The sequence below is a fragment of the Ictalurus furcatus genome, chromosome 4, assembly GCF_023375685.1.
Source record: "Ictalurus furcatus strain D&B chromosome 4, Billie_1.0, whole genome shotgun sequence".
NCBI classification, from domain to species: Eukaryota; Metazoa; Chordata; class Actinopteri; order Siluriformes; family Ictaluridae; genus Ictalurus; species Ictalurus furcatus.
In genome coordinates, this window is record NC_071258.1 from 1935001 (window position 1) to 2000000 (window position 65000).

The window sequence follows — 65000 nt, forward strand, 5'->3', positions numbered from 1 at the left end:
TTTGTTTTTTTTAATTTTTATTAACTTTATTTGTTTGCTTATTGGTTTGTTTGTTTGTAGTTTGTTTGTTTAGTGCATGTTTCCCTAGCTGCCATTTTGCCTTGTTGTGTCTTTGTGTTTTGAAATAACTCCTGTGTATTTGTTTGTTTTTTTGTTTGTTGCTGCAATTTTGTCTGTGTTTTGGAATTCATTTTGTTTGCTTGTTTGTCTCCTTGCTGTAATTTCATCTTTGTATTTTTACATAACTTTTACATTGCGCGTTTGTTTGTTTGTTTGTTTGTTTGTTTGGTGCATTGTTTCCATTCTGTATCTTTGTTGTCATGTTCTTGAAGAAATAAATATTTATTTATTTATTTATTTATCTACTTACTTATTTACTAACTGATTGATTGACAGCTTTTTATTATTATTATTATTATTATTATTATTATTATTATTATTATTATTATTCTTTACCGATGGTTAAAACCTTGTTTGTCTCATTTCCAGCTCAGAATCCAGCTCTATTTTATTTGTTTTTACTCGCAGGCTTTTCCTTTGCTCTCAACATTGGAAAATCCTTTTGATTATTGAGTATCTGTACTTGCAATTTTAACAAACTACTTCCCTACGTACATCTCTTTACTTCTATCCGGTTTTTTTCTCCACCGTCCCTGATCATCATCATCATCATCATCATCAAAAAAAAAACAAAAAAAAAACCTCTAAGCAATCCTAGACAATAAGATAATGAGATTTATCTTTATTTTGGCGTATCAAGCCACAAATTAAGGCCTTCATTAAATTTGGTGTTTAATTAGTTTATAAAGCACGTGGATGTAAACTAAACCGTTATATTACAGTTCACGTCGAGGTCACGGAGAGTTCATTACTCTACCACGGCTGTCACTTCCGTGGCCCCACAATAGCTCTGTGCTTCTACACACACTGTCTTTCTCTGTCCTGGTCTCTCTAGGTCTCACACACATGTAGACACAGGGATCTTTTGGTCACTTCATTGTTCAGCAGGAAGCACCATCGGCGCTCATGGCGCTGTAGTAAAAACGCAGCTCTATGCTGGATTTAACCTAACACAGACCCTCATATTAAGCAGCTTCCGTGCCATTCATGGCGGCCCCACGTTATATAAACAAGACCAGACGACGCAGCGTATCGTATCCGGGTCATAACGTCGTTCTGGTCCCGTTCATGATCCAGCTTCCCAGAGAGTTCCTCGAGAATCCAACTTCAGGTGTAGTTCCAGTTATCCGACACACATCCGGTCGTCCTACGATACAGGTCCACCGTTAACGAGTGTAGCTCATCTGTTGTCTTTAGTCGTGCGATTATCCAATCCGATTTGTAACTGCACTGACGTGAGAGCTGCCGTTGTAGAAAATGAATCATCTTCACACTTCCAGACAGAATGGAGAATTCAACTGCGCTGTGGTGTAAACCATAAAAAAAAACCAGGGCCTGACGAGGCGTTTTCTCTTTCTCTCATTCTCAAGATCGCCTCACGAGCCACTCTTATAAAATCAAAATCTCACATCCTGTTTGATAGCATCAGACGCTGCATGGCACAGTTGCTGATACTGAAACACACGCAGTCATGTTTCAGTTTGTGCTCGACGCTGTGCGTGGGTCAGCGCAGCACCTCGTCTAAGTCGACCGAGCTGAGCTGAAGTGCTGCTTCATATCCCAATGCATTTACTGTACATTTGCACCGTTTCCTTGTGGACCGCACGTACACCCCGTTTTCTCCTTCTGCTTTATCAGCTATTCAGATCTGATTTACTGACATTGCACTGACACACACCGCGTGGGCCGGTCATGAATGAATCAAAGGTGTACTATATTGCGGCATACGTGGAAAAGTGAGCGATGCTGTTCCATATAATTTTTTTTTTTTTTTTTTTTTCTGGGTTAACTAGATTGAACCCTTTCATGTACAGCACCTACACTTCTACACTGTTCATTTAATGCTGTTTGGTTTATTTTATTTTAATTTTTTAATTTTTTTTTTTTTTTTTTAGAAATAGAAAAGATATCGATCATTTCCAATCCACTTATATGTTGTATACACCATTATCAGGATATTTATAACTGTTTCAAGTGTCACTCCTCCCAATCCAACATGGCTGACAGGTTCATATATTTCTGTCTACTCAAAAAGGACGAAACAAATAATACAATATTTAAATTGTTTTAAAAATAAAATAACATAAAAAAAACAACAACAATAACATCAAAACCATGATTTTTTTTTAAAATATATGTTTTTAAATAAGATGTCAACCGAAACTGCTCAATTGCTATATTTGTTATTATTATTATTATTATTATTATTATTATTATTTTTAAAAAAACTTGTTTTAACAAGTATTTGTTTTTTACAGAGAGAGAGAGAGAGAGAAAGTTAAAATTTGCATGTAGTTATTGAGTACTAAACAATCTAATCCAATAAACATTTTTTTTTTTAAAAAAAGGCAGTTTAAAACACATTTATTTAAACTGATCTTGAATGAAGTGTCTAATTTTTCAATTGCATTATCAATTTAAATTTTTTAAAATATTTTTTTCTATTATTTACTTCTATTTTTTATTTATTTATTGATTGATTGATTTATTGATTGATTTTAGATTTGCTTTTTAATGTATGCCTGAAAGGGTTAATTGACACTCAATCATTGAATCTGCAAATAAGCAGCTTGTGATTGCAGGAAATCGATAGTTTGATCTGAGGAGGAAATGATTCAGATTTCAGCACAGCTGCACAGATGTTGAGGCAGAAGCCACTGAAATGTAATGAAACACAATAATCCATTTAATAATCCTTTATTGTGTTTCATTACATTTCAGTGGCTTCTGCCTCAACATCTGTTTTATTTATTTCAAATTGGCTAGTCTAATATTTTTGACTACTCTGGCATGAACAGACTGCCATTTCTTTAATATTTTAGATTAGACAGTGCATTTCTGTACTGTTTCAGACTGGACAGGGCTACATTTGTGTAAGCTTTCAGATCGGCTGACATTTGGGTTATATTTCAGATTGGACAGACTAACCTTTGTGTGACAGATTGGTATTTGTGTACTATTTCAGATCGGACAGATGTTTATGTAATATTTTAGATTGGACAGACTGACATTTGCGCATAAATTCAGGTTTTATACTGTCAAATCTGAAACCATACGCAAATTTCAGTCAGTCCAATCTGAAATGGTACATGAACATAGTCCTATCCAATCTGAAATAGCACAAAAAATGTCAGGCTGTCCAATCTAATATAGCAAACGTCATTCTATCTAAGCTGAAATAGCACATATGTGTATATTCCTATCAAAAAATATAGAACGAATGTTGTACTGTCTAATCGAAAATGGGGTTAGATGATCTCACATTTCTGTACTACTTCAGCTAATACAGAATTTGACATTGGTTTAATATTTCAGATTGGACAGAATGTTACTTGTGTCCTGTTATGAATTGGACTGCTTGATGTTTGTGTACTCTAATTCGGATTGGACAGGCCTATATTTCTGTATTGTTTTAGAGTGGACAGCCTGATTTTTTTGTAATATTTCAGATTGGACACAATGATGTTTGATGATGATGATGATGGTGATGATGATGATGATGAGCAGAATCACAGATATGAACTAGCATGGTTAGCATTAGCATTTACACCCTTTCAGAGTTGCTTTATTGTCGTCCATCTGACCCATCTGTGTCCTTAACAGCTCTCTGCTTCGATGTCGTTCACACAGTTCTGACAAATTTATTGGTTTACTGCTGGTGACAGTGTGTCACTGCACCACAACGATATCCAATCCAAATCCAATCCACCGACTAACCCTACAGGTCACAGCACAGGAGCAAGGCCCGGCTAGCGCCCACTCTGCTCGGAATGGGGTAGAGAAGAAGACGTCCAGCTCTTATTCTCAGGTTGATATTTTAACCAGCCGTGTCCTCTCGGGCTTTGACCTCGTAGCGCGCAGCTCTCGATGATAGATGAGTTAATGTCATTACCCCGGAGCTCTGCCCACATTCTGTAAGCTGGGTGAAAATTGAGATTCCGAGAGCGTCTCTCACTAATCTGTTGATGGAAAGATGGATCAGCTTTAAATGTGACTCAAGATAGTCCTACGTTTGATAGTTCATGATGGACTTTACAGAGGTGGTGGCCTTCAATACTCTCCCAACGACATTGAAGAACCTGCAAGTAGAAGAACCACTGAACTTCTAGACCTCTGCATGTCGAATAAGTAAGAAAAAAACAAAGAAAATATAGTGTTTTACCCATCTTAAGCAATTTCTTCGTATAAATTAAAGGACACTTTAGTTCCTGGGATCGTTTACGTTATCGCAGCGTAACCTCTGACTGTAACAAAGTGCTGACACTGGAGACTCCTTCCATTAATGCTATAGAAACATCTCCGTACAGAAAACCTCACGACATCGATGGTTTTGATTTGGTAAATTACAGATGATCGCAGTGTGTCGTTCGTTAATGAGATAAAATGGTAATCGTTGGCATTTCACTGTGGTATAAGTTTATATCGTATCATGACAAATTGAAAGAGACAGCATGTTTATTTGTTATCAAACGTAACACAAACGGGTAAATAGAGTATTTGAAGGTACTGCAAGAAGATAGAAAAAAAATCTAACTTATATTCTTTCAAATGTTCGCTTCGCTTCTTCCTTTTTCCTCTTTATATATATATATATATATATATATATATATATATATATATATATTTATATATATATATTTATATATAAAGACTTTGTAATAACTTGCATGCCTGTCCTTTGTCTTTCGAATCTCTTTTATATCCTCTGAGCAGCTCTGAGTGTGAATTTAAGATTAAGATGGAATCTTAAACCGTTCGCTTTTGACCTATGCGGTATCACTGATTTGTTTAAATCAGCCTGGAGATCTACCCATGCGCCCACATTTTCATTTTTAGGCTGAATTCATTGTTATGTTTTGGAGATAAATTCTAAAATCGGGTTGCGGTTTTCGTCTTTCCGTCCAGAAACCATGGGGGGGGGGGGGGGCGAAAACTTTTGCACTCTACCGTATAGTGGCGTATCTAATACGATGAAGTTGTGTTGAAACGAGTGCAGGGATTCTGTATGATATACTGTATGATGTTTGGGTTGAATTGTGCATCGTCCTCACTGCATTCATGTCTCTTATATTTTAAAGGGGATTTTTTTTCTTTTCTTTTCTTTTCTTTTCTTGTTTTGAAGACGTTTCCAACACAGGAAATAGAAAGTTGTCTATTTTGCACTGTTTGGGGTTGTTTTGTAGCCAGGGTTGGAAAATTATACCGAAGTGAAAGTCTAGATAAAGTGTCAAAATCTAAAAACTCGACTAAAAGACAAAAAGTTGCTTTTAAATGTACCCTAAGTACTTTTTTTTTAAACAAAAACAACATTTAAGTTCATGTAAAATGCAACTTGTATTACTTTTAGATATGGAACTAGACTTTAAACTCAATGTCATAAACGCCGAGCTAAAACGAGATATCTGTAGTTGAGAGCGGAAAATGAAACACGATGGGAAGACTCCACCCTCACCTCCAGTCGTCCTGGTACAGAATTTAATCAGAATTAAAACATCCTATAAATAATCGATATTTACCATTAGCTAGAATTTGCCTTGCTGTCTAACCAGTTATGTTAGCTACTGGAATCGATGCTAGTCTAACATAGCCTTAGCGAATAAATCAGGTGAACTTAGTTAAATATAGCCTGCTAGCATTAGCAAATCGTTCTGTTGGTGTATAGCGTACAGTCATTGGCTAGATGACAAGAAGGGACCGTTGGGATTTGTAGCCGAACTAGTACATCCAACCATCCATCTTCTACACCGCTTTATTCTTTTCAGGGTCACGGGGAAACCTGGAGTCTATCCCAGGGAGCATGGGGCACAAGGCGGGGTACACCCTGGACAGGGTGCCAATCCATCGCAGGACACAATCACATACACACTCACACACCCATTCATACACTACGGACACTTTGGACACGCCAATCAGCCTACCATGCATGTGTTTGGACTGGGGGAGGAAACCGGAGTACCCGGAGGAAACCCCCGCAGCACGGGGAGAACATGCGAACTCCGCACACACACACAGGGCCACGGTGGGAATCGAACCCCCGACCCTGGAGATGTGTGAAATTAATGCTTATGTAGGATTTTCCACCCCCGTTCTTGGTTAGGAACAGACCTAATTGCAGGTCACAAATCAAACGCAGCAGGTTAACCAGATTCAGTTTTCACATCCTTTTCTTTTTTCCCCCCTCCAAACATTAGTCATATTTCTGTATGAACTGCTGTGATGCCTTCTGTCACGTACCATAGGGTTGAAACTTCCTTCACATGAGACATCTCTCTCTCTCTCTCTCTCTCTCTCTCTCTCTCTCTAATCTCCACTTCACAAATTCTCAACCTGAATGATATTTTTTTTTTCTCTCTTCGCGGTCTGAAGTCTGCGCTACGTCTACGCACCCAGACGTGATCAACGTGCAGAGACAATAGAGCAAGTCTGTCCTCGTTAAGTAGGAACACAGTGATCACTGTAGATTTTGCAATACGGTTAAGAAATAACGCAGATAAGCTAACAAAAATCAATCGAGAGGGTGAGAGTTGACGTTTGAACCCTGTTTATTTGTGATTAAATCCAGGGTCAAAGGTTAAAATAATACTGAAATCTTACTCATGTAAAGGACAAGTGGGAAATATCTCCGGTTGCTCAAGCTAGCAACTCAGCCTTATTTATAAACCTCTTCTAAGTTCTTGTTTGTTATTGTGCTCTGTGGAAGGGATAAAACACTCGATGTTGGGCTGGTTCTGGAAAATATGTCCGAAAAACCAGTGTCCGCCTGGCGTGACGAAGCGGACTTACTGTTACCATCACAAAGTTGATTCTTTTATGGTTTTTTTTTTTTTTTTACAATATAAGTGCATTTTATCCTGTTTATACCGCATACATTTGCCAATGATTACACTTTTTATCCATTTATAGTTGTATTTAATGTTGTGGAATGACACGTGGAATGAAATTTTACTCACTATAGCTCATTATAGCAGCTATGAACCCTCACCAGCCTCTTTTTTTTTCCGGTTTTGAAATCTTTTCTTCTCTCTCTCTCTCTCTCTCTCTCTCTCTCTCTCTTTAATAAGACCCCAAAATAAATAAATAAACACAGCTTGTAAACTCCTCTGTCCTGAAGATGTCAAGTTACAGCTTCACTGTTACAAAATGCTGACACTGGAGACTCCTTCCTCCGTAAGTGTCCAATAAAATCCCCTTTACAGAAGACGGCGTTGACGATCGCGCACGATTCGAATCCGTTCGCGTAGAGCGTTTCTACTTTTCACGTCGCCGTTATGTTACGTGTGTACGTATTAGAACGAGTGCATCAATATAAACCTGCGATATGCAGCGGCGCTACTGAATTCATCAGCACCTTCTGACCGATCCCAGCGCAGAATGCAACAGCGCTGTGGTGGATATACACGTACAAATCAATAACAGTACTCGAGAAACGTGTTTTCATGCCGTACTTTCCGTATCAGTAAGTGCACACTTTGGTTTCTCAGTCTCGGCGATAAACCTTCATGACGACACAGGTGTGGAAGCTAGGGTATGTGAATATTAATGAACAGTGCTACGTATATGGAGTTCGAGATCGTCTCTCTTTCTCGATCGGTCGCATTTCAAGTCTGTCTGAAGCTCAACGGTGATCTATGGGTGATTGATTGATTTATTCATGGATTTAAAACAAAAACACAACCCAAAGACAATCACATACAGCCGTAGAATTTTTTTTTCCCCCCCGTAAAAGCATGTGAGGAAACGTTCATAGCAATAAAAAAGCAGGCCCTTTTTAAATTTCTTAAAGATACGCATAACTTTGTGTCATGTCGCATCTTTCACTGCAAGTCGAAGACTCGACTGGTGCCACCTATCATTACGCTCAGCTTAACGCGACCTCTAAAAATACCGTGCACGCTGAGGATGAGATCATAACGTCTTCCTGGAGATATACCGAGTATATGATTACAGGCTTTTCTCACCATCATGAATTCGCTATTTGTCAGCCGAGTGCCAAGGCCTGGCCGCCGCACACTGACATGTCTTCCAAATGCGCCGGGCGCGTGCTTCGTGCTCGGCGCTGTAAAATGCGAACCACGTCGAGCGGCTGTCTCTCCTTCGCTTGAGAGTAGAGCAAAGTTTTTTTATTTTGCATGCGAAGGGAAGAAATTCGGCTGAATGAACGACAGAAAAACACATGCACATACAGGCAGAGAGAGAGAGAGAGAGAGAGAGAGAGAGAGAGAGAGAGAGAACTTTCTAGGGTTCCTTAAGAGTGCGTTAGCTAATGATGGGATCTTCTGAGCTCTTCCTTAAAAGGTTCTACTTGAAACACTTTGCTGTAAGGTTCTACACAGTACTTTAAAGGTTCCCTCAGAGAGATCGAATAACACTTACATAAATAATATGAATACACATTTACATTCTTAGAGTCATCGACGGTTCTTTAGGTTCCTGAAAAGATTCCACTCAGAACCGTTTCTAATAGGGAAAACTCTACACAGAAACGGTATGTAGTTATGTGATAGTTCTTTCAAGAGTTCCTCCAGAGGGACAACGGAAGAACACTTAAGGGTTAAAAAAAAAAAAAAAATCAGAGTGTACAGTCTTAGAACAAAGAGTGACTAAAGGTTCTTTGGATAATGAAGAGTTCTTGGCTTCCTGAAAATGTCCTACGTGATAAAAATACATGCTGTAGTTAGGGTTTGAACGGAACATTGAGATATTTCAGCTGATGGAGGACCGAAGACGACGTAAAGGTGATTATTTTTCTTTTGAAAGACAGACCAGTTTGAGAAAGACTTCTGACTTTGCATAATAATTAACATTAACTATGAAGTTCAGCGTTAAGCAACGTTAGCCAGGTAACACAGGGAGCGTAAATGGCGTAACATACAGTAGCTGAATGCTTTTTAACTCTATTTCTATTCCTATTTATTTTTTTTTAATTTGATTATTATTATTTTTTTAATTAATTTGAGCAGTACTATAATTTCGTCGTCCGATCCAGCGACAAATAATAATAATAACAATAATAATAATCATTCTTGAATCAATTAATTCATGCTGGTTGAAGTGGAAACCTACATGAACTAGCGTTTATTCCCACTTAGAATGAAAAATAAGTCATAAATTAGCGATAGTTAAATTGCACCATGGGTATTAAATATCAAAAATAATTAACCACTACACAGACTTTAAAAGAAGCATTAGTTTGTATCAGCCATAAATGTACTCGATTATCAGTTAACGTAGGTGCTTAATACTTGCTTTATGTGGTTATTGATAAGCGGTGATTACGATTAGCACTGTTTATAATGTATTAATGAGGAAAGTGATGCCATGCTAACGAGCACATCATGTAAAAAAAATAATAAAATAAATAAAAATTCTTCTATAGAGTTCATGTACAGTATGAGGAGACTGGGGAAGTAATAAATGGATGAATATACCAAGTAGAGGACAATGTACAGCTCGTGGTTTAATATATGACTAAATGAAGGCGGGGCCAGAGGTGGAGAGAAACTGACTTTATAGCAGTAAAACGTCTGTGCTCGTACATGTCTGTCTGGTCCAGTGGTCTGAAACCACACAGGAGTGCTGGACGTTAGGTATAGTATATCATTCCATTTACTATCATTTGTTTTGAATAATAAAATAAAATCTTGTTGTTGTTTTTTTTTTTTTTTTAAATAGTGGTCTGTGTCTTTGTCCGTACTGGTTCAGTAGTCAGAAACTCCAGTGAACAGTTTCTGACATCATACCACACACCGTGTGTTGTAACACGTCTCCCTAGTGGAGTGCTGGACATTGACTAAAGTATAAAATGTATGGTTATTTTTTTTTATATAATAAAAGAAAACTGATTTTATAGTGGTCTGAGTCTTTGCTCATACCTGTCTGTCTGACACAGTAGATTTATCTCAAAGTTATGTACTTTAGATATAGTATACACTTATTCTTTATATATATATATATATATATATATATATATATATATATATATATATATATATATATATATATCTCCTAGTGGAGCACTGGACTTTGAGAATAATGAGAATAATATACAATTCATTTTTTATTACATAAATAAATAAAGTTATTATGTGGTAGGTCTTTGCTGTCTGTCTGGTTCAGTAGTCAGAAACTTCACAACATTTCCTGTCATAATTTAACACACTGTTCATATCAGAGTGATCTGTGAGTATATATATATATATATATATATATATATATATATATATATATATATATATATATATATATATATAATACGCTTTGGTGCGTCTTCAGTACATAATACATTATAGTAATGTTGAACACACCAACATCCCTCCCCCTCCCCCATTATTATATAGTCTGTGTCCAACAGGGGGCGCTGTTGAGTTGCGAAAGAGCAGAGGCCACCTCAGTGCTTAGTCAGAAATGTCACAGAAGTCTATTGTTACCCACTCTCTCTCTCTCTCTCTCTCTTTTTTTCTTTTTTTGTTAAATAATATTTTATTTTTGTCCAGAAACTAGGATTTAACGCTGTATTTCCCCCATAAACCAAACAGAGTGAAGGGCAGCTTAAATAAAGAACGGGATATTTCCCATAATTCAATGTGCAAAGTATTTCAGTTGTGTCGTTGTGCATGTTGGGACAGGATTCACGTCCATCATGAAAGAAACAAAAAGAAGAAGAAGAGGAAGAAGAAGACATGCATCATGTTGCTGTTATAAGCAGCAAATTAATGAATAGTAAAATGCTCACGTGAAAAAAAAAATATGTATATCATAAGAAAAAAAAAATCGTGCATATGCAAAGCATTTAAAAATGTGGCGTGAAAGAGTTAAGAGTGAAGTGTTAAGGAGTCCAGCTGACAGTCAGCTGAGAAAAAAAAAGTTTTGGCTCCTCTTCTGATATGCTAATATGAACTGCTAGGACGCACCCTATTGGCTGTCGCTTCCGTGACGTCAGAACGCCTATAAAACTCAGCAATGCTTTTAAACTCATCTGCCGTTGTGTTGGCTTTTCAAAAATAACTCCCACACGTTCTTCACGTCCGAGTCGCAAGTTGTCCGCAAGTGCATTTCATTATTTTCTTAAAAACCTTCTCTCAGTTGCTCTTGCTGCAGTCTGCACGATGTGATTCAGGACGAGCGCGCACAAAAAAAAAGTCTTCCATGTCCGAAAAGCAAAGCGAGAGAAAGAGAGAGAGAGAGAGAGAAAGAGAAAGATTGAAGAGCTGCAGCTGGGATCTCGGATGCGTGTGAAGTCTGCGGGACAGTGTGCGTAAAGGTTGGAGTTGAAAGGCTGGGGGAAAAGACCCAGGCAAAAAAAGGACTTCTTTTGCTTTTTTTTTTTTTTTTTTTTTTTTTTTTTTTTTCCTTTCTTTTTTTAACTGAAGACGGGAACAAAAAAGAAAGCCATCAAGCTGGCTCACTCTCTCCCGGCCCACACCGCGCTGACAGCCGCTCTTCAGCCCCTGTGGAGGAGCGTCAACGGGAAGCGCATGGCGTCCGAGCTGGCGCTGAGCTCCACCGAGTTGCCCACCAGCCCTCTCGCCATGGAGTACGTCAACGATTTCGACCTGATGAAGTTCGAGGTGAAGAAGGAGCCGGCGGAAACCGAGCGCGTCGGTTTGACCCAGTGTGGGCGCCTGCTCGCCGGAGGCTCCCTGTCTTCTACGCCGATGAGCACACCGTGCAGCTCGGTGCCGCCCTCTCCGAGCTTCTCTGCGCCTAGTCCCGGTTCAGGGGGCGAGCCCAAAGCGCACTTGGAGGACTTTTACTGGATGGGTGGCTACGCGCAACATCAACAACAACAACAGCAGCAGCAGCAGCAGCATCAACATCAGCAGCATCAACAACAGCAACAGCAGCAGCAGCAGCAGCAAGCGCCGTTAAACGCGGAGGCGCTCGGCTTCGGCACGGACGACGCCATGGAGGCGCTGATCAGCAGCGCGCACCAGCTGCACGCCTTCGACGGCTACGCGCGGGCGCAGCAGTTCCCCGCTGCAGAAGAAGTTGGGCCGGCCGCGGCTGTGGTTTCAGCCGTGATCGCCGCCGCGACTGCTCCTCACCACCAGCACCATCATCATCACCATCACGGCAGCAGCGCGCATCCATCCGGCGCCGCGAGCAACCACAGCCATAACCATCATCATCACCACCACCAACAGCAGCAGCAACAGCAGCAGCAGCAACACGGACACGCGCACGGACACGGGCACGTGGACGACCGCTTCTCGGACGAGCAGCTCGTCACCATGTCGGTGCGCGAGCTGAACCGGCAGCTGCGCGGCGTCAGCAAGGAGGAGGTGATCCGCCTGAAGCAGAAGCGGCGGACGCTGAAGAACCGCGGTTACGCGCAGTCGTGCCGCTTCAAGCGCGTGCAGCAGCGGCACGTGCTCGAGGGCGAGAAGACGCAGCTGCTGCAGCAGGTCGAGCACCTCAAGCAGGAGATCGCGCGCCTGATGCGCGAGCGCGACGCGTACAAGCAGAAGTACGAGAAGCTCGTGGGAAGCGGCTTCCGCGAGAACGGCTCGAGCAGCGACAACAACCCGTCGTCGCCGGAGTTTTTCATGTGAGTTGCGCACACCATCATTACAGGCAAAAAAAAAAAAAAAAAAAAAAAAAGCAGGCAGAAAAAAGCGAAGTTTTGTCCCGTGTAGATTTTTTATTATTATTTTTTATTCGGATTTTGCTTTTTTTAACTTTTAAATTCTTTAAAAACAATCAGTCTGTTCTTATTCAGCTTCCCCACTTGTGCAGCGTCCTGCTTTTATAAACCCCCCACCCCCCAACAAATATTTTTTGGACCTTCTTTTTCCTAAAACATGCATATGTGCCTCGTGCACGCGTCTTTCTTTTTCGCCCAACTTGAGGTGTTTTTTTCCCCCACAAACAGGCTGCCATTTCTACTTTTTTTATACTCTGTGCATGCATCCAGATGTCCATCAGTCCTTTTTTTAGACAAGAAAAACATGCTTGCTTGAAACATCTTCAGTACAGACTTTGTGCATTTTTTATTATTATTATTATTATTATTATTATTATCATTTTTATGTGGAGGACCAGAGACCCAAGCCACCTTCCTTCCCTCCACCTTCATCATCATCTCATACGTCCTGTCCTATCTTCCTTGTGTGTGTATATATGTGTGTGTGTGTGTGTGTGTGTGTGTGTGTTTAATGACAAGACTCATAAGAAAGAAGCTATAGACATTGCATAAGAAAAAAAAAAAAAAAAACAAATAAAAAAAAGAGAGACTGTTGTTATTATTATTGCCTGCATGCTGGACATGTATGGTTTGTTATTTTTTCCTTTTTTTTTTTTTTTTGCTTGAGAACTGAACTCTTTTTGTTTTTTTACTTGGAAAACTCCAGCATGGCATTCTTCATACTCTTCCTTCGTTTGTTGCCAAGTCACTTTTTTGGAATATTGTGCAAAAAAGTGAAAGGACATCCTCGCCTTGCACCATCCCTCCTCCCGCATTGACCTGAGCGGCCATCCACACGCAGCCCATGCACTGAACCCATTCCTGTCGAGAACTGGCCGAGCGGAAGCCATGTTTCAGGGGACAAGGACCTCATCCTTGCAAAAAAAAAAAAAGAAAGAAAGAAAGATGGAGTCTAAAACTGTTAGGATTGTTTAACGGACTGCTTTTTTTTTTTCTTTTTTACATCTTACATGTGTAATAAACCGCAGGGTGCGCGATCTAAGAATAGTGCTGTCATGTGTGTGCCTGAAGGTTGATTATAACTTAATGGATGGATGGAGGCCATGAAAAAAAAAAAAGTTGGCTTTAGACGTAAGGTTCATTACCCTATGCACTAAACTCTTTCCTTATCATAGTGTTAAGGTGAACTGGAAGGACTCACACAGTGTGTATTATACAGCAGGATTGTTATGATGCAGAAGCTTATTATTATTATTATTATTATTATTATTATTATTATTATTATTATTTCAGCATGTGCTTGCCATGAAAAAAGCAGTTTGACCAATGTAGCCCCTCTCTAAATCATCCCACTGAACTGCATTTTGAAACCAAAGTATTAAGTTTTAGTTAATGCGAGGAACGGTGAATTTAAGAGAAAAAAAAAAAAAATTTTGGACTGAGTTGCACTAAAATGTAGCCTGTAGCTAATCACGCAGCATATCACACCACGATGGAATCTATCTAGAACGCTAATTTAAAAAAAAAAAAAAAAAAAATTGTTTAAAAAAATGTTCAAAAACCCCCAACTATTTAAATATAAAAAAGAAAAAGAAAAAAAAAAAAAAAAGACATCTTGTGGCATTGCTGGAGAGTTTATGATCTTACAATCTTGTGTTAGTTACATTGTCGAGCAGGGCTTTTTCTTTTTTTTTTTTTTTTTTTCTTTTCATTTGTGTTTTTTTTTGTTGTTGTTGTTGTAAATTCATTATTTCCGAGGCAATAATATAATAATCAATAATGTCTGGACATTGTTTTATAGCCAGGGATTGACACCCTGCTTGTATAAAATGGGACTATACCGTTCATCAATTAAATTTTTTAAGTATGTTAATTAAAAAAAAAATCTCTCTCTCATATATATATATATATATATATATATATATATATATATATATATATATATATATATATATATATATATATTTTGCTGTGCAAAATTATTTCACTCACTAACCATAAGTGATGTTCATATGTGCTTATTTTTCATTTCATACAATTATATGATATGCAATAATAAAAACAAAAGCAATTTGGGCTTCATAACGTCTGTGTTTTGTGGATGTTAATTGATTTGTTTTTTCTTCTTCTTTTTTTTTTTTTTTTTTTTTTTTACTTTTTTTGGTGTAGCTAGTTAATCTTTACAGGAAGTTTTACAGAGGAGAAAAAAAAAAAAAACAACTGAACAAAACTATATTTGATTAATCACTTGATCCAACACAGGTGATACAGAGTCATGTATGATTGTGTCAAGTCTTTAAATCTGATCAAAAAGTGAAAAAAAAAATAAAATAATGATATTCGATTAAAAACAAACAAACAAACAAAAAAAAACAACGTAAAGTAGATCAGCTCTAACGATGTGTTCTCGAGGACGACGATGTGTCATAACCATCATCCGGCGCTTTATTACACGCTCTCGTAAGCCACAAGTTATCATCGAGTTTCACAACCTGACTCGGAAAGAAAAAAAAAAAAAAAACAAACATCCTCAAAAAATTTCTTGAGCGCTAACGACTCGTTAAAGCATCGTTTAGTGAGTTTTCGAGTGAACGTTGAGGATACGACGGGGCCACGTAAAGACTCCAGTGTAGTTTCCGTCGCTTGCCGTCACGTGTGTGTGTGTGTGTGTGTGTGTGTGTTCGTTCTCTTTTAAAGTGCGCTGTGATTAGTTCACTTCGCACGTGAATGATCCGCATGATTCACAACGCAAATCTACACCCGTGTTTTAAGTTACGTTCCGCGCGTTTACGTCGTTTTCCCATGTGACTTCCCCTCCCCCGACGACTCACGTATTTTCACGTGTTAATCTTCTCGCACAGCTTCACGTGTGCAGTTTCAGAGCAGGACGTGATGAAAAGCTCCTCACGTATTACTCGTGATCACGTGTTCCTCGCATCGTTCCTGTGTCAGACGTGTATCGTTATTACGTGAGGGTTACGACGTATATAAAGAGATATAAAACACAGGAAAGGACCTGGATCAGGTCCTGACACCGTGTAAGAATGGAAACGGGTACTAGACTGTACTGTGTGGTTCTGTTGTCTGTTCTAGCTTTAGTTCATGTGCGTCTTTAAACTGAAATGTGTGTATTGCACCTTTAAAAGAGACTGAAGTGAAGCTTTAGAAGAACATTTGATATCTTTTTGGGGGTAAAACCGTACACACTAAAGATGGAAAAAGGGGTACGGTCCATGGTACAGTTTAGTACCCTTTTAAAGACAAAATAAAAACCCAGACACACACACACACACACTTGCACATATACATGCGCCATATCAGGACTTTACCCTAAGCCTGGTCCTTACCTATAACCAGAATTCGATAATGTGTGAAAGCTTTATGTACATATATTTTACTGGCTTATGCATTCATGTGTACGTGTGTGTGTGTGTGTGTGTGTGTGTGTGTGTGTGTGTGTATGTGTGTGTGCTCATATGTTCTTCTAGCATGTGTGATCCTACACATCTAGCAAGTCTGTGTGTGTGTCTGTGTGTGTGTGTGTGTGTGTGTGTGTGTGTGTGTGTGTGTTTGTCGGTAACGATCTCTGAACCCTTTCTGGAAAGATCATGAACGTACAGGCAGAAATGCAAGACATACTGTGACGCTTTACAGAGTGCAATGCAGCTAAATACTTAAGGAAACTGTTTTTATTTGTTTATTTGTAAAATCACATCGTAGTATTAAAAAAAAAAACAGTGTGCGTTGTCCATTTTGGTGGTTTAAGAGGATAAAACGCGTCCACGATGAGGGTTTGAAACGGTTTTCCTCATGATTTATGGGTTCTCTTAAGTAACGCTAGATGCTGCGAGGAGAGAGAGAGAGAGAGAGAGAGAGAGAGAGAGAGAGAGAGAATGTTCAGTATGATGCTCACTCTACCATTTTGCAATGATCTTGTTTTTTGCTGGTCAAAAGTTTCCATACACAATGCTAAAGTTTAAGTAAATTTGCAGTAAATTGGAAGTACAGTAAATGTTCACGTGAGTCAAACCGAGCTTGGTTTTTTTTCTGTCAGATTTGCTAACGTTTCGGAACGTTGCTTGTCACTGTATTCGCATGTGTACCGAATGTTGAACACCTGTAATTTGCAAAGCGCTTTCCTGACGCAGCTCATTTGCATGTAGCGACGCCCACAACACTCCATAAAAGGTAAAGTGTACAGACAGCTGGGAAAATGAACCATCGGGGTAAAGACTGAAAAAGAGAAGTTATTTTGACTTTCTTGCATGACAGCAGTTCAGACTGCGCTGACGTAGGAGTCTTTTAATGCTTGTACTTGTACTTGTATCTACCTGATGCCTCCAACTCCTTCACCGGGTCCTTCGTTGTTCTCCGGGGGTTCAGTTGAACTTTTTGGACCAAAGTAAGTTCATCTCCGGGAAGGTAATTTGTGCCACTTCCCTGAACAGAGTCTGTGCGGACACTCCCAACGAACTCCTAATTATCACAACCGGCCAATCAGAAGCTTCTAAAAATCATCGCGGTCATTTCTGGAATCTTCCGGACTGATTAAAGAGACAGTACGTCAACTTTCAACTCACTGGAATTCGGCTCCAGTGAATTAATGCTGAAATAAATCTGTCTCTAATCGATTGATTTAAAATGACCTCTGATGTGAATAAAGTCGCCGCCTTAATTGACTTGCGAAAAGAAGCTTATGAAAAAATAAAATTTGCGCAGTCTGAATATCATTACCCAAGGTGTATGTCAGCTTTTGGCCTCGACTGTATATATATATATATATTTTTTTTAAATAATAATAATTCAGGAATAAAAGCTCCTATTGCTCCAAAATTAGGCAGAATATTATTGCTCACATTCAGTAAGCGGTAGAAGATGGATGGATGGATGGACATTCAGTAATTATTTATTCAGTCAGTATTGTTATTTATATTTAGGAAAAAAAAAGGAAAGCTTCTAATTTAAGATATGAAATGCTGATTTTAGGTACTTTTTTTTTAATGTAATGGGTTTTGGAAATGGTTTTCGAATCATGCAGTATGCGTCTCAGACCCAGGGAGTGTTTGGATTGTGTTTTTAACGCAGGATATTTAAGAATATTTAAGAAACGGAGACTGATGAATATCTACATTAGCGTTTGAAGAAAATAAAACAGGAGTTATCCCAGGGGTTCTCTGCATTTCTCGGTCCTTGTACAGATTTCTTGGCGCGTCTGTAATGCGTGTGAGGGTGCACTGTGCATCATGCAACCGTCTCAAGCTGGGATAGTTGTGGTTTGAGTGTGTGTGTGTGTGTGTGTGTGTGTGTGTGTGTGTGTGTGTAATTTGCAGAGGATGCACGGAGGTCAGTGAAGGAGCAGGAGAAGCTCTCGCCGAGTCATTACACTGATCCGTTTCCTCCAGGGAGCCCACGTTCATTTCCTGCAGCAATCTTCACACACACACACACACACACACACACACACACACACACACACACACACACACACTGCTCTTTTAAGACATCCCTCTTCTTCTAGCCTCCTTTATACTGAACTACGTTCTATCCGTTATTGTGTTTGCATCATTTTCACTTAACACCGTGTCATTTCCTTACTTACATAAAGTTCTGGTCACTTACTTTACATTGCTGTGTTTACATACAGTGGCTATCAAAAGTTTATACACCCCGGTTAAAATGGCAGGTTTTTTTGCGATATAAAAAAATTAAACCATGGTAACAAAATTCAAGGGAAAACCATTAGAAATGTTTTAGGGGGGGATAGAAGTAGGGGGGCGGGGCATGGTGGTTAAGTGGTGAGCACACTTGCCTCGCACCTCCAGAGCTGGGGGTTCGATTCCCGCCTCCACACTGTGTATGTGGATTTTCAGGCCCAGTGTTTCGTCTGGATACGCCGGTTGACATGGATTTGTGCTTTTGGTCGTTATTGTGCTTGACGATCTTCTGCTGTCTAACAGAGGCCTGCAACAGATTTTTGTTTCCCCATGATTCCTTCTATCTTGACTAGAGCCCCAGTCCCAACTGGATAGAAGCAGCCGCATAGTATGATGCTGCCACCACCATGCTTCACCTGGGTATGGTGTTCTATGAGTGATAAACTGTGTTGATTTTGTTCCAAACATATCTTTTAGAATTATTATATGCCCAAAAAGTTCTAGCTTGGCCTCATCAGACCAGAACACACTTTGCCACATGTTTTTGGGTGATTTAATTGGGCTTGGATGCTTTGTTTTGTGACACAGGGCTTCCATCTAGTCACCCTACCCCATCGCCCGGACGTAAAGAATAAAAGAGATTGTTACCAGAGCCATATCAAGCTGCAGATCTCGCCTGGTATCCAGGGTTGAGCCTGGCCACTACCTGGATGGGAGATCTCCTGGGGAAAACTAAGGTTGCTGCTGGAAGTGGTATTAGCGAGGCCAGCAGGGGGCGCTCACCCTGTGGTGTGTGTGGGGTCTAATGCCCTGGTATAGCGACGGGGACACTATATTGTGAAAACAGCACCGTCTTTCAGATGAGACGTTAAACTGAGGTCCTGACTCTCTGTGGTCATTAAAAATCCCAGGACACTTATGGTAAAGAGTAGGGGAATAACCCCGGGGTCCTGGCTAAATTCCCCCATTGGCCCTTGTCTATCATGACCCCCTAATAATCTCCATCTCTGAATTGGCTACATCACTCTCCTCTCCACCAATATCTGGTGTGTGGTGGGCGTTCAGGCGCAATATGGCTGCCGTCGCATCATCCAGGTGGACGTTACACACTAGTGGTTGTTGAAGAGATCCCCCCTCCCCTATACTATGTAAAGCACTTTGAGTGTCTAGAAAAACAATAGTTGTCACATACAGAGAGTAATCAGTACTTGTCAGATGTTCCTGCAGCTCCTTTATTGTTGCTGTAGGCCTCTTGGCAGCCTCCCTGGTAAGTTTTCTCCTTGTCCTTTTGTCCGTTTTCGAGGGACGTCCTGTTCTCGGTGATGTCACTGTGGTGCTCCATTTTCTGCACGCATTGATGATGTGTTGATTTCACAGTGTTCTGTGATATATTTAACGCTTTAGAAATTCTTTCTCTACCCCTCTCCGGATCGATACCTTTCAACAGTGAGATCCTCTGCATGCTTTGTAAGCTCTTTGTCGCTTCAGCAGTCAGACGAACCCACGAAGATGTCGAGACAATCGTACAGAAACAGCTGATCAGTGTTTGTGGTAAATCAGAATCGCTGCATTAATGGCAGGTGCATGAGGATTACTTTTCAATGCGATTGGTTCATTCATTCACACTACTTTGATGTTGCTGGTTGCTGTTTCACATGAAATGTGGAAAAAAAAAAAAAAAAAAAAAAGATCGGAAATGATTCATCACGGTTTCAGTTTTTTTTTTTTTTTTTTTTTTTTTTTTTCTTCGACGTCAGAAAAAGCTCCAATTTTAACCGGGGTGTGTAGACTTTTTTATATCCACTGTATATACAGTGATGGTGGGTTGTTTGTTATTGGTTTTGTTTTGTTTGTGTTGTGTGGCTGCTTCGGATTAAAATCTCACCCAGATCCCACAGTAGTTTGTGTAAATCTTGGGGTAATGGCTGCTTGTTTGTGTAGCCGTGTAGCACTGTGGCGCTAACATCATGTGCCTAATCTGTCCTCTGGCTAAAGAACCCGTGTTTGCACAAGGCTTTGCAAGCCATTTATAACCTGTGCACAAACACACGGCCGTGCACACTACAGTACAGTACACTACGCTACACACGCACACACATAGACAATAAAAAAGTAAGACTGAAGAAGAAGAAGAAGAAGAAGAAGAAGAAGAAGAAGTGGCCTAGTGTGAGTTTGGAGCAACCTGAGTAATTACGTTTGAACAGTGAAGGAGCGAACTTCTGGAAAAAGACGTTCACACACCGAAACTGCGTGTGTCACGACTCTGGGGTTTTTCCCGAGAAGCCTGGACATGGTTTAGATGAGAAGTGTGTGTGTGTGTGTGTGTGTGTGTGTGTAGGAGTGTGTGTGACAGAAAGAGAGAAAACGATAAAACGAGTAGAGTTCCTTTCTTTATTCCCCTCCTATTTTTACTCTTCTCTGAAAGCCCCGATCTCAAGGTTTCACGTAACGACATTAACATCATAAGTTCTATCATGTTTATTATCTGACAGAACCCCGGGTTCCACGTGTCTTCCGATGCTCTCTCGTCCAAGACACGCGCGCTTTGTTTCTCTCCTCTTGAGGAAGGTGTTTGGAAGGAATCCACACGTCTCTTACGAAAGCTCCTCGTCCTTGAGAGTCGCCGTGAGGTCGGCTCGGGGCTGATAATGAGGTGTACGATACACTGCGCAGTAATATTAACCGGCCCTGATTGGGCCCAGAGTGAAGGTGCACCTGTGTGGTTAAATCTAACACCTGAACACTCAGGAGCTCACGAGCCGATCTGACCCGAGCAGAAAACGCTGAAACCTTCACACAGACACTAGATCAAACGTCACGTAATGCAGGCTAGCGTTAACACCACACTCATTTCCATTCAATTAAACAAGCGGATTACTTTAATGACTAAATAATGTAGCTTGCTTATTTATTTATTTATTTATTTATTTATTTATTTAAGGCCTTTAAAGCCTTCCTGTAGTATTTTCTTTCAATTCAATTTTATATGTATAGCGCACGTTTACAGAAATATATAAATGCTTTCTTTCTTTCTGTTTCTTTACTTGCTCTCCTGTTTCTATATTTCTTTCTTTCTTTCTTTCTTTCTTTCTTTGCTTGCTTATCTATTTTTCTGCATTTGTTTCATTGTTAATTAATTTATTTGCTGCTTTCTTTAAAATAATATATTTTGCTTATTTGTTTATCTAATTTGTTTCTTTTTTCTTTCTTTCTTTCTTTCTTTCTTTCTTTCTTTCTTTCTTTCTGCCGGCTTGCCTATTCATTAATTTCTTTATTGAAACACACTTTACTACATGCAAATTAAACAATATGTATTATCTAACTATAATATAATATAATATAATATAATATAATATAATATAATATAATATAATATATATATATATATATATATATATATATGTGTGTGTGTGTGTGTGTGTGTGTGTGTGTGTGTGTGTTTGTTTACTTATTTATTCTTATTATTTTTTAAGGTTATAATTTAGATAAAATTATTATTATTATTATTATTATTATTATTATTATTAAGGTAATGATTCTAATAATTATTCCACTCCTTAAGCTTAGTATATAATAGAATAGTTTTAGTGAACAGACGGAGTGGTCCAGCACTGGCTAGCGTCCTCATCTCACAGCTCCAGAGTCTCCCGTTCCATCCTGAGCTCAGGTTATTGTTCTCCCCAGGTCCTCATGGGTTTCCTCTGGGTTCTTGGGTTTTCTCCGACTGTCCAAAAACATGCTGTTGTGTAGAAGGGCTACTCTAAATTGCCCCTGGGTGTGCGTGAGTGTGTGTTTGTGTGTGGTGCCGTGTGATGGGGTGAAAGCTTCCTCTTCTGGCCCAGTGTTTTCTAGGGGTAATAACTGCGAGGGGTAGTGACCGCGAGGGGTAATAACGGCGAGGGGTAATAACGGCGAGGGGTAATAACGGCGAGGGGTAATACCTACATAACTTCACATTAAGGTCTTCATTTAGATTTGTATTGATTCATTTAGGGAAAGCAAAATGACTAAATATACAATACAGCTTTTTTCTCTTGTCATGATTGAATAAGCGTGTTTCCATCCCTCGCTCAAGCACTGAGTCATTTCATAATGCATATCTTCAGTCAAACACACACACACACACACACACACACACTCTTAAAGGAAGTGTCAAATACACACACTTAACAACCATGCTGATGTGTTTGGCCTGTTTATTTCAGCACTTGTACTTATTATATGCATCTGTCTATGACAATGTGTTTGTGTGTGTGTTTGTGTGTGTGTGTGTGTGTGTGTGTGTGTGTGCTGCTTGTTACACACAGTCTATTTTGCATTCAGTCCAGAGCTGTAAGGTGACTAAGTGAGATCTGAATATTAAAGCAATATGAAAAGATAAAGATAAAGATAAAGATAAAGCTTCTTGTGGTGGTCGTGGCAGTTGTGGTGATGTGTGTGTGTGTGTGTGTGTGTGTGTGTGTGTTTGGAGGACAGAAGGTTGGTTATATTTAGTTATATCATCGTAATGACTTGATGTCTGCATGCAGGAAGTGTGTGAGATAATATGAGATGAAGTTTTGTTTTTTTTTCTGCCTGGAAATGGCGAGTTGGAATTCTGATGAAGCCACGCCCACCCTTAGCCAGGAGGGGCGTGGTTTCTCTGCCCTGTTAATCACAGCAACCCTAACCAATAGAGGTGGGTAGAATAGCCAAAACTTTTACACAAGTAAAAGTACTAAGTAAAACTACTTAGAAAAATAATTATTGAAGTAAGAATAAAAGTAATAATGTCAATAATGACTTGAGGAAGAGAAATAAAGTATCCGGTGAGTTACTAGTTTTTTGGGATCTGATTAAAATGAAGGGAAAATCCTGAATCTCAGACTACATGTCTTTATTTATTTATTTATTTATTTATTCATTAATCTGTGTGTTTGTTTGTTAATCCGGTTTATTATTTATTTACTGCTTGAATGCATTTTTTCTTTGTTTGCTTACTTGGCAGCTCATTTCTTTCTTTCTTTCTTTATTTATTTATTTGTCTTTTTTTTTTTTTTTTTGTATATTTCATTGTCTGTGTTCTATTTATTACTTTTGAAAAGACAAGGTTATCTGACTTCATGAGTCTCTGAGGAAGCACATGTTAGACCCCCCACCCCACACACACACACACTCCTTGATTATCTCTGGTCTGATAGGAGGAGATTTGGCTTGTGGGCGGAGAATATAAGGTGACCAAATTTAGGAGAAAAAAAAAACAAAAAAACAAAGTCACCCTGATCTAAAGTGCACATTAATGAGAATAATAAAGCATGACTGCCTTCCAGCCTGTTATGACCTTTGACCTTCAGTCAGAACTTTTCTAACACAGACGTTTTCCTCTTCTCTGATCTCCGTCTCCTGCACCAGGTCCTCCAGAAAGTTCCTTCACCTGTGACTGTGACTCCGCCCCTAAAGCCCCGCCCTGAAGAATGAGGTAACTCTCGCGAATGGTATAACGGTATTATGTCGTGGTGGATTTTTTTATTGAATTTATTTATTTATTCTTTACTCTAGCGATTTAGGTCATTTTCTAAATATTCGTAAATACTAACAAAAGATGTCATTGAAATAAAAACTGTAAACATCGTGAAGAGAAAAAAGTAAGAAAGAAAAAAAGATGGAGAAAACTATCATCATAATAATAATAATAATAATAATAATTTGTGAACTATATGAACAGCACTCCAGTGCTGGTGGATTTCCGCTCAGTCCGGAGCGTTTAAGGTTTTATTTTCATGTTTCCCCCTGAACCTGCCGAGCAGCAGGCCGTGTGAAATCCCTCAGGCCGAGCTCTCGAGAAGAGGTGACGGATTTCCCAAAGTCACGTATCCGTCGTGGCGACTGTCCGTCTTTCCTCGAGCCCCGGTGCGTTTTTGTGAGGCGATGCGGATAACATCTCTCTCTGAGCGCTCGTCAGATTTCTATCCTGGGATGTGAGTTCTTCTGCTCAGTGAGGGATTGAGGCTGTTAGCGCTAATACTGTTGAAGCATGAAAAGGGCTTTTAGCCAGCACTCCAAGCGAGCATGATTGATTCCGTACGCTGTGAGCGCTGGAACAAAGTCGAGGTAGAAGAGGATCTTACTACAGCCTGTGTGCTGAGACATGACATAATAATATCATTTAGATATCAAATCAACCACATATACATACGATAAAAACACGTCAGATAAATGGCTGCTCATTCCTGAGCAACGCTGATGATATTTGAATATTTGCACTAGTGTCAATGTCACTAAATCGGGTCATGGTCATGTTCATGTTAGTTTCTGAATCCTAAAAAAATATGAGATGCTAACATTATCCCGTCCTTCCTATAGCTCGGTATTGTCTTTAAATAGAGTACAGGATCGGCAACTGGCTTCCTTCCAGCTTCAGTCATTCCCGCTGGAGGAAAGCAGGACAGAGTCAGCCGAGGTGATGGGGACAAATCAGCTTCCAATGAAGTGCTTTCTCTTTTTTTTTCCTTTTTAAAGCTGCATCATTTCTTCAGTCAGCAGGCACCAGCATGAACTAGCGGGCATTAGGGTGCCTCTGTGTATGCGTAAAAGAGCATAGACAGGACGGATGTGTGGGAAAAATCCGATGTTACTATCCGACTTACTCAGCTGTTTTTTGTCTCACAGAACTTTTCAATACTAACCGTGCACTAGCATAGCCTCCGCCATGTTTAGTCACGCAAGAGCAAGCACTATTAGAAGGCAGCACATGGGAGGATACACAAAGGATGTGATTTTGAGTCAATTTTGGTTCAAAACTGGGAGATATCTATGAGGGACTCGTACATGACTATTAAGAAAAGGTGCAAACGCTCACTGATGCTCAAAAAGGCAACACGATACATTAAGAGCCAGGGGAGTGTAAACTTTTGAAAAGGATGATCAGTGTAAATTGTTAGTATTTTGTCTTCTGGGAGACATGTAAATACCTTATTTAGATTCTGAAAGGCAGGATTAAATGGAAAAAAAAATAAGATTTTAAACAAAATATTAACAGTTCACTCTGATCATCCTAATTACTACTACTACTACTACTACTACTATATGACTACCCTTACTACTACTACTACTACTACTACTACTACTACTATATGACTACCCTTACTACTACTACTACTACTACTACTACATGACTACCCTTACTACTACTACTACTACTACTACTACTATATGACTACCCTTACTACTACTACTACTACTACTACTACTATATGACTACCCTTACTACTACTACTACTACTACTACTACTACTATATGACTACCCTTACTACTACTACTACTACTACTACATGACTACCCTTACTACTACTACTACTACTACTACTACTATATGACTACCCTTACTACTACTACTACTACTACTACTACTATATGACTACCCTTACTACTACTACTACTACTACTACTACTACTATATGACTACCCTTACTACTACTACTACTACTACTACTACTACTATATGACTACCCTTGCTACTACTACTACTACTACTACTACTACTACTACTATATGACTACCCTTACTACTACTACTACTACTACTACTACTACTATATGACTACCCTTACTACTACTACTACTACTACTACTACTACTACTATATGACTACCCTTACTACTACTACTACTACTACTACTATATGACTACCCTTACTACTACTACTACTACTACTACTACTACTATATGACTACCCTTACTACTACTACTACTACTACTACTACTACTACTATATGACTACCATTACTACTACTACTACTACTACTACTACTACTACTATATGACTACCCTTACTACTACTACTACTACTACTACTACTACTACTATATGACTACCCTTACTACTACTACTACTACTATATGACTACCCTTACTACTACTACTACTACTACTACTACTACTATATGACTACCCTTACTACTACTACTACTACTACTACTACTACTAATACTATTACTATTACTATATGACTACCCTTACTACTACTACTACTACTACTACTACTACTACTAATAATAATAATAATAATAATACTATTACTAATACTTCTACCACTACTACTATATTACTACTACTACTACTACTATTACTATATGACTATCCTTACTACTAATACTAATGCTACTACTACTACTACTACTACTACTACTAATAATAATAATAATACTATTACTATTACTAATACTTCTACCACTACTACTATATTACTACTACTACTACTAATAATAATAATAATACTATTACTATTACTAATACTTCTACCACTACTACTATATTACTACTACTACTACTACTACTACTACTACTAATAATAATAATAATAATACTATTACTATTACTAATACTTCTACCACTAGTACTATATTACTACTACTACTACTACTACTACTACTACTACTACTACTAATAATAATAATAATAATACTATTACTATTACTAATACTTCTACCACTAATACTATATTACTACTACTACTACTACTACTACTAATAATAATAATACTATTACTATTACTAATACTTCTACCACTACTACTATATTACTACTACTACTACTACTACTACTACTACTACTACTACTACTAATAATAATACTATTACTATTACTAATACTTCTACCACTACTACTATATTACTACTACTACTACTACTACTACTAATAATAATAATAATAATACTATTACTATTACTAATACTTCTACCACTACTATTATATTACTACTACTACTACTATTACTATATGACTACCCTTACTACTAATACTTCTTCTACTACTACTACTACTACTAATACTACTACTACTACTATTACTAATACTTCTACCACTACTACTATATTACTACTACTACTACTACTACTACTAATAATAATAATAATACTATTACTATTACTAATACTTCTACCACTACTACTATATTACTACTACTACTACTACTAATAATAATAATAATACTATTACTATTACTAATACTTCTACCACTACTACTATATTACTACTACTACTACTACTATTACTACTACTACTACTACTAATAATAATACTATTACTATTACTAATACTTCTACCACTACTACTATATTACTACTACTACTACTACTACTACTACTACTAATAATAATAATAATAATAATAATAATACTATTACTATTACTAATACTTCTACCACTACTACTATATTACTACTACTACTACTACTACTACTAATAATAATAATACTATTACTATTACTAATACTTCTACCACTACTACTATATTACTACTACTACTACTACTACTACTAATAATAATAATAATAATAATACTATTACTATTACTAATACTTCTACCACTACTACTATATTACTACTACTACTACTACTACTACTACTACTAATAATAATAATAATAATAATAATACTATTACTATTACTAATACTTCTACCACTACTATTATATTACTACTACTACTACTATTACTATATGACTACCCTTACTACTAATACTTCTTCTACTACTACTACTAATACTACTACTACTACTATTACTAATACTTCTACCACTACTACTATATTACTACTACTACTACTACTAATAATAATAATAATTGGGTACAATGGGCCTCATTTATCAAGCTGGATACAGATTTGTAAATCGCTCATATGAGTGCTTACACAATAAATTTGGTATTCACGAAAATCCTGCAAATTCATTAAAATAACCTTCATGTCCTGTCCGCACTCCAGAGTGTCTGTACACTTCAATTAAACTAAAACTAAAACTAATCATTCAGCGATGACCACAGAAACGGTTCTATATAAACATAGGACGGCCCGGACTGTTCCGTTAAAAATATAATGGCGCTGCTATTTTTTCTCCGTCTCCTCTGTGGTTTCGGGTTCTAGATGTAGCTGAAGTGGTGTGAAATGTCTTCTACAGACCTTTGCATGGGTGGAAATGCTGAAATGGTCATGATGTAGGATTGCTAACTAATGTCTCCTGAGATCACTCTGAGCTGGAAGCTGTCAAAGCTTAAAGCTGGTACACTCGGAAGACACTGTGCAGACAGAGACACAGCAGTGCTCGTTATATATTTCTATTTATATATCTGTAGAATTGATATATTTGTCTTATTTTGTGTAAATATTCCATCTTAAATATGTTACAGTGGAGATTTTCTCATTTCAGTCGCGTTATGAAGGACAAACCGTTCCGACAAATGTAAACTGTGCTAGCGGGAACTCCAGAACCGTTAGAATCATTCGAAAGTAATGATCATTTTTAATAAATAAATATTATATATGACGTATATGTATTGTAATAGTGGGCATTATAGTAATATTGTTATTAAAAATATTACAAATATTTTCCAATTCTCTTAGAGTACATGCTTAAAGAAAGTGAAATATATATATATATATATATATATATATATATATATATATATATTAAAGTATAATTAATATCATATGAATATATTATTATAATATCATAATTATTAAGTCTTAATTATTGACAGCTAATTTTACTTTTTTTATACAAAATAAATACTTATAGGAAGTAAACTTTAATTAAGATTTATAAACTCCAAAAACAACAGCAACAAATATTAATATTTATTTTAACGTAATATTACAGTAATATAAATATCGGCAGATGCTTTTTTACTCCTTTATTAAAATAAATACTTAAAGGAAGTGAAATTGTTTGCTAGTGCAATGATATCGTTTCACTTGATATGATGATTGAATTAATAATAATAAAAAAAATATATTTAGTATTAGGTTGCTGCTTCTTATTATATTTTTATAATAATTAAATACAATAATAATTAGCTTAATTTAAATAATTTTCATTTAAATAGTTTGAAATACCTCCGAATAAGACGTTTCTGTCTACTAACATCTTATTAACAGTCTATAGCTGATTATAGCTTTACGTGTGTGTGTGTGTGTGTGTGTGTGAGGCACGAGTGGCCCCAGGGCTCCCTCGTCCTCCGTGAGGCCATAGCTCACACACCAGAGGCTGGAGGTGGACAGAAGGACACAGAAAGTGCTGAGACGGAGAGAAAACTGCAGCATCCCGGCATAACACGCTCACACGCTCACACACACACACACACACACACACACACACACACACACACTGGGGACTTGTGGCCATGACACTGGCTCAGAGGAGAGAGGACAGTGCTGAAGTGTGACTGGCAGTTGACTCTTTTTGTTGTTGTTGTTGGTTGGTGAAAATCGCTGATACAGTCACGACTTGAAACCATCCCGGCGTTATAACCGTCCTCACACGTCAGCCACTTCTGCATTCTCCAACGGCGTTGTCTCATAAATGCACAGTTAGAACCGTCAGTGCTGTGCCACTATCTGTATCTGTATCACTATCCGTTTACTGCTCCGAATATCCTGCACCGTTCACCTAAAAGTCGTCGTTCATTCACGGGATAGAACGGGAAAATCGCTTTCTAGGCTTTCTAATAAATTAACCGCTACTGAAGATCGCTGTGCCTTTTTTCTTTCATTTGCAAGAATGAATGCTTTGAAGAATTAAAGACTCCAGCTAGAGACATTAATCAGGACGTCCATTTGACTGCTTGACCAATCACTGCACGTTTGTTTTTAGCTCCGCCCCCACACATCCAGGCTTGGCCTTCACAGTGCCTAGGTTGAAGTTGAACGGAAGGTTAAAAACGACATGTCTGGTTCAGTAGTGGAACTCGAGCGTGAAGGATTATGGATCATTTCCCAAACTGAGCCGTGCAGGTAAAAAGAGCTGTGCGTGTTTTCATTTAGCACCAAAAAAAAAAACAAAAAAAAAACCAAATGAAACTATATCCTGTACATAATAATATGCGTTCCTTCCATCTCTGTCTCACTCTCGCTGCAACTCGCTCGTTGACTATTCACTCGTCGTTTAAATGACACCTTTATTTTCCCCTTCCTCAGCAAAGCACTGCATTTCCACCCCTGACGTATTTCACCGCCTCTCCTAACAATGTTTATGAAATTGCCTATTTTTCGAGGCAAAAATAAATAAATAAATCCATCAGTCTGTCAGTTATACACTTTAACATCCTTTTAAACGCGGTGCTATAAAAGTCTAAAGACATCAAAAAACCTGACGAGATACAGTACAGTACATGAGCGTGCTTTTGGAGTTGTCGGATAGTTACACGTCATAACAGGTCGATTCAGCTTGGAATCAGAGAGCGGCTGTCAAAGACGGCCGCCGTCAAAATGGCCGCCGTGCTCGAGACGAGCGCTCGCACGCTCGGTACGGACGACAGAGCTTCTCGGCGTTCATAAAGACTTAAATAACAAGCCGAGAGAACCAGAAGAGAGCGCACGGATGACGCGGTGATTATTTCTCCGCTGATGTCAGCGTGAACGGACGGCGATGAGGTCTCGTGTTTGTACGCCGGGAGAGACGTTTACCTCTGAGATACCAGGATTTTACTTCTTAGGTGCACAGAAATGAGCATGTTTCACTTCAGGAAAGTCTGTAGTTTTCACGACGATCCTGCCGGAGATCCATGGAGCCGTGTGGGTTCGTGCATGAACGGACTTTTTTGGAACGAGAACCATTCCAGACCTCGTTAAGTCCCTTGTGTGTAAGAAGCAGAATGCACAAGCTAGTGTAGTTTAGGGTGAAACGGGTGCCAAATTTCCGAACAAAACACCTCGGATTGGCTGTGTTGGGATCGAGCAGAGCCAAAAGATGTAAAAACGACAATAATAATAATAAATAAAGAAAGAAAAGAATGCAGAATGGCAGAATGTGCGATGCAGCAGTCAGCGGGATAAGTGATCTGATTTCTAGCAGAGTTACGACATCACTGGATGATGGAAGGAAAATAACGCATTCCGACAAATTCGGGGTTCACTAGTTAGTATCTCTGGGTGTCGTCCGAAGAAGCACAACATTTCATCAGAATGGAAGGATGGATGATAAACCCCCAGCTCTTTATTCCAGTCCTCGTGTTACTGTGAGCTGAGGAACCAATCAGATCGTATCACAGCCATCAACGCATGGCTGTGAGGTTTATGGATGGCTTTCTCTCCTCTCCTCTCCTCTCCCCTCCTCTCTCCTCTCCTCTCCTCTCCTCTCTTCTCTTCTCTTCTCTTCTCCTCTCTTCTCCTCTCCTCTCCTCTCCTCTCCTCTCCCCTCCTCTCTTCTCTTCTCTTCTCTTCTCCTCTCTTCTCCTCTCCTCTCCTCTCATCTCCTCTCCTCTCCCCTCCTCTCTTCTCTTCTCCCCTCCTCTCTTCTCTTCTCTTCTCCTCTCCTCTCCTCTCCTCTCCTCTCCTCTCCCCTCCTCTCTTCTCTTCTCTTCTCTTCTCCTCTCTTCTCCTCTCCTCTCCTCTCCTCTCCCCTCCTCTCTTCTCTTCTCTTCTCTTCTCCTCTCTTCTCCTCTCCTCTCCTCTCCCCTCCTCTCTTCTCTTCTCTTCTCCTCTCTTCTCCTCTCCTCTCCTCTCCCCTCCTCTCTTCTCCTCTCCTCTCCTCTCCCCTCCTCTCTTCTCCTCTCCTCTCCTCTCCCCTCCTCTCTTCTCCTCTCCTCTCCTCTCCCCTCCTCTCTTCTCCTCTCCTCTCCTCTCCTCTCCCCTCCTCTCTTCTGTTCTCTTCTCCTCTCCTCTCCCCTCCTCTCTTCTCTTCTCTTCTCCTCTCTTCTCCTCTCCTCTCCTCTCCTCTCCCCTCCTCTCTTCTCTTCTCTTCTCCTCTCCTCTCCCCTCCTCTCTTCTCTTCTCTTCTCCTCTCTTCTCCTCTCCTCTCTTCTCCCCTCCTCTCTTCTCTTCTCTTCTCCTCTCTTCTCCTCTCCTCTCCTCTCCTCTCCCCTCCTCTCTTCTCTTCTCTTCTCCTCTCTTCTCCTCTCCCCTCCTCTCTTCTCTTCTCTTCTCCTCTCTTCTCCTCTCCTCTCCTCTCCTCTCCTATGGCCTTCTCTCCTCTACTCTCTTCTCCTCTCTTCTCCTCTCCTCTCTTCTCCTCTCCTCTCTTCTCCTCTCCTCTCCTCTCCTCTCTTCTCCTCTCCTCTCTTCTCTTCTCCTCTCCTCTCCTCTCTGCGTCCCGGGACAGTGTGACCCAACAGGAAGTGAGCTCTGCTCTCACCTCACCCCTTCCTCCATCTTCCACCTGCTCTTAGGCGAAGGAAACCGGAGATGGAGGCGTGAGGGATAAATATAACCGTGCGAGGTGAAGACAGCGTGGCCCGGCTTTAAGGTTAAAAATATAGATATCCATGTACAGAGAGAGAGAGAGAGAGAGAGAGAGAGAGAGAGAGAGAGAGAGCGAGAGAGGCTGTGATGCAGAGCTCTCTCTGCTCAGGAAGCTGAGTTAGCGTTTGTTAGCTTGGTGTGTTTGTGCGGTGTTAGCCGTTTGCTTCCGTCACTGCAACACTCTAAAAAAATCGCTTCAATACTGTATAAAGCAAAAATATTTGGAATATAGTCCCATGTATTTTGATCACATTGATACGTTTTGGTTTCTATAGTAACAGCTCGTCCATCGGTACTTGTACGACGTAGAGTACGCGCCACGTGTGTACATGTCGGTACGCTGAGGAGAAATGTGTTCCTGGAACAGATATGGAAGGAGTCTCCAGTGTCAGCGCTTTGTAACAATTATCATTAACCTAAACAGCAAGCGAGGGAACGACTGTTTACAACCGCTACGATAACAGGACCCCATAATGTTAACTGTAACTAGACGAGGATTTAAAAAAAAAAAAAAACGTATATATGATGTGTAAGTCTTTAATAAATGAAGCTAATTAAAAATATTCACTGTCGTATAAGAAGAAAAAAAAAAACTGTTGATTATTTTCCCGTAACAGGATGCGAGCACAAAGTGTTTTATTCCTTGCTGATTAGATTATTAAGCAAACGTCATCTTCATTTTGTACTTTCTTCTTTCTGTAATTAATCAATTAATTATCTAATTATCCCGGAATGAAAGAAGACAAAATGAACCCACATCCAAGATTCCTTTCCTTCTTCTTTCTTTTTTGAGGTTTTAGAATCAGTTGAGCAGAAACGCGCTGAACAGAATAGCAAGACTTTTACCCGGACTTTTATTTGTTTATTTAATTTGTTTGTTTGTTTTCTTAACAATAATGTACGAGTCTTGGTTTCAGTGCGAAGCCTGTACCACATTTAGTCTTTTCTTTGAAACAGGGGTCATATAACATCGTAATGGATTTATCCGTTCTCTCTCCGTGAGCTTCCGAACGCAGCAGAGGGATTCGTTTTAAACAGCCGAGTTATCAAACTGTGCTAAATTTAGCCGACAGCGTGTGGGCTTAATTCCACTTTGCTAATTATGTCCACATTGCAGGCATCTCAGCACTGGCCTTCTCTCCGGCCTGAAAAGATCAGACTCAGCAGAAACGACAGCGGGGTGTGTGTGTGTGTGTGTGTGTGTGTGTGTGTGTGTGTGTGTGTGTGTGTGTTTTGTGTTTGCATGCTGCATTCATGCGTAACTTTTTATGCAAGCACGCAGTGATTTTTAAAGGTTTTAAAACTAATTACATTTTTACTGGCGTCTAGTTAAATCAAATATATATTTTTTTAATCTCTTCCATTAGTGTGTTTTTAGTGTGTCTTTAGTGTGTAGTTAGTGTGTCTTTAGTGTGTAGTTAGTGTGTCTTTAGTGTGTAATTAGTGTGTCGTTAGTGTGTCGTTAGTGTGTAGTTAGTGTGTCGTTAGTGTGTAGTTAGTGTCATTAGTGTGTAATTAGTGTGTCGTTAGTGTGTCGTTAGTGTGTAGTTAGTGTGTCATTAGTGTGTAATTAGTGTGTCGTTAGTGTGTCGTTAGTGTGTAGTGTCATTACTGTGTAATTAGTATGTAGTTAGCATGTAGTTAGTGTGTAGTTAGTATGTAGTTAGTGTGTAATTAGCGTGTAGTTAGTGTGTCGTTAGTGTGTAATTTGTGTGTAGTTAGTGTGTAGTTAGTGTGTACTTAGTATGTAGTTAGTGTGTAGTTAGTATGTAATTAGTGTGTAGTTAGCGTGTAATTAGTGTGTAGTTAGTGTGTAGTTAGTGTGTAATTAGTGTGTACTTAGCGTGTAGTTAGCGTGTAGTTAGTGTGTAGTTAGTGTGTAATTAGTGTGTACTTAGTGTGTAGTTAGCGTGTAGTTAGTGTGTAGTTAGTGTGAAATTAGTGTGTAGTTAGCGTGTAGTTAGCGTGTAGTTAGTGTGTAATTAGTGTGTACTTAGTGTGTAGTTAGCGTGTAGTTAGTGTCTAGTTAGTGTGTAATTAGTGTGTAATTAGTGTGTAGTTAGCGTGTAGTTAGTGTGTAGTTAGTGTGTAGTTAGTGTGTAATTAGTGTGTAGTTAGCATGTAGTTAGCGTGTAGTTAGCGTGTAGTTAGTGTGTAATTAGTGTGTACTTAGTGTGTAGTTAGCGTGTAGTTAGTGTGTAGTTAGTGTGAAATTAATGTGTAATTAGTGTGTACTTAGTGTGTAGTTAGCGTGTAGTTAGTGTGTAGTTAGTGTGAAATTAGTGTGTAGTTAGCGTGTAGTGTGTAGTTAGCGTGTAGTTAGTGTGTAATTAGTGTGTAATTAGTGTGTAGTTAGCATGTAGTTAGCGAGTAGTTAGTGTGTAGTTAGTGTGTAGTTAGCGTGTAGTTAGTGTGTAGTTAGTGTGAAATTAGTGTGTAGTTAGTGTGTAGTGTGTAGTTAGCGTGTAGTTAGTGTGTAATTAGTGTGTAATTAGTGTGTAGTTAGCATGTAGTTAGCGAGTAGTTAGTGTGTAGTTAGTGTGTAATTAGTGTGTACTTAGTGTGTAGTTAGCATGTAGTTAGTGTGTAGTTAGTGTGAAATTAGTGTGTAGTTAGTGTGTAGTTAGCGTGTAGTTAGCGTGTAGTTAGTGTGAAATTAGTGTGTACTTAGTGTGTAGTTAGCGTGTAGTTAGCGTGTAGTTAGTGTGAAATTAGTGTGTAGTTAGTGTGTAGTTAGCGTGTAGTTAGCGTGTAGTTAGTGTGAAATTAGTGTGTAGTTAGTGTGTAATTAGTGTGTAATTAGTGTGTAGTTAGCGTGTAGTTAGCGTGTAGTTAGCGTGACTTTAATTTGAATATTTTGTGTAATAATATGGAGTTAATTGATTTTAACGGAATTCACTTACATAAAATAGCCCATAATATTAAAGTGGAAAGTAAAATATCGGTATTTCGTAAAAATGATTTGCATAAAAAAAAGTAAACGTTTTCGTGATTGCGTAAGTATTCGCCCCTATTTCTGAAATCCCTAAAATTAGTTCTGGAAGAAACCGGTTGATGTTGTGTCACGTCCCTGAAACAAGTTCTCCCTTACGTTATAGCTATGAACAGTCTTTGAAGTTACTAAGACAAAAAAAACAAAAAAAACAATAAAAAACAACAAACAACAACACAGACTGTCATGTTACTGAGTGTGTAAGTGCTGACGCTGGAGACTCCTTCCGTAAATGTTAAATAAACACAAACCTTCACCACATCAACAGTGTTTCAGTCTATTGATGTGGACCGTCCCTGGATGAGCTGTTACTATAGAAACGATCATGTATTGGGACAAGCGCGTCGATCAACAATCAGAATCAAGGATTAAATAGCACTGTGGTAGGCTACAAAACACAATCTGATCACAATCAGATAAATCCGATCTACACTGCGTCTTCTTTCAGCGTCAGACTGAATTTCCATGCACCCCAAAAAAAATAAATAAATAAAAAAAACTTGGTGCCTTCATACAGATATAGATCTGATGGTATTTTTATCCACGGAATCCGAAATCGAATCGTCTATAGGTGTATGACAGCGACTGGATTTATCTGAAATGTACCGAAAGGCTGCGGATGATTAATAAAGTGAACCGAACCGGCGTATAGAATGATGCCATGCTGCGTATCACTACACTCTGTTTTATCCGAGAGTTATTTTTATGCGAGTTCAAGCGCCACGCCTTTCTCCTTCCCCTCATTTCACCTTCAGACTCGTGGCTCGTCCTCCTCGTTAGCTTGACGAACGAGCCGACTACCAGCAAAGTGCTCTGCTTAGGTTTCCTCCCGTCTCTCCGTCCGGTTTCAGCGCACTACAGCACAGAAATAAGCAGCATTTAGTATTAAATATGGCTGTGTCTTTATCTAAATCTATATCTACTGAGTTGGGTCTTAAATTCCAGAGGGTTTTTTTTTAATCCAGGCTTAAAATGTACTGTACCTGTTTAACCTGGCCTAGCTGTCATTAAATTCCCGTCATTCTTCTTACAGATTTATACGTAACTCATTAGTTAAGTATAAATCGAAGACTATATATATATATATATATATATATATATATATATATATATATATATATATATATTTCCATTAAAGTAAGGGTAAAAATGCTCTAATGGATTAAAATAGTATAGATGGTTTATATCTAGATATATTGTATGTGCCTGTTTTAGGAGACATTATTGAATTAATTGTTATTATTTAATCGATAGTTGTTGATGTATGTATTATAAATTAATTAATTTAATATACCTATTTATGTATAAAAACTTTGTTTATGTATTTAGTTATTTATTTGTTTATTTACTTATTTAATCATTATATTATTCCTGATATTCTGATACTTTATTATTATTATTATTCATTGTTTTAAATTATTCTCCCTCCTGTTGTGCCCACACTACACCCCTGACCTTCCCTCGGTGTGTGTAATAAAGCCTCTCAGATGGACATGAGCAGTACGGAGGCCAGAGCAAAGGCGTATCGGGTACGGAAAAGGACCAGAGGCCTAAGTGCACCTTACTTACAGCCCACACTTAATGCTTCCTGTACAAACATATCTATTTTTAATAACGCCTAACTTAATGGCCCAAACATCTCAGTCAGCGTCCGTCCAATCTCACGGCAGCACACGGCCAGAGGATTTCTGCTCGGCTCTCTGACTTTTATTTCGAAACCACTTTGAAATTTTCAGCCACAAAACATTAAAGACGGACCATAATCGTAAACTGACTGCTCATGATCACGTTATCATGACTAAACCACACTTTAAAGCCTTGTAGGGGTTTTGCTCTGGCAGTGCAGCATCATAAAGATGGCTTGAAATGATATCGATCGGTTGATTGGTTGATTGATTGATTGGTTGATTGATTGATTGATTGATTGATTGATTAATTGACTCCAAACACACTACAACACTGCACTGCAGCACCAAACCTAAAGAGTCATGAGGTTATAAAATAATAAAATCATAAATTGTATGAATGTTTTATTCTGTTTTAGATTTCATTATAAATATTATACGATCTACATTTAATGCATTTTAAATTACATTTAATTCCGTTTATATTAATACATGAAACAAAAATGGTGTATTGAATATCAGAGAAAATGTGTACATAGAAAGAGTCTTGACTGTTAGGATTGATTTTATTATTATATTTTTTTATATATACTTTATACTTTCTTATATCGATTGTATTTACACTGTTAGTGAGGTTTTTTTTGTGTGAAAGAGTTTAATTGTGGGGAAAAAATCAGCTTTAAAGTTTTGAAAGAAATCAATGTGGAATTTCGGTAGGATCATGTGTGTAATTTTTGCTATTTATATCCAGAACAATATAATGAATAAATAAATAAAATAAATATCCTGGAATAAATGTAAAAAATAATAATATTGGCACCCTCGGTATATATGAGCGAAGAAGGCTGTGAAAAAAAAAAAAAAATTGTCTTTATTGTTTAACCTTTTGATCTTTTGTTTAAAAAAAAAAAAACAAAAATCACAAAAATACTCTGCTCTCATCGATATCAAATAATTGCAAACAAAACACGGGTTTATTTAAAAAAAAAAAAAAAAAAATCTTTGTTATATGTAGGTGTGCCACAATTATTGGCACCCATGTGAATTGAGAATGAAGTAAATTCCTCGCCGACTAGGAACAGGAAATTGTTCAACCATGACTTCCTTGCTCATATTTACCAAGGGTGCCAAAATTAATGGAGGGCATTGTCATTTTTTTTTTTTTTTTTTAGTAAATGTACAGTTTGTTGAACATTAGCTACTGTCACAGATACACTATATGGCCAAAAGTATTTGCTCCCCTGACGATCACACCCATATGTTGTTCTTCACTAGACTGTCGCCACAAAGTTAGAAGCACACGATCGTATAGAACGTCTTTGTACGCTGTAGCATTACAATTTCCCTTCACTGGAACTAACAGCCCCGAACCTGTTCTGGCATGACGATGCTCGTGTCCACAAAGCGAACTCCATGAAGACGCGGCGTGTGAAGGTTGGAAGAAGGTCGAAGAACTCGAGTGTCCTGCACAGAACCCTGACCTCAACCCCACTGAACACCTTTGGGATGAACTGGAACTGGAGTCTCCTCACATCAACATCAGCGCCTGATCTCATCCTCTCTAATGCTCTCGTAGCTGAATGAACAGAAATCCACACAGCCACGCCCTAAAATATAGGGGAAAGTCTTCCCAGAAGAGTGGAGCGCATCATAACAGCAAAAAGGGAAAAAAATGTAGAATGGGATGTTCAACAAGTACATATGAGCGTGATGGTCGGGTGTCCACGTACTTTTCATTTGAACCATATAGTGTAGCTACACTTGTGATACTGGACTGAAAGGAAATAGAGCGTTAGCTAGCATGCGATAATGTTAACAAGTTAGCTAGCATGCGATAATGGAGAAGTCATTATGAATGAATAATCTGAGGGGAAAAAATGTGATAAAAAAAATACATTTTTAACAGAAAACTTTGAAGGTTTGTTTAGATTTCAAGCGAACGTGAATGAAGACCTTTTCAGAAGAGAATACGTTCCTGAGAAATGTGGACATTGTATCACCCCCCAACACCCCCAACACACACACACACACAGATAGCAGTTGAACACCTCGACCTCAGGAGAATGAGGACAGGCGGAGGCTCAAAAGGTGCCACGAGAGAGTGACAGACAGTTTTTTTTTTTAAAGTTCTCATCAGTTTTAATCGTTATGAATCACACACACACACACACATACACACACACACATACACACACAGTATTTAAGGGAATCTGATAGAGATAATGGAGTCATGTGTGTGTGTGTATGTGTGCGTGTGTGTGTGTGTAAGCAGCCAAGCGTGTTGAGCAGTAGCAGTATAATCACCCTAATCAAAGGTCTTAATCAGCCATTAGTGTCCTCTCGGCTGCACACACTAAAGCAGCAGCTGTTAGCGCTGGCTGACGGGGAGGACGGCGACCTCTCGCCAAAACCGCTCCAAGCTTTTCTTACAGCTTCGCTTGGTTAGGATTGCATGTAATCATGTGGGAGACGGCGTCGGTCATGTAGGCCAACTCACAGCTTACAAACGTGTTCAGCAAAGTTTACACCACTGAGTAACATTATATGATAAATGACTTTTTTTTTTTAAAGGTTAACGAGCTACTTGCCTAGTAAGGAGTCATCATGAAATAATTAACTAATAATAATAATAATAATAATAATAATAATTACTCACTTTTGGTATAGCAGCTACAAACAGTCGTTCCATCAAAAGCCTCCTCTCTCTCTCTCTCTCTCTCTCTCTCTCTCTCAGTGCACTTATGTCCTGAGCGCTAACACTGGAGACTCCTTCCATAAATGTTAAATAAACATCTCCTTACAGCATGCTCTTTGAATCCAGTTATTTTTCGCCGTAGGTTACAAATTCCTGTTGATGAGCTGTTGCTATAGAAACGATAACGTATTAGAACGAGCGCATTCATATAAACCTGCGCTACTGTAGAGAATTAATCAGCGCCTTCGGACCAATCAAACAGCACGGTGGTGAAAGGAATAAACCTACAAAGACCTTAAGAGGCCGTGAAAAGGTTTTCAAGGGACAAAAACGCTGGTCATTTTTACTACTAATGGATGTTTATTTTGTATAGTAATATACTTGTAATATAGTATTTCTATAGTAGTAGCATCAGCAGCGCCATCGTTTTATCTCTGTGCATTGTTCCATTTAAAGACATGTGATTGAAACGTGAACGTGTAGCCACGCGAGACACACGAGACACAAACTCCTGCTCCTCAGTGCTACTGAGAAAAAAAAGAAATAAATAAGTTTAAAAAAAACAAAAAAACGGCAAACTATACACAGGTGATTTCAGTAATCTGAACGAGCCACATGGAGGACGCTTCCATGCGTAAATAGTGACGCATCTATTCAGGGTCTCGTATCTTCCGAGCGCTGTATCTGCAGCTTAAGGCCGACGTTTGTGTTTGTTCTCGCAACGGAGGGAGGAAGATTGTTCGAGAGGCAGCAGCAGGGGGTTTGGAGTCTGTGTGTCTAGCTCATGTGTTTCCCACTCTAGACATAACTGCTGTGTTTACAAGGCTCACTGGCTCACTGTTAAATGATTGGAGTAAAGAGAGAGAGAGAGAGCGAGAGAGAGAGAGAGAGAGGGGGGGGGGGGGGCTAAGTTGTTCTCCCTCACCCCGGTTTTGTTTCATAGTTCTGGTTAACCAGCTAAAAGAATGTTTAATTACAGGCCAGGCTTGCTGTCACACTGGAAAGGCCATTACTCGAGGGAATCGGGTATAAAGAATAGAGTTTAAAAGAAAAAGTTCGAGGTTAAGATGGGCCTCGTGACGGGCTTTTTTTTTTTTTCTAATATAACACCGGACTTAAATTTGACCAGAGAGACGTGGGGACGAAATGAGACGTCTGCTTTTAAAGGATCCCTCCACTGGAGCCGCTTAATGGGACTCGCTGTATGTTGGCTAGCCGCAGTTTGGACCGAGGGCCTCTTAGTCATGCGGAGTGTAAATTCTGAGGCTGTGTGTTTTCTGGCATGTGCTCAGTCAGGGTCAGGACCTCCAGGCTGCTGGGAAAACAAGCAAAGCAGCTAAAACACACAAGCAAGAGTGCACTGACGCTCACATGCATGCAGGGACACGAACAAATAACGTACAGTAGGGTGCAAAAGTATAAGCGCCCTAACTATATGATAGGTTTAATGATATTTATGATATCGAAAACACTTCTTGTCTAAGACTGTGTCTTAGGTGCACATAGGACTTGATTTGCTCTGCCGTGCCGGGTTATAGTATTAGCTGGCTAGCCTGGGAAGACAACTCTCGGTAGCACCACTTTGCTAACAGGATTTCGCAAACAGGTGATTGTCAGACGTGGTGAATGATGGATAATGTCTTGCTAAGCTTACACTTAATGTAGCTAGGGTTATTTGTGTTTTCAGTCTTGTGTTTTGACGTGTGCTCCTGTTTGGCATTCAAAATAAGAAAAATCGCAAGGAACTAATTTTTGATTCGCATCTGTGTGTCGGCTTACTGTGCAGATTTACTTTTTCTGCATGGGAGCATCATCAGCAGTTCACATCCATGCGTACGTACAGCTGAGAAGGAACAGTGATAGGAACTAAGTTGCTTCATCAATGTTCCACAATGTTAAATGTAACTATAAACGGATAAAAAAAAAGGATTGGTTATTAATAAATGAAACAAATGATTCATAATTATTAGAAAATTGCTGTGCTGTAAGAGGAGCATGACACACATTTCTTGCCACATTCTGTTGAATTGTTTTTGGAGTATTTGGCACTTCCTTTAACAGTGTGTATTTTTTATATAACTTTTAATATAAATATATTTTTTTATATAAATAACTTTTTTTTATTATGGATAACTACTGTGACATTAAAAAATATTATTATTATTATTATTATTATTATTATTATTAATATTATATAATGTGTGTATATATATAAACACACATACATGTGGATGTATTTAATAATAATAATAATAATAATAATAATAATAATAATAATAATAATAATGACAATGAAATCAGAAAGGCTTGGTTTAAATTATCTATTTATTTTGATTAGATTAAACAAAAATATTTTCATCCCACATTCACTCCATGAGGCTCCCACAAGAATATGACAGGCTTTTTTTTTTTTTTTTACTTAAGTAAATTTACAAAATAAACAAATAGAACTGCTTCCACTACCAGTGCCATTCCTTCTTGTTACTAATTCGTTTGTCTCGGACACACTTAAAGTACACCTCATACAGGTTATTAAGGAAAAAGTGTTTCAGACATATGACCTTGCTGTGACCTTGACCACATTTGGATCAATGCCAAAATATAATCAGCTCATCTGCTGATAGAAAGTCCACAATAACCCTACATTTAACCAGATAGACTGATGGACGGACCAACAGCATAAATCTTACATGGCCAAAAAACGGGGCCTTACGTTCCTGAACATGAAGGTGTAAATAACAATAGAAAAACTAGTTTAGATATTTGACCTTGGTGTAACCTTGACCCTGTTTGGATCAATTCCAAAATCAAAACAGTTCTGATCTGCTGGTTATAATGGTAACTCCATATAAAGCCTGTAAACATTCAACCCCTTGTTCTTGAGATATGGATGGACAGATGGACAACCTGAAAACATTTTTATTTTATACTCCTTCCATTTTTCATGCTGACTTTCAAAATATTCGTTAAAATTCTCCAACGTGGTCCATTCTTCTGATGTCTGAACAGATAGCGAATGACTAACAGAAACCTTTAATAAAATACGTGTTTTTACACAAATACACCGTGAATAAATTAGCAGCTACACAAGAACGCTTTAGTTCTTACACAGGTTGCATGGTTAATTAAGAAAAGAAGGTAAACCGAGACACAACGCAAACTCACATCCGTGCTTCCTCTAATGGAATAAGGTGCCATTGACCCTGGAGGTGAACTGATCCGATCCGAAGCGTCCACTCTGTCACCGTCTTAACCCACAGACAGGAAGTGTTCAATATTCAGCTGCTAAATATGCACATGATGTCCAGCTCTTCACCTTGAGTAAAACCCTTTTCTCTGTCCCTCTCGCATAAGCACCCACTTAATGACTCGAACGAGCTCACTTCCATATGCATGCTGTGAGAATAATCTGTGTGTGTGTGTGTGTGTGTGTGTGTGTTGTAGTTGTAGGATATGTATTAAAACCTTTTCCTTATGATGCTTCCACTTTTTACTCCTCCATAAACGCTTTTTAGATGCTTTTCAATGCCATAGATGTTTGCTAGTGGGTGTGGCCTATCTATGGTTCACTGCTAGTTGCCATTGTTTCATCGGACGTGCCAGGTTAGTGCAATGTCGGTTCAAGTTAGCTAGAGAACCTATTTAAAACCACAATTAAACCACAAATCTGCTTTTTGCTCTTCGTGATGTTTGTTGAGTTTTTTCATGAGCTTAAATGTTTTGATATATAGGTAAATTGCCTACGAAAAAAAAAAAAGCTCCAAATAAGCCGAACAAACAAACAAACAAACAAACAAACAAAAAAACATGGAGATGTGTTATCAGAGCAACAAACATATCACTGCCATGTCACATCTCCTTCTCTCCATTCACCAAATCACTTCACTTCTCATTGGCATCAAGTCAAACCTGGCCACGCCCACTTCATGTCACTAACAGTTGCTTCGTCAACTGTCAGCGTAAATCTTCAGGGACCCATCTTTCAGTTCCTTGTCAGACATCCTTAGCTTACATGAAACCCTGAACCTCTCTGATTGTGTTGAAGCAGGTCCTCGTTACTGAGATGCTCTGGCCAGTGAAAAAACAAACAAACAAACAAAAACCTAGAAACTCTGAGAAACCAGCATTCCAACAATCCCCTTCCATTTACACGTGTGCATGTGTGTTAGTGAGTATGTATCTCATTATTAGCACTGTTCTTCTGACTAATCCCTAGCCGTGTTCTGGAACAGCTGCGGGTACAGATGACAGGACCTTGCTTTTTAAGCGCCAGCCCTAAACTTGACATCTGCACTACGTTCATGCCCTCTGGAGTGCACTGGCGTGTGGAAAAGGCGCCACTCGCTCAGCTGTGTAGTGCACTTAGAGCACTCGCATGCCATGAGTGTTTACAAATCCTCCTTAAACCCAGGCGAATAGCTGCACCAAGAGCCAGAGCGAGATGTGTTTCAGGCTCGCTGTGAAAGGCATGTCACGGTTTAGCAGGGGAGAGGAGAGGAAAAACAAATGAGAGAGAGAGAGAGAGAGAGAGAGAGAGAGAATAACCCTGTAGATGAAGAGACAGCTGTTGAGTAAAAAAACATTTTAGTGAAGAGAGCGCTCATGTTCTGTCTGTGAACTGTTTATTAATGGAAAGTGCTGTGCTATTCCTAAACTGTTCACCTACAGAAGCTGGTGTGTGTACAGGGTTCTGTTCACAAGATTGTGTTGTTCGTGAATTGTTCAAAGGATTGTGTTGTTCGTGAGCTGTTCACAGGATTGTGTTGTTCGTGAACTGTTCACAGGATTGTGCTGTTCGTGAATTGTTCAAAGGATTGTGTTGTTCGTGAGCTGTTCACAGGATTGTGTTGTTCGTGAACTGTTCACAGGATTGTGTTGTTCGTGAACTGTTCACAGGATTGTGCTGTTCATGAATCGTTCAAAGGATTGTGTTGTTTATGAACTGTTCCCAAGATTGTGTTGTTTATGAACTGTTCCCAAGATTGTGTTGTTTATGAGCTGTTCACAGGATTGTGTTGTTCGTGAACTGTTCACAGGATTGTGTTGTTTATGAACTGTTCCCAAGATTGTGTTGTCCGTGAACTGTTCACAGGATTGTGTTGTTCGTGAATTGTTCAAAGGATTGTGTTGTTCGTGAGCTGTTCACAGGATTGTGTTGTTCGTGAACTGTTCACAGGATTGTGCTGTTCGTGAACTGTTCACAGGATTGTGTTGTTCGTGAACTGTTCACAAGATTGTGTTGTTCGTGAACTGTTCACAGGATTGTGTTGTTCGTGAACTGTTCCCAGGATTGTGTTGTTCGTGAACTGTTCCCAGGATTGTGTTGTTCGTGAACTGTTCACAGGATTGTGTTGTTCGTGAACTGTTCACATGATTGTGCTGTCCGTGAACTGTTCACAGGATTGTGCTGTTCGTGAACTGTTCACAAGATTGTGTTGTTCGTGAACTGTTCACAGGATTGTGCTGTTCGTGAATTGTTCACAGGATTGTGCTGTTCGTGAACTGTTCCCAAGATTGTGTTGTTCGTGAACTGTTCCCAAGATTGTGTTGTTCGTGAACTGTTCCCAGGATTGTGTTGTTCGTGAACTGTTCCCAGGATTGTGTTGTTCGTGAACTGTTCACAGGATTGTGTTGTTCGTGAACTGTTCACAGGATTGTGTTGTTCGTGAACTGTTCACAGGATTGTGTTGTTCGTGAACTGTTCACAGGATTGTGCTGTTCGTGAACTGTTCACAGGATTGTGTTGTTCGTGAACTGTTCACAGGATTGTGCTGTTCGTGAATTGTTCACAGGATTGTGCTGTTCGTGAACTGTTCCCAAGATTGTGTTGTTCGTGAACTGTTCCCAAGATTGTGTTGTTCGTGAACTGTTCCCAGGATTGTGTTGTTCGTGAACTGTTCCCAGGATTGTGTTGTTCGTGAACTGTTCACAGGATTGTGCTGTTCATGAACTGTTCACAGGATTGTGCTGTTCGTGAACTGTTCACAAGATTGTGTTGTTCGTGAACTGTTCACAGGATTGTGTTGTTCGTGAACTGTTCACAGGATTGTGTTGTTCGTGAACTGTTCACAAGATTGTGTTGTTCGTGAACTGTTCCCAAGATTGTGTTGTTCGTGAACTGTTCACAGGATTGTGTCGTTCATGAACTGTTCACAGGATTGTGTCGTTCATGAACTGTTCACAAGAACAGTGTTGTGTATAAACGTGTAAGAAACAGAAGGTGCTGTGCTGTTCATGAACTGTTCATAAAAACGGATTTGTTCACGAGCTGTTCATAAGCAGAAGGTCTTCAATACGACTTCGCTTCCAGCCAAAGAGCGGCTATGAGCTGCGTACCGGCTCTAAACTGTGCGTTTTCTTAATGTTAGCATTTGTTTTGTATCTGTATAAAAACACAAAAACACAACAGCATTTTAATACAAATCACAGATCTTTTTTTTTTGTTGTTCTTCTACAACATCAAACGCAAATTGTAAAATCACAAAAACGTGGTTTGTATCTGAAACACATTTTTTAAATTCCTCTACTAGACACTCGGTCCATCTCTGTGAATCTGTCTCTGTGTGTGTGTGTGTGTGTGTGCGTGTGTGCGTGTGTGTCTGTGTGTGTGTAGTTGTGTGTGTGCGTGCGTGTGTGTGTCTGAAGCTCGCAGAGTTTTTAGATGTCCGACTGTAACAGAATACTCCGGGGGTCAAAAACTGGTCTGATCTGCATTCCAGTCTGATAAAGAACTGAGACAAAGAGGAAGGAAAGATGGAAGGATGGAGTTCTGCACTCGTTTTCAGAAAGAGGTTCTCCAGGGAGAGAGCAGTTCTGCTTTTATGTGCCGCTTAAATCATTTCATTTAATGCTGAAGCGACTCCTTCCTATGAAGCCTTTTTTTTTTTTTTTTGTCAAAATGTGTAAGGCAAAAAATAAACCATTAAATAATAATAATAATAATAATAATAATAATAATAATAAGTAGCAGATGATTTCTTTAATTTATTCTTCTGCATTGTAGACGAAATTTTACATTTTATTAGATAAAAAAAAAATTCAAGAAGGAAAGAACACCAGGCAGAAAGACACATCGAAGAACATGCAGATGCAGGCATGCGTACGGCACCGGTTCATTTCCTGTAGCTGTGCAGATGCTTTACTGAAATTTGGCAAGGTCTGTGTGTGTGTGTGTGTGTGCATGTGTGTGTGTGTGTGTGGGTTGGGGGTGGGGGGGGGGTGCATGTGTGCATGTGTGTGTGTGTGTGTGTGTGTGAGTGTGTTTGTGTGAGTGTCTGTGTGTATGTGAATGTGTGTGCATGTGTCTGTCTGTCTGTGTGTGTGTGTGTGAGTGTGAGTGTGTATGTGCATGTGTGCATGTGTGCATGTGTGTGTGTGTGTGTGTGTGTGTGTGTGGCATCTCATTCTGTGGCTTGTTTGCAGAAAGTGCCGGAGTCAATAGTGTGAGATTGATGTGTCCGTGGTCAACACCTTCACTTCTCTTACTTCATACTGACCAACACTGCTGAGTGTTGAACACTGCAATTACTATACATTCTTTCCCACACACACACACACACACACACACACACACACACACACGGCCTGAAGGCATTTCAGGCCCTGTAAATACACATCTCTATCAATTTTATAAGCAAACAAAAGAACACAACAATTTGCCAATGCTTACATCTGCTTTTAGCTACATTTAATATCCAGCTTAGTCCCTGTTATCATTTACGTTATAGCAGTCATTCCCTCAAGATTTCCCCGCTCTCTTGAAGAAACACGTGACCACGTGAACAAAAATCCACAAAAAACACGTAAACTCCTCTGTCCTGAACACGCAAGACGTTAGAGCTTTACCTCTGACTGTTACAAAGCGCTGACACTGGAGACTCCTTCCGTAAAGGTTATATAAACGTCTCCTTACAGAAAACTTCACCATGTCAGTGATTTGTATGAGTCCCTGTGAACGAGCTGTTACTATAGAAACGATAACGTATCAGAACCAGCGCATTGATATAAACCGGCGCTGCTGTCGGAGCAGAGAAAATGATTCAACACTTTCTGACCAATCACAATCCAGAACTCAGCATCACGCTCGTGTAATGCAATGCAACTTATTCCTAGAAGATGTTAAGTGTGTGAGGTTTCGCGGTTAATGAACTGGTCATCTTAACCGTATCTTAAGATAATAACTGTTAACTACTTCTTCTTCTTCTTCTTCTTCTTCTTCTTCTACTTCTTCTTCTTCTCATTATTATTATAATAGTAACAAAGTAATGAGGCCATGTAAAGATGGAGAACAGAGACTCTTACAAACGTCAGACCTGAAACCCAAAATGAAGAAAACAAACGCTAAGATGTGAAATAAAAAATGTATATTAAGTAAAATAAATAAATAAATAAATAACTAAAATACAGAAATAAACAGACAGAAATATAGATAATAATAATTCTAGGAAAGTAATAGTAATATTAATCGTAATAATAGTAACAATGTATAATCTATAACACCAGCATTTGATTTTGCGTGTATCTGAGCATCTCGGAGGGTAAAAGCGAGGAACTTTTTTTCCCCTTTTTCCGTCAAAAACAAAAACGTGGGGGATACAAACTTTTGCACTGAACTGTAACTAACCTGAGAAAAGCTAACTGAGAAGAGCTCGAGTTCGCGTAGGAATGTGGGTCGAAGACGAACAGACAAAATGTTCAAGGTTTGTCAGCATTATAATGAATTAATCGACGATCTACGACACAATCGTATACTTTTGAGCTTGGAGAACCGTGGAACGACAGGACGTGATATTCATACGTTAATCATTTTACTCACATCTCACACTCGACCCATATATTCCTAGTTTATGTGTAAAAACGTAAAGCGCACGCACACACGCACACACACACACAGCCCACCTACATCTCGCCCTCCACCGTGTGTAAGGGAGTATAATCGCGCATCTCCTTGGCCTGCCGCGTACACAGTGTGTGTGATCTGTAAATAGCCGAACCTGAAAGGCTCTCCGCTGTGCGCGTGTCTATTTTAGCCCTCACACAGGAAATCAGGCCACAATCCCATTTCCCCCAGCCCAAAGCTGAAAACATGAGCCCAGATCACATGGATGCAAACATCCAAATATACCATAGAACCGAGCGTCCCACATCCACTTCCAGCCACGTGGGCGGATGAGCAGCGGTGACACCGAGACCACGTCCGGCGGGCGCATCAAGGTCGTTAGTGACTAAAGAGCGGGAAACGATTCAGCTAAAAATGATTCAGATAAATACGATTCAGCTAAAAATGATTGAGATGAAAACAATTCAGTTAAAAAAAAAAAAAAGATTTAGATTAAAAACAATTCGGCTAAAAGTGATTCAGCTATAAACGATTCAGATAAATACAATTCGGTCGAAACAATCCAGATCAAATCGATTCAGATAAATATATATATATATAAAAACGATTTAGGTAAAATGATTCAGATCAAATCGATTCAGATAAAAAAATATATATATATATAAACGATTTAGGTAAAATGATTCAGATCAAATCGATTCAGATAAAACTGATTCAGATAAAAAAAAAAGATTTAGATAAAACTGATTCAGATAAAACTGATTCAGATTAAAACGATTCAGATAAAAAAATGATTCAGATCGAATCGATTCAGATAAAAATTATTCACATAAAAAAAAAAGATTTAGATAAAAATGATTCAGATAAAAACGATTCAGATAAAATGATTCATATAAAAAATAACTCAAATGCTAGAGTTGTTCTTAATGACACTGAATCCTAAAGAAAAAGGTTCATTTGCATCATGAGTGCACTCTTAATGCTTCTTCAGTTCTCCTTCTGGAACAAATTACAAAAATTGTTTTCCTATTAGAAACTTTTCCATGTAAAACCCTTTTAGGAGTTTAAGAACCCTCAGTTATCTAAAGAACCTTTCAAGAACCATTTCGGTACAAGAGTGCACCAAATACAGTTTAGCTAATCTTTAAACGCCTGACAGGTTGGGGGTATTAAAAAAGAAATTATAACCATGATTGATATTTTTTTTAAGTAGAAATACCCTTTGTTGTATGATTCTGCATAGAACCTTTACTAGTTCCCTCAAAGGAACAACTGAAGAACCCTTAATTTACTCCTGAAGCAAATTAGTACTTTGCTTTGGAATTAGATTTTTCTACATGGAACCCATTTCTGATAGCAAAAACATTATCACTTTGCTCTACATAGAACCTTTAAGGGGCAACTAAAGAACTCTCAAGGGTTCTAGGTACTAAAAAGAAAATAACGAGCAATAATTTGCAGTTTGTGCCACAAACTTACCCAGTTAATACATAAACTCTTCAAAAAAGGGTTCTTTAGGTTCTTTGATTGGATAATCATTTAAACTTTAAAAAAAAAGGTTCTACTTGTAAAAGTTTTTGATAGAAATACACTTGGAAATACACTCAGTGGAACAACTAAAGAACCTTTCATGCATTCATGAAGCAAAGCAGTACTTTTTATATGGAACCATTTTTGATGGGGAAAAAAAAAAAGAAAATCACATAGACCCTCTAACCTCTGGCTTCTCTTGAGGAACAACTGAAGAGTTCTAAAGAGTTCTAGGGGTCTCAATTTTAAGATTTTAAAGAAGAATTGTTAAGAAGGATTGTTAGCCTCTTATACACTTGGAACCCTTTGGAACACACTTTGTTGTAAAGTTCTACACAGAAGTGTATAAACTTATGGAAGGGTATAACGGCCTTAAGGGTTCCTGCAGAGGACCAACCGAAGAGGATGAGGATTCAGTAGATAATTAAGGGTTCTTAGCTTCCTAAAAATGAACAATTTCTACTTAGAGCCTTTTTTTATTATTATTATTTTAAATAAACATATACTTTGTTTTAGAACCTTTAAGGGTTCCTTTAGAGGGACGACCAAACAACCTCTGAGAGTTCTAAATTGGAAAAAAAGATACGTATTTAAGGGTTCTACATCTATAGGATCTGCGTCTGTTAAAGGGTTGAACCTGGAACAATCGCTGATAAGGAAACACTTTGTCCAGGGTTCTACATGGAACCTTTAAAAAACCCTCAGAGAACCTTGTGTGTTATTTAGTTCCCATCTGTAATATTTCCACGCGATTCATTTATTTGACACGTTTTCACGCATATTATGACGCCACACGTGTTTACTCGAACATGCTGATTCTAGTTGTTTTTTTTTTATATTATTTTGAATGAATTTAATGTTAACTCGATGGGTTCTATCCGGAGCGAATGATGTCACCGCGATCTAGCGGTTCAGCGGTACGGGTGTCACGTCGAGCCGACGGACACGGCGGCGTACACGCGGCTCTTCGGCGTTAGCCGGATTCTGCTCAGCTCTCAGCGGCCTCGTGATATCATTTGAGCGAGAGATAAATTTGCCTCTGCGCCGCTGCCTGCGACTGTAATTACACTCGCAGCGATGTGTTTTTACAGGCTGCTTAACTGAGGGAAATTATCTGCCCAAAACCAAACACAATTAATGATGCCACTTTCCCAGCATACTCGAGCAAAAAAAAACATCATAATGACATTTAGCAGGAAATTGCCTCTTGTTGTAATGTAAGAGACTGAGGTTAGGGAACGTGTGTGCCTCGCTGCCCCTCTCTCTCTCTCTCTCTCTCTCTCTCTCTCGGTTTGTGTGTGTGTGTGTGTGTGTGTTTGGAGAAAACAGTTGAGAAAACACACTGCTGGTGTTTAAGAGTGCTAGAGCGTTAAAAGTTAAAAGGCGGAATATCTGTTAAAGGAACGGATGTTAAAACCTTGAAAGAACACCAGAACAAGCACAACTTCAAGTGGAGAAAAATTCTTTATAGCCGAGTTTCAGGGTTTCAGTGCACTGGCTTTAAATCAACTCAAAAAAAAAAAAAAAAAATATATCGTAAGCCATTCAAAGCTAATATTAACCAGGGAAACGCTTTGTCACAGGGTTCTGCGTAACCCGACTCCGAATACGCGTAACTTTCCTCGTGTCAATATTTACTCAACTTTTTCTCACTTGAAGCGCACATATCATAGATTAAAATACGTGCCTTAAACATTTTGTTTGAAAGGTCTCGTACGATAGATCTACACGCATCCGAGGTCAAAAAACAACACTTGAACGTGCTCAGCATTTAAACTGCCGCGTCACCGTCGGTCGAATTTCCGGAAACAACTTGTTTGATTTGCAAACATCTGGAAGTCTGTAAATTCTGACAATAAACCTGATTTGCGATGGGGGTTGAATCATTTTGATTGCAAGTGTAGGTTACTCACAGCGTGTATTGTACTCTTTTACTATAGTGGCAGTAAGCTGTGTGTGTGTGTGTGTGTGTGTGTGTGTGTGTGCGCGTTCTCTCATGATTAGTGAGCGGTGAAATGGTTCGGAATCACTTCAGTGTAATCGTGACAGACTGAGATGGTGTATCACACAACAACTGTGCTGTATCTAAACATATTCTCTTGATTCTTCTTTTCTAAATCGTCCGGTACCAACACCATACCATCGACCCTTCAGTCACGACTCACGGATGTCTCGTTTTTTTTTTTTTTTTTCCGTGTATAGTTGAGGTTGGTAATGAATTTAAACTTAACGCGGTGACCTTTTCACATGTAAATAACGAAGGCCTTTTTATTTTCGCACTCAGATTCCATTTCACACTGGTGATGTCACGAGTAAGAGGAAGGGGACGGACATGAGGCGTTCGTTTACTGGCAAGAAAAGACAGAAAAAAAAAAAAAAAAGTTAAGGAGTAGTTCAGGTACGGTGCTGTTTAACACGTCTACATATAACACGTCTCTTCTCTTCTTCATCTTTTGCTCTCGATCCCAGACGTCTTCAGTCTACAGCAAAAACAACTGGAGTTGGCCTTGCCGTTCCGATACTTTCGGACGGGACCGTATTAGACCTGTCACTTATGAATTAAGTACGTGGGAATGTGCTCGTGATTAAAACGTAGCGGGTTAACAGGAGAAATGATGGACGACGGTATTAACAGGCTCTAAAAGATTAGCTCACAGGTTGAGGTTGAGAGGCGACTTTCACAGATGCTGCAGAAAAAATAAATAAATAAATAAATAAAAAAGTCAACCACGTTGCTGTCCATCTGAGCTTCTCGGGTCACTCAACCTCAAATCTCTACACATTAGCATAGCATTAGCTGGCCGACATTATCCCAACGAGCCACTGTAGAGCCGTTTCCATGCTCCTGGAAAGAAGGGAAATGGCAGAGGAACGGCGACGGCTTTCAGGCAGAACGACGGCTTGGCAGCAAGCGGCTGTGCTATTAGCCAGTGCTAACAGTTTTATCACTAGGAAATAAATGACGCACTGCATAAGTCTGAGTAGCATTAGCACCGCACCGCCCTCACGTCCCGTCGCTGCGAGCCAAAACTCTGAAAGTGCCGCACTTTATTTCATTAAGGCGTTATAACGATGATTGCTAGCGATGACGAGACGTAACGAGCAAAAGAGATATAACCCGGACGCGGTATGAATAATTTGTTACCATGGTACCAAATCATTTGATCGATTATTATTATTATTCTTTTTTTTTTTGGAAACATTTTTCTTCAAATCCAATTCTAGTCATCGGAGCCACTCTAGGATAATTCATTGTCTTAGCTTAAAGGGATTTTTTTTTAAAAATTTGTTTTCTTTTTTTTTTTTTAAACCCGAGCCATCAGTCTTTCGCTCTGATGTTTCGTTCGCCTCCGTTCTGGTCTGCGTGCCCACGCTGAGCTCTGTGTTTCAGCAATTAGAAGAGAAACTCCAGCAGCAAAACCACAACAAATGATCACTTAGTTCCCACTGAAATTTACATCTGTTCCCGGTTACTAGCCTCAAACCCTGAAAGGATCGAGAGCGCTTAATAAAACAGACTTACAAAAGAAAAGAAGAAAAAAAAAAAAACGAAAAGAAACATGGGAAAATATGGAGTCTTACAGGCCATAAAAGCGTTTTGTGGTCCCGGACGTTAAGCCGAGCCTTTTATAAGAGAAGGTCTAGTTTGACCTTTTATAGTTTTCTGTGGTATGAATCATTACGTCGCGTTATGAATGTTCGTGACCCAGAATAGACAAAACGGAGGCTTGTAAGATCTCAACCGGTTAGTTCGGTGGCATTCGGTTTGAGTCGAAACGTGAACTGTGGGGCGTTTGAGGGAAATCCCCCCGATGACACGCGTCATACTGATAACCTTATCATACACCACGGCGCTGTCGGATTCTCAAATCTGATTGGTCAGAAAGTGTTGATTAATATTATCTGACTTGCGCAGCAGAAAAATCACAGGTTTATATCAATGCGCTCGTTTCTATAGCGACAGACGGATTCAAAAGTTTTCTGTAAGGACATGTTTGTTTAACGTTTACGGAAGGAGTCTCCAGTTTCAGAGGTAAAAGGTTTGCGTGTTTGTTTTTTTTTTTCCATCTTCTGGACAGAGGAGTTTTACGTTTTGTGTTTATGATTTTTTTTTTGCCTTATTAACTGAGAGAGAGAGAGAGAGAGAGAGAGAGAGGGGAAAAAAAAACGTGGAAGACGGTGACGGAACAACCGTTTATAGCTGCTGTAACGTAAGTGAGGACTTGTTTTGCGAGCATTAAGTGTAAATATAACGGGATAAAAAGTGACGTGTTGCTGTAATTAGTAAAGAAATGACGAATTGCTGTCGTGTGAGAGGAATGAAACACTTCAGGATGTCGTGTTGGAGGAAAATAATCCACTTCCGGGTGTTTAGACCACACTAGAGTTGATTATTTTCCTATAAGCGCATGACGGAGTGTTTTCCTTGCGTGTTTTTCCCTTCCTCGTCACATCTCACTTAGCGAAGCCGGGCTTCAACCGGCTACCTCGTTTGTCGTGTCCGAGAAATTAACCGGATTATCGTAGACGACGCGTGATCCTCCATCGTCTCCTCGCTTTCCCAAAAGAGAACAGAAAACGCTTTAAACTCTTTCAGCGCCCCTAAACACTCCGCACACACCTTTCTGTTGTTTGATTTTGCTAGCCGTCGTGCGTGTCTTGTTATTTGCCGACACGAAAGCGAGCAGCGTGAAGGACTCGGACGATCCATCAGCGTCTCTTTAACACCTGGAATTCTCACGCTGAAGATCTCTGGAGCGAGAATAAGCATGTTTTTCTTTTCTTTTTCTTCTCCGTGCCTTAATTTTTGTCTGTCAAGTTTGATCAAGAAACTATCACAGCAGTTTAGAAGGTCCAGTTTAGCCGGCGAACACTTCGGGCCAGCGAGCAGCAAATACACTTGCCACGCCCTGCGTATGTGCATGCTGACGTTCACAGCTGTGTGTGCGTATTAGCATTAACGACAGTGTTTTGCTCACGTCTTATTAGCGGATTAAGAACCCGTGCGCTCAATCAGGTCGTCTCACGTGGACGAAGCTTCCGGGTTTAAAGCAAAACTCCCCTCTGAAGCATGTTAAATATGCTTCTGTTGAAGGATTTGTGATGTGTCTGCGATGTCATGCTAATTACGGTTTGCCTCGGCTAGTTAGCGATCTACGAGAGGTTTTCGAGGTAGACGTGAAGCTAGGGCTAAATCCGCGGGTAGCAGTAATTTCTCAACAATTTATTTAACCTTCGCAAATATAACATCACCGTAGATAACAACTACGGTGCTGCTTAGCTAGAAAACATGCTAGCTTACAGCTCACTTAGCGTGCTAGCTGGTTCTCGGGCTAAAAGTTTCCATGTTTCACATCATTCCCAAATCTGAACCGTCACTGGATCGGTTTTATAGAGACGTATTCAGAAAGTCTGTTAAAAATCGGGGACGTTTTATTTATTTAATTGTTTTAATGTGTTCAAGTTAAATGTAGCGTTTAAACTAACAAGGCTAGCTTAGGTCAAGCTAAATAAGTAAAATCGTCACATTTATTGTAGAAAAGAAAGAAATCTCATCGGTTTGTTTTTGACACCAAAAACCAATGTTTAGTCTCAGGTTAATTCATGATGCTCTTTCTTTAAAATAAATAAATAATTAAAAAAAAAAATTAATTGATTAATTCATGGAGCTTGGTAAAGGAAAAAAAAAAAATCCCGCTAATCACTATGCAAACAAAAGGGATCAAAGACGTATTGCAGACGTAATCGCACTATAATGCTGGATTGTAGTGTGTGTGTGTGTGCGTGTGTGTGTGTGTGTGTGTGTGTGTGTGTGTGTGAGTGAGAGAGGGAATTTTCTATTGTGTGCGCAGTGTAAAGGCTTGTTCTGGCAGCAGCGACTCGACTTCACACAGAGCGTCGGGGCTATTATCCTGGAAACAGGCAGTGCTCTTGTGTGTGTGTGTGTGTGTGTGTGTGTGTGTGTGTGTGTTACCTTTCCAGTACTGTGCTATCACAGATAATCTTAAAGAGACAAACACACGGTCTAGTGAGACTCAATGCTAATGATAGCGTCTTTTCCTGGTCCTGGGCCAAGATCATGAAACCTAAAAGTTGTAATCTGTAACCTGTAATCTTTCATACACACACACACACACACACACACACACACACACTCACACATAAACACACTGTTTCATCTCTGCATTGCGTCTACTCCTTTAGTTCTCGGCCATTTCCCGGTAAGTGGTTCCACAGCAGTAAATTAGCCTCGTATTAATTTACAGTTAGCTTCTGAATCACGCGATGCTCTACAATAGGCCTTATTGTTATTGGTGCTCTCGATGTCCCATAATCCATCAGTGCACTGAAACTCTTTTATTTAACAAAGCAAGGTATTATGACTTAGCTAAGAGTTCTCAGGCTTTGCGAGAAGAAGACGATGAAATCTGTGTCTTTAAAGGTTCGTCTCTAAACGTTCTTACAACGTTGTTGCAACACTTTAGGAACATTACTGGGAGCATTACTGGGAGCATTACTGGGAACATTACTGAGAACATTACTGGGAACATTACTGGGAACATTACTGGGAACAACACTGGGTAACATCAGTGGGAACATTACTGAGAGCATTACTGGGAACATTACTGAGAGCATTACTGGGAACATTACTGGGAACATTACTGAGAACATTACTGGGAACATTACTGAGAGCATTACTGGGAACATTACTGGGATCAACACTGGGTAACATCAGTGGGAACATTTACTGGGAACATTACTGGGAACATTACTGAGAGCATTACTGGGAACATTACTGGGAACAACACTGGGTAACATCAGTGGGAACATCACTGAGAGCATTACTGGGAACATTACTGAGAGCATTACTGGGAACATTACTGGGAACATTACTGAGAGCATTACTGGGAACATTACTGAGAGCATTACTGGGAACATTACTGGGAACATTACTGAGAGCATTACTGGGAACATTACTGGGAACATTACTGAGAGCATTACTGGGAACATTACTGGGAACATTACTGAGCACACTAGCATAGCAGATTTTTTTTTTTTTTTTAATAACATTTCATAAATATTATTTGTATTTTTTTATGCTCTAACCTTCTTAGAACATATTTAATATTTAATTAACTTCCAAATAACGTTCTCTTTTATCCAGTAGAACATTTATCCAGTAGAACAAACTTGACGTGACCCTGAATACGATAATTTTTGGGAGATTTTAATTTCAAAGTTTGTCACTCTTAGTAAAATGCACTTTGTTTTTGATGACTCATATTGTACTAGTCTTTTGGTCGTCCAATTAAATGCTCTCTGGAGTGTATATGTCCCGCCCCCGGGGCGTGTCTTGCTCTACAGTAGCGGCACGTTAGCAGTAAACATGGCTATGTTTCTTCCTGCACACTATTCATGTTTCTAACCATCGTATGGTGGAGAATAAATGGGCGGAGTTTATTCATTTGGAAGAGGGTGGAGCTTGTGCGACTTGACGGTCATGGAGGAGTGTTTCACTAATTTAGGGCTGTTCAATTTCCGAATGTCGCTAGCTCGGATTCACGGAGAATTCCGTCTTTATACACCGTCACGGTGTAACTCTGAAAACACACAACATCTCGTCGTCGAGGACATCGTCTTGGTCACAGTGTTCGTTAACCTGTCGTCAGGTTTGTTTGGGGGTGTGGCATGGTGCAATTCCAAATGCTATTCGCTGTTGTGCGGACAAAGACTTTAACACGACGTCACTCGGATTTCCTGTTTGAAAAGGAAACACGTCAGAGTACAAATTCGAACCGCGGCCCTCAAGCCGTTTCATGGTGACGTGTTTTGGGGGCGTGGCTTTAGACGAAACTGAATCCGAGACGTTGTATTCGTATTTTTCAGAGCGTTACTGACTGCGCTACGTGACGTGTACTCATCAGCGCTACGTGATGTGTACACTAAGATAAGGGATAAGGATGAACAGAGGCGAGATTGTAGGCAGAAGAAAGAATAAAAAAAAGCTCAAAGAGAAAAAGGGCAACAGTCAAAGGAGACTTCAAAGCTCTATCAGTTCCTCTTTCCATGGCTCGTTCCTCTCGGTCTTGCTCACAAGGTCAGAGTGAACCCTGTACAGAGATCTCGATCTGTGTCTGTGTGTGTGTGTGTGTGTGTGTATCAGTCTGTGTAAGTGTGTTATAATACAGCTGACTGCTCCATCCCTCCGGCATTCGAACTGTAATTCCTCCTCCTCTCAGCCGAGACCCAGGTTGTTCTGGAGGAAAATAAAGACAGATCCTGTTAGATAGAACTGCACTGGGTCTTTTCTTTCATCACGATCTGTTCATTGTTATTTTCCTGTCTTTTTTGTTGTCGAACATGACACAAGTGTACTACTCAGAATCCTATTCAGAGTACTATTCCCCCCCACAACACGCACACACACACACACATCTCATTTTAATCCAAACTGGTAGTTTGGACCTTGATTAGAAGCTCTGGTTGTAGGGCTTGTGGTGTGCTTGAGCATTTCATCACATGATTCTAACATACGCATGTAGGATATAGTGTAAAGCGTCACTTCGTGGTCTTCAAATAATGACGCTTCCTTTTCCGCACGTTTACGTTCGCCATTCTGGCATGAAACCTCTCGTGTGGGCGGGGCATAACAGCGATATACTCTCATTGGCTAGTGAGATTTGGATTGAGAGATTGAGTGTCCATCTGTGAAGGATGATGATGAGGATGATGACGACAACGACTCTCCGTGCCGCTCCCGAGAGCTCGTCTGGATTATAATTATTGGTACGAGACTACCCAAACCTCCAATATTATTTACGAACCTATACACCGACTCAGTAAGGAACTCATTTCTGCCACAAAGTACGAGAACCGCGTTTCCAGAACTCTCTCCAAAATTCACACTCAGAGAGGTGTCGATTCAAATCTCACTGGCCAATGAGAGTAAATCGCTGATAAGCCCCGCCCACACCTGAGGTTCGTGGCGGAATGGCGAGCGTAAAATCGCGGAGCAGAAAACGTAAAGTTTGAAAAGCGTAAACGAAAACTCTGTCGGCGCGGCCGTGAACCACGGTTAGCCAAAAGGAAGCTTGGAAAACTGTAAACAACGAACGCTGTTTATTTGAAGACAATTTGAAGACCGCCAGAGAACATATATATACATAGACGATATTTAATAGGTCATGTCAGAGAAGCGATGCTTACAGAAGTCTTTAAGGAATTGAGTTCCTAGCACAGGTACAGCTTATATACAGTCCATGCCGTGGTCATGTGACCTACTAATACTAATAAAGTGCACCTTGCATGACCACGCCCCCTACCAAAAGCACTCATAATATTAAATGTAAAAACATTACAATACGTTTATATTAAAATGCACTCACAGTCTCTAAAAAAAAAAAAAAAAAAAAAAAAAGAACAACATGACGGATTCGGATGCGACTAAAATCCGAAAGATGCAATTTCCTGTAATAATTCCATTACCTCCACCTCCACATGGAGAACTAATCCCGTCCAAACAGGGCTTAGTGTTTCTGACAGCTATTTAACAGACGTCCGATTTAATTGAATGGATCCGTGTGCAAATAAAATATTCCCAACATTGCACTGGGAAGAAAGAAAGGAAGAAGACTAAGAAAAAAAAAAAAAAAAAAAAAAATGTTATTACTTAAATGCACTTGCCAAGACAAAGACTTTGGTATTATGATAATTAAAAGAGAAACACACCATATGGCGAGGGAGAGGACTCACATGTAAACAATCAGCGTAAAAGCTTTTAAGCACACACAAAAATACGCTGGGTTCTCCCTGAGATGCAATTAGTTAACCCAGTCTGTTTGTACAGTGTGTGTGTGTGTGTGTGTGTGTGGAAGAGATAGAGAGAAAGACAGAGACGTAGATGATTCTCATAGTGTTAGGATCAGTTTTAGCATCCTCGCTTCAAACACCGACTTATTTTATAGGGTGTTTATTCCCATCCTGAAAAGGAAGCTACGCTAATATAAACACAACACCGTGCTAATGCTAACGGTGATTAGTCAGTTCGGCTAATGCGGCTCTCGGGGTAACAGTAGCTCCATGTCCGTCATCACACCACCCTGGTGTTAATTGTTTTCCTATAACAGCACAACACCAAGAGCTTTTTCTCTTCCCGTTGAGGTTTGAGGTCGTGTGACACATCATTTGTAACGTCATGTTATTATCATTATTTAATCTTGTGTTCAAAATGGCCGCGTCGTCCGTAGCTGTTCCCTACATACTGAAGAGTGCGGCATGGCTAGGAGACATCCCCTAGACTATATATATGTATATATATATATATATATATATATATATATATTTTTTTTTTTTTTTTGGATTAAACTATGACAATTCGTTCTAGATTATTTGTTTTTAGATACATGAAATTGTATGTAAAGAATAAAACTCTCTGTATCATGCAGTTAAAGGAAAATAATAACGGCGGGGCGGTATGATGAAGCTGAGTTACCGTCACCACCTGACACTGATTATTTTCCAATAACGGCACGCCCCGAACGCAACGATTACAATTATTTATTTATTAATATCCGTCATACGTTTCACCCATCTATTGCAGAACAAGTCAATTCATGTTCTCACTTACGTTATAGCAGCTATAAACAGTCCTTCCTTCTCTATTTCCTCACCGCATCAGAGATTACGGATTAAAAACCCGTTTTTTGTGGCTCGTCCGCCGCGAACGAGCTGTTGCTATAGAAACGCTAACGTATTAGATCGAACGCATGAATCATAAATAAACCTGTGATTTACAGCTGCGCTCCTGTCAGAGCTGCTGTTATAGACAATGAATCAACACCTCCTGACCAATCAGAATCAAGAATTCAACGTCATTGTGGTGTTGAATAACTAGTGCACTAGAGGGCGAATAGGGTGTACGCTTTAAATCCACAATGGGGGGAAAATGCATTATATTTATTATGGTCGTACTTCTTCGCACGAGTCTAAATCCGGCCGTTTTGACCGCGGGACGTATCACGAGGCGTGATTCTTCTTCCGACTCGAGAGACGTTAAGAGCCCTGGGGCTTGAACGTGCTCAGGCCCTCCAGAAATAACCCCCACGTGGGTTAAATCCATGCTGGAGATCTATTCCCCACCGGCAGGAAACAGTTATGGTTACAGTTATTTTTGCTGTCTGTCTGGGCCGAGTTTTTGCGGCGCGCTCCAGCGATAAGATCAATATTTTGTCATAAAAATCCCGGCCTGCATCACCCAACTGTGCCCTCTGTGCCCTGGGGGATGGTGTGTGTGTGTGTGTGTGTGTGTGGGGGGGGGGGGTGTTGTGGCTCTGTCTGCGGTGCCATATTTGTGCCCAATGACAGCATTCCTTAAGCCTCGGACAGTTACATTCCATGGCTAAGATAGATATACAGTCCCTTCTGTAAAAGTATTCACTCCCTTTGAACTTTTCTACATTTTACAGCACTGGAATTAAATCAGACGGGACTCCTTCTCGTCGTTGACGCAAGTCTAAGCTTAACCTATCATGTTGCGCATGTATTAATTGTTGCACATTTTCATAAGGAAACCCTACGCTGCTCATTAGCCTGAGAAGACCAGACCCTGCTCGGAAGCATGGTGGTGGTAGCATTACTTGTGACCTCTTGGTTGCTTCTCTGACTAATCTCCTCTTATATATATATATATATAATAGTATTTTCCCTAACAAACTCCAGGGAAAGAGGTGTACGAACACCTCACTTAGTTTGTTTACACACATTTTAGTAGCTGTGCTTTTTTTTTTTTTTTTTTTATACAGCACCCATGGTGAGAAACCAGTCAGAAGTGTGCGAAATAGAACTCCTCAGCATAAAGGTGTAAGCGTTTATTCGTCAGCTCTGATTGAGTGTCTCCATTGCTTCATTACGTTCCACCAGTGATTCATAAAGTAGTCAATGAAGCCCCTTTTTTTTTGTTCCACAGCTCACCCGGATGACGTCATGTTCTTGTCACCTTTCACTTTTCCCCAGAAATGCAGAGGAGTGTGTGTGTGTGTGTGTGTGTGTGTGTGTGTGTGTGAGAGAGAGACAGACAGCCTGTAAGTCTTTGAAGAAAGGTTTTCCTCAGAACACAGCTAGTTTTTAACAGTTGACCAGTCACACAAGATACAAAACCCCAGCATCACGTCAAAGGAAGAGTTCAAAGAAAGTCACCAAGCAGTCCTATCTGATTCAAATCGGACCATGGTGATGGAAATATCGTAACCATGCCGGGTTTTCGCCAACAGCGTGCCTGATTTCTCATCTGCATATTTCTTTTTTTTCATGATCTTTGTACGCTAACACCATGGAAAGACGTAGCCATGACACCGAGATCGGACGGCCTTACTCAGTCCTTACTCAGACGCAAAATCGGGGTTAAAAAAGCAGAATTTTCCACTTGTGAACTCACAGAGCGATGCTTTACAGTCTGGATCGTGAGAATCTGGCGGTCTGAGAATTTCATCACAACATTCAGTAACATACACTCGATGGCCAAAAGTTTGCGGACACATTCTATACAATTGTGTGCTTTTAACTTTGTAGCGACACTCTGGGGAAGAACCGCATACGGGTGGGAGGGTCAGGTGTGCAGATACCTTTGGACAGTAATGCAACACTGCAAATAATGACTAAATAACAGCTTGCTTCACGAAGATTTATATAAAATAGCCTCGAGGAAACTAAAGTTGCATAAATGTATATAATTGAAACTTTAGGAATACCCTCAAAACATGAAATGAAACATTCCTTGAACTAACATTGCACAAACGTTCAACATAAAACGTTTAGAATATCATAAAAAGCCAACATTTCTTCAACTTCTATATAAAAAAAAGGGGATTAATTCATCAATCACTGCAAATCATTCCTAACGATTACATATAGAAGGTTTTTTTTAGAATCTACTAAACATGAAACTAAACGTTCGTTTAACTAATTGATGACGTTTAACTGAAGTCATGACGTTCATAAAAGTTACATATGAAACTCCCAGCATGCTTTAAAAAAAATAAAAATAATAATAATAATAATAATAATAAGCAAAACAAGAAATGTTCATAAACATTACATATGAAACGCTTTGAGGAGAAAAAAAAAAAATGTCACAAATGTTCACAACATGTAGATAAAACACTCCAAAAGAAAGAAACTAAATGAAAATTGAACTTAAGTTGCACTAATGATCAAAAACGTTACACCTAAAACTCCCAGCATACCATAAATAAGGAAATGAATGAAACATTGCACGATAACAGTCATTCGCATGATATAGTACACTGTATAACGGTCTCAGAATATACGCTACAAATGAAATGAATGGCATTAAATATCAGTTAAACTAATGTCGCAAAAACGTTCATGCACGTTACGTATGAAAGCCCCCGAACGCCCTGAACAATTAGGCGAAATATCTGCTGAAGTAATGTCGAAAAAACGCTGCACAAATTTCCAGTAGAAATTTTCCATTTAAAACCATTACTGTACACTTAAAAAAAAAAAAAAAAAGCAAAAACAACATTACATGCATCGCTATCTTCGTTCGCTTTGGCTACTTGTTTGTAACGCGCACTGGATCGTAAGTTGGTTACTCATTTTTTTTGTTTTGTTTTGTTTTTTTTTATGTTTTAAACGTCTCTTTTGCTCAAAATCTGACGTTTTCCTCTTAAATACATTGCGTTATTCGAGTCATTTACTTTACACCACTTTAGCCGCTCTAGCGATACATTTCTGAACACTCTGCGTGTAAATAGAGGAGCTACCATGTCGACGTATTTGTTTATTATGGGGTAGATTATATAATCGGGGTTAAAATAACCCTGGAAATATTAACGCATTTATATGAAATAAAATGAACCCAGCGTTTTTTGTAAAAATTAAAACCGTCCTTTGGGTTGAAAAACAACAGTTCGCTGGGTTAAAACTAACAACCCAACTCGATGGGTTAGCTTAACCCAAAATGTGTCCTGTCTTATATTTACCCAGCCGTTGGACTTAAAATAACTCAATTTGGGTTGATTTTAACCCGGTGATTTTTTTTAAGAGTGTATATATATACGTCTCGTAAATGTAAAGTCTCAGGAATGAAGAAATAAATGAAATTAAATATACAGTAGGGGAAATAAGTATTGGACGCACCAACATTTCTTTCAGTAAAAATATTTCCAATGAGGTTACTCACATGGAATTTTCACCGGACTTCAGTTTTAACTCCAGAAATCCGCCAAGATAAAGAATTCACGACATTAAAGTCCGTAAATGAAGTTATGGGTAATGAAGCGGAATGGTGACGCGTCCAGTACTCATTTCCTCCACTGTAAGTTAAAGTAGCATTGCATAAACGTTCAGAAACGTTACACACTTGACACACGACATCCCTTCTATAACACTTCCAGAACATCCTCTAAACATTATTGGTCTGGGATCCACTAAACATAACCTGCCACCAATAGCAGGCAACAAATGAGCGGTAAAGACCTACAGCGACCATTACGGTTTCCATTAAAACCAGAACAATTCCCATTATAACCATTAAAACATTTACAAATTCTATGAAGGTTTTTTTTTTTTTTTTTTTATCAGAATTTTTCAGGTTTTTTTTTATTAGAATGCCTACCCCGACTCGACAGACTGAACATCCTTCGAGGGATAATGCTCAGAAAACGTTCTTC

The 65000-nt window shown here is 39.3% G+C and overlaps 1 protein-coding gene across 2 annotated transcripts; it reads left to right on the plus strand.

The window, feature by feature from the left end:
* The first annotated feature begins 10663 nt into the window (after window positions 1–10663).
* mafa (v-maf avian musculoaponeurotic fibrosarcoma oncogene homolog a (paralog a)) lies at window positions 10664–37717 on the plus strand. Of its 2 annotated transcripts, XM_053622496.1 has the most exons (3): window positions 10664–12667; window positions 23809–23875; window positions 37098–37717. In XM_053622496.1, the coding sequence occupies exons 1-2, from the start codon at window positions 11595–11597 to the stop codon at window positions 23834–23836; spliced, it is 1101 nt and encodes a 366-aa protein (XP_053478471.1). In that variant the 5' UTR covers window positions 10664–11594; the 3' UTR covers window positions 23837–23875; window positions 37098–37717. The 2 variants fall into 2 exon arrangements, with proteins under 2 accessions (XP_053478471.1, XP_053478470.1); XM_053622495.1 differs by lacking the exon at window positions 37098–37717 and having other exon boundaries at window positions 23809–24455.
* Window positions 37718–65000: the final 27283 nt, after the last annotated feature.

Excerpts from the sequence above, each read along its gene's own strand:
- mafa (XM_053622496.1), top strand. The coding sequence starts at position 11,595 with ATGGCGTCCGAGCTGGCGCTGAGCTCCACCGAGTTGCCCACCAGCCCT. Across the intron at positions 12,668-23,808 it reads TCGTCGCCGGAGTTTTTCAT|GTCCTCCAGAAAGTTCCTTC; the intron begins GTGAGTTGCGCA and ends CTCCTGCACCAG.